Here is a 60948-nt window from a genome sequence, read left to right as displayed (position 1 = left end):
CGGGGTGAAGAACCTACGGAGATTACTCTTGGTGGTCTTGGAGGGAAGAGAACAATGCTGCGAAGACCGGCGGTTCTGCAAAATGGCCGCGCCTGCTACCGGTAGCAGCTCGCAAGATGGTCGTCGCCCCACAGCCAGCGCTGTGCCCCGCGCACACGCATTTGCAGAAAAGCAGCGAAATTGTTTAGACTGAGGAAAGGCTGTCCCGCAAGGCGCGAGGTTTATATTTTGCCCGCTAAAGACAGAGCCAAAGGGTAACCGCCCGCCCGCGCCCCTGAAGCTCGACTAGAAAATTGTGTTTGGGGAAGCGCTTCGTTCTGTCTTTCCGCGGCGGTGACTACATTTCCCAGCATGCGGCGCGACCGCACGAGGCACACGCTTGAGCACGTTTCTTGCTGGAAACTTCTAGGGAGGGGGCGTGTGCTTATTCGCAGGGCGTTGTGGGTAGAAGACGGCTACCGCTAGTCGTGCGCCATTTTCTAGTGCTCGAGAGGAACGGTGGCGGTTGTTGCTGCGGCTGCTGCGGTGGCAGGCGGGACCATCCCCCCTTCCCGGTAAGTACGGGCTCCCGGGCATTCCTTAAAAAAGAGATTTTGCTATATCAGACAAAATAAGGGTTCTGGGCCCGCCTTTTTGCCTCATAATTACGGTAAGGTCGCTTTTAAGCGCTTAGTGGGGCTTTTAGTCGTCTTCGTGGCCGCTGCCACCTGGTGCGGGAGCCGCCACGCAGCGGCTTGGGAAAGTCCGCCGTCCATTTTCTGCAGAGAAGAAGGTCCTGTCATTGGCCGAGTTCGGCTTAAAACCAATGCGTTGGCTCTGCCAGTTAAACGGGTGCCCCATGAAGCTCTGCTGGTTCTGCCCCTCAGCGTTCCTCTCGTTCCTTTTCGCCACGGCGATTGCGGTGCAATCCGCATATTTGCCATCACCGCCGCTGTTAGATTGCGGCAGGCGTGGCTGCCTTTTTTTCCTCCAGACGCCGCAGCAGAGAGCATCAGCCGCCATTAAATACTTGCTTGTCAATGCCAGTCGGCCAAGCTTCGAAGAGGCGGTGGCTGCTACCCTTTTTTTCCTTTTTCTCCAACCGCCGCTGAAGAGAATCTCTTGGTTTTCGTGTACTCTGCATAGCGTCAGCGTAGCTGTACTTTTGTTGCATCGTTGTCGTTTTTAATGCAGGTATAAATATTTTCATGCGGATGTGTTATATTTGTGTGTGTTTAATAAAATTTGCTGTACGTGTATTGTGTATATATTTAAATACTAATTATACATATATATTTTTTCTATTTATATATTTTTTCTATTTATGATTTTTTATAGCTGATGCATGGAGTGTTTTTGTAAAAGTGGTATTAAGGGTAAAGTACTCATTTCTCATTGCACTTGAATAGCTGAATATCTGTGAAGGTGCTTCTCGAAGCCAAGTTTTGTAGGAACCAAGGGATGTAGCTCTGAAATCGGATTTAAAATTAAAATATGGTGGATGTGTGTGTGTTTTTTTAACAGATTTACATCCTGGTGTGTTAGAAGCGTTTTAATCAAGAATCAAAAGCAGACCATGGGTTCTGACAAACGGTATGTAATATTGAAGTGTTGAGTTACATAATAGACGATTTGGATAAAGACCAGGAAATTCGTCATTAATCTTCCTCATTGAAGTATGCATTTTTTTTCTCTTTAATGAAAGAATGATTTTCTCTGGAGTCCTGTTCAAGTATTCTTTACTTTTTAGACCCAGTAAGGACTAGTCCTCACTGCTTTACCATAATGAATTAACCCTCTTAGGTTGAATGAAACTGCTTATTGTCTGCATGTCTCCTTTGTAGTCAGGGTGGGCAGAGCTAGAAGGAGCTGTTTTTCAGATTGGCCAGTTGGAAACATTGGGAGCCCTTGGTTCCAAAGGGTGTGGTGTGGATCTTATTTTCAAAACAGGGAATTTAGTAGCTAAAATTAATTAGAAGCAATAAGAAATGGAATACCCTATTTTGTGCCTTTTCATATTTTAATTTAATTGAATTTCACCAAATATGTGATTATTACATGATTAATTTTAAAAAATTAAATTTTGAGGTTTATTGAAATAGCTATTATTACATATTACTTACATGGGTAGTAAAAGTGAAAAATTTCCAAACTAAAAATGTTTTAAAATGCTGCATTTCTGAAGTCCAGCTCGCATGCTGTGAAGAAAGAACAGTACTTTTCTAGTTGGATAAATATTCCTGTATTGAGTTGGATGACATACGTGTGTGTGTGTGTGTGTGTGTGTGTGTGTGTGTGTGTGTGTGTGTGTGTGTGTGTGTGTGTGTGTGTGTGTGTGTGTGTGTGTGTGTCCCCTTTGTTAGGATTCTTTTCCATATACAGTAGGAATGGGCAAAGTACAGCCATGAGTTGTACATGGCACTGGTGGGCAGTGTACTTTCCTGCTAGACTAATCACTAATAATAACTTACAAAGCATTTTGACTGTTATGGATCCATTTTTAAGCAATGTATATCTGCATTCCAAATCACATGTGAAACAAATAAAAGAAGATACAATTGAGTGTTTGTTCATTTGTTAATAAAACAATTTATGTGTGTGTGTGTGTAATTTATTTCAATAAATATTTATTTTGTGTGTGTGTGTGTGTGTGTGTTAATGGAATAAATATGTCACACCACGTCTTTGAATTGAATGGAAGTGATAGGTTATTTTGCAACGTATACTTTGTTTCCATAAGCTCATATATGACAAAAAGGTGTCCAAGTCTATTATCACTAATAATTGAAAAGTAGACAAATAGCAATACCTTTTCTCTAGAATAATGCTATTGAAATTTTTGCAATAGTAAAAAAAAAATGTGTGAACCTTTTACATTTTTATACAATCTTAAATAATTTTGAATGAAATTCTATGAATATTTATTTGGATGCAAGTTCAGTTTTATTCTCTAGGTACTTCTTAAATACATTTTCCTCTTAGTTTTCACACCACTCTATGTAGTTTTTAGTGCAGTGCTGTAGATACTTGCTTGGATTCAAAACCTATTGTGTTCATTGAGAACCTGGTAAGTTTAGGATTATAGCCATTAAAATATAAATTCACTTTGGAATTACATCATGCGATTTATTGGTGTAAAACAAAACTGATTGTGTGTTCTTTCATAACATCATCAGTTATACTGAATAAAGTCACTGGTTAATTCTTTCAAATTATTTTGTCATTTATTTTGATTAAAAGTTTTGCTAATATTCCTTCCTAAAGAGAAAGTACAACATTTAAAATTGCTATGTATGTAAGTCTTGAGCTATAGGAGTGCTTTGTACTACTTACCAACAAAATATCACTTGTGGAAATGTCAGTGTCTTAATGTCAGTGTTCCAGATGGTGTGGACTAAGATTTATGGGAAAAAGAGCCCTGTGAAAAATGTGTTCCTCTACTCTAAAGTACAAATCGTGCCAGTTCTGCAGTTCTTGTGTCATCATATGGTTTAGGACAGCTTTTCACAATGCCTGTGAAACCTGCATATCATGTTGAGATGAATAAGTACAGAAGTTATCAAGCTGTTTGTTTTCCACACTTTGTGCAGTGTGAGCAGAACTGAACGGAGTGGAAGGTATGGGTCTATCATTGATAGAGATGATCGTGATGAGAGGGATTCCAGAAGTCGAAGACGGGATTCTGACTACAAAAGATCTAGTGAGGAGCGAAGAAATGACAGATATGATGACTATCGGGACTATGATAGTCGCGATTATGATGGCAGAGATTATGATGGCAGAGATTATGATAGTCCTGAGGTGAGCTTTAGAAAGCTTAGAATGTATATTATTTTTTAATTACTTTTATATCTTGCTTTTCCTCCAGTAAGTTGAAGGCAGCATGCATATTTTTTTACCTTCCCACTTCATCTCTGCAGAAGCCCTGTGACATAGAGCAGGCTGACACTACTGGCTCAAAGTTGCCCAGTGGCTGAGGGAGGAATTGGATACAGGTCTCCTGAGTCCTAGTTCATTACTTTTTAGTTTCTAAACCATATACTTTATATGAAATTTAAATGTTGGTTACTTAATCTCTGTTTTGCATTCATTTCTTGCCCGTAATACTTAGTGGTACAGTGGTGCCCCGCTTGATGATTATCTCGCTTCACGATGAGGTTTTTGCGATTGCAAAACGATGATTAAATGGGGAAAATCCTCTTTACGACGATCGGTTCCCTTCTTTGAGAACCAATTCTTCGCATTATGACGATCAATAACAGCTGATCGTCGGGTTTCAAAATAGCCGCCTGCTGTTTTCCGGACCTATTTCTGGAAGACAGCGACTGAAAATGGCTTCCCCTATGGAGGATCTTCGCTGGACGATTAGGTATTTCGCCCATTTGAATGCATTGAACCGGTTTCCAGTGCATTTCAGTGGGTTTTTTCTTTCGCTTGACGATATCGCTTAACAACGATTTTAACGGAATGGATTATCGTCGTCAAGCGGGACACCACTATATTTTTTAGGTGTATTTATCCTGTATAGGTTATATAGCAAAGATGCTTGTAGTGGACATATTCATTGGAATGGAGACTAATTTTTAAATCTCACCATGGTCAAAAAAGCAAAGATGTTCAGGGAATACTAATTAGTGAAATAAAGAAAATGTGCCAACTGAAAAATGATAAGGATTGTTTGAACGTGGATGGAATGATTGTCAGTGGTTCATCATTTCTCAGTGGGTAAAAAGTTAACTTGCTAAACTATGTATTCATTTGGCAGAGAGACCGTGAACGTGAGCGGCGTAATAGTGATAAATCAGAAGATGGGTATCATTCTGATGGAGATTATGGAGAACATGACTATAGAAATGACATTAATGATGAGAAGGAAAGCAAGACTATCATGTTGCGTGGGCTTCCTATTACTGTTACAGACTATGATGTAAGTAACATTGTATTCTTAGCTTGGAAATTGAGGTTTCATTAGAGCAAATTTAATTTATTTCCTTAATAAGCATTTATTGTTTCTTAAAATTCTTCATAGTGATTTTCTCAGGTAGTTGTTTATTGTTTTACTTAATGATTAGTCACTCTGGCATGGCTCCACAGTTCTGATCTCTGGAGGATTGCTGATTTCTCCCCCTTCCCCCATTTTTTCCTGGAGTTAGGAGCGAGAGAGTGTGTGTGTGTGTTTGGTAGGTTGGGTAGTGTTTTGTCTTCCATGCAAAATAATGTCCCCTCCCAGTACATAAAAATATTTTGAACTCTTGCAGTATACAGACTCTAAAATGATTAATTACCAAGACATTTTCATGTCTCTTTACTCCATTTGTGTTGGTGGATTTGTGTTTAGACTAGTCCCCTGGTGTATCTTGAACAATCAGAGAAAGGCATTTCTGTACTTGATAGGTTTACTATTTGGAATGTTCAACTCTGAGAAGAAGGTTCAATTAAATAATTAACACTTGGATTCTATGCTAAGTGTTTTTGCACTGTTTTGTATCAAAGGCTTAAAGCTTTTCTTGTTTCATATAGGAATAGTAGATGTAAAAACTGCCCAAGTTAATAGTTGGAAATCTAAGGTGAAATATTTATTTATACTAATTCAAAAACCCCCAATTGATTGTCTGAAATTTAAAATTTATGGTTCTCTATTCATCTGAAGGATTTCATGTTACCTGCAAATCTTGTATTTACAACCAGCTGTGAGAAAGCTTTCTGAGTACAGTGCAGAGTATGTTTTGAATTAGAATAAAATAATTGTATCAATTATTAATAAACTGTAATAGGAATCTGCATTCATTGTAATCAGTGGGACAATGTGTTTAGAGTTTGCGTTGCAAAATAATAAAAAACTTATGGAAATGAACTCTGCTGCCATTTGACCTGCCTGTCGTTTTTGAAGACTCACAATGTGCTTCTGTTTATGGGGATTTATTAAGGACCCTTATTAATTTTTAGCCATAAGATCGATATTTATACATTTTGAAAGTTTCCTTAATTTAGTTGTGTTGGTATACTAATGTAAACATCTTGTAGGCATTGAGCAATTTGTTGGGATTCTCTCTTCTCTAATTTGTTTTTGAATGCTGTACAGTAATCATATTTTGTTGAACTTGCATGCAGATTCGAGAAATCATTGAATCCTGCGAAGGCCCTCGGCCTGCAGATGTGAGACTGATGAAGAGAAAGACAGGTGAGGGGTTAAACAAATACTTTCTGGCAACATCTTCCTTTTCCCCAGGCCTAAAACATTTTCTGAAACGCCCCGTCACCTTCCAAATACAAAACATAATGAAAGATTTGCCATGGGTAAGGAATTTGGCCTTTTGAAAGGCTATAGATAGTGGAAGAAGCCTTCATTTTTATACATTTATACAGTATCGGTAAGTAACATCAACTGTAAATATGACTTTTAAATTTTAGTAGTCCATTGCATGGTTATCTTTAAACATGGTTCTCATTCAGGTGCAATGTAACCTGTTAAGGCAGCTTGGTTTCCTTGCCATGGCAAAATGAGAAGCAAATTCAGAGTTGACGTCGCATTTATAAAACTGCTTTGTCATGAAGTAATGAAGCAGTTGGAGAGAGATTCACCTGTTTTAAAGGAACTGACTAACACAAGTATCCCGTCTATATCTGAATGCTGTCTCTAGGTGTAAGCCGTGGTTTCGCCTTCGTGGAGTTTTATCACTTTCAAGATGCTACCAGCTGGATGGAAGCCAATCAGGTTGCTTCACTCACAAAGTCTAGATAATTCCTGAAAATGGAACAAGTCTGTACAGTTTTTAAAAAGGAATAAATTAAAAAAAAGTCAAAGGAGTGGTTTGTTCTAAAGCAGTGACTTCCTAAAGATTAAATGCTTTGTATATATTAAAATGTTTTAAATTGACTTAAAAATTTAAATTGATTTTGTTCAACCAAAACAATAGATTTTGCCAGGCCACCTTTTCAAAATAAAAGTTACTTCTGATGCCAATAACTTGGCACATAATCATTATTTCCAAAGTAGTTTTTTGAGTATTCTGTCAAAGCAAAATTTTCTTATTGAATTCATACTGGACATGTGCTTTATGCCAGACAGAACTGTAAATGTGCAGTCTATGAAATATAAAATTGCAGTTTGTAATGACATACATACCTTTTTAGTATATAGAAGAGAGGTCAAGCCCCGGCCCCAGACTGGGCCACAAAGATAGACCTTCCACAGCACCCCTTCGTGCATGCACCCGAGAGAGAGAGCGCTCCTTCGTGCATGTGCATGGGGTGTGTGCCCCGCCTTCCTCAGCCAGTCTGAAAAGGTTGAAGGACCACTGATTATAGAAGATAGAACTTATGAAAGGCAGCTGAAAAGTTGCACAGAATATGAATAATAAAAATGCTTAACTAGTTACTTTCAGCATATTTGCAGTGTATTGGTATGGTTCCGGTGTTTTATCAGTTTGAAGTAGGAAAACTGCTGTCTTTTTGAATTGTTGTAAAACAACAAACATGAAGCTGACGGCAATAGTAAAAATGCTAAGAGCAACAATACAACTATTTTTGCTTGAGAACAAAACCAAAAAAGTATTTTGTGCAGTATTTACCTGTTCCAAGTACTGAACACCAGAACATTATGTGTTTGGACTGTATCATGGTGAAATATCTGCCTCAACAATTAAACCTAAAAAAAATCTAATCCTTGCATGAATCAGCTTGATAATACTCAACATGCAGTGGTGATACATTGGTGCCTGAATTAGCTTTACTAGTAGGTTACAAAATCACAATTTTAATGTATACAAAGCTTACCTCAGTTTTCAAATTTCTGAATCAGTATCAGAGTCACTCTAAAATAACCACACATCCTCTAGTTTTAGGGAAAAAGTAGTTGAGCTTCCCTAGTCGGCCCCATTGCTGTTAACTGTCAGACAAACACGAAACATTGTAAATATACTGACATCTCGTTTGTGCGCCTATCCCAGTTTGTTCTGGGCCCTTCAACCTTCCCCTCATTTTCTACTGTAGCAATGAAAAATGAAATTCCCTTTGTACCTATAGGTCTATTTGTACCTATAATGCCTTTTGTATTAGAAACAGCTTTCCTTAAACAAGATACCTAAATTTAGGTTTGTCCAATGTTAGTTCAATCACGTTATTACACACTTCCTGGACATACTTAAAAGGTGCATCTCTCTAAACAAAGATCTGTAAAAGACTTTGAGAAGTTAAAAGGGGTATGAGACTCTGAATATATAGGTTTAATAAAGTTTTAAGTTAAGAAACTTGGCTTCTTTTTAAAATTTAAGCAGCTATTTTTTAAATGCAGGTTTTGAGGGGGCACTGGAAACAAAATGAACTGTCACCCTTTTGGCGAAACTTCAGTAGCAATCTATTTGTTGGGAGAAAGCTGTTTAAAGAACACAGCCTTCATGCAAGCTTTCATGTGAATTGAATAATTTAGTTTTAAAAGATAAACACACTGAACTTGCGTTCAGTTCATGATAATTCAGCCTCTGAGATTTGTAATGGCCCCCTTTGAGAGGAGTTACTGTACTTTCAAAGGGTACATCATGAAGAAAACAAGCAAAAGTGCTTTGAAGTTCTAAAACTAGGTTTTGGGGGAAAAGTGAAGCAGTCATTTAACTATATTTTAAAAAGCAGTGTGTTGCTATGCCATTAGGACTTGGTCTCCTTTGAGACACTTCGTTTCCATGACAGCGCTTAGTTTTGGCAGCCTCATCAACACTCCCTGATTCCTTTTACCTTTACTGCACATCCCATTTTCTTGCTGTCCATGTCCTCCTGCAGGATTGGATGGGCAGAATATAGGAGGCGGTGGTTGGTTCTCTGCATCCTCCCCATATGTTGTCCATTTAATTCATGAGCACTGAAACCTCCGAAGTGTGCTCTGCCATGGGAAATGGACATGTGTGCTGTGATACTGGAATAACTAAATCTGGTTTTTTTACAGAAGAAACTGGTGATTCAAGGGAAACAAATTGCAATGCACTACAGCAATCCCAGGCCTAAATTTGAAGACTGGCTTTGCAACAAGGTAAGATGTTTCTGCGAAGGGGTGTTTTTCCTAGTTGTTTGATCAGATCTGTCACTGTTAAACAAATGAGGGTAAATGAAAACAGAGATAACTACAGATGCGAATATGAGAATTTCCTGTCCATAAATAAGCATACACTTCATCAAGAAGTAATTTATTTGTCAGTAACACTGGAAATATCAGCATAAGTTAGTATTGTAATACTGCAGACAATTGGTTCATACAGAGATGTCCTGGTTTTGTAAAGCTGCAAAAATTTCAAGCTCTGTTTTAATAGGAGTGTAGTAATGGAGTTACTTTTCAATTTCTGTGGCACCATCTCAGTAATATGCTGGATTCCAGTCATGGTGTCAGGCAACTCTCCCCAAGTTAGTCTGTGGCTATTGTAGTACATCTTGAAAAGACATCAGTATTCATTATAAATGTAATAATGGTTCAGCATGTTTGATGAAAATTGGTGGGAATTTATTTTTAAATTCCCACGCTCTTGATCTTGACAGTATATAACAGTAGTTCATATAAAGTCACATCTAGGGATAATGTCCTTGTTTTCTGTAAGGCAACTATTAATGCGAGTAGTCTGCTTACACAAACAAGTCCATGTTTGAAAATAGGGTACTTAATACTTCTGACTGTTTCCATGGTAGCAACAAAATTACAAGAGTTTTTTCTACTTGCAGAAGTAGCTACCACAAGTTTCTATTTCAAGCTCAGTTTATACATGGATGGTGAATATTAACTGAGTGTTATAGCGGCACTTGGTCACAGTTTGATGGCACCTGTCAGTGCATACTTGTAGACAGACTCCTTTTGTGCCTGCTATAGTCAAAGTTACATGGATTGCAGCTCTTAATTCAGTTTCATGTTTGCCCTTCCTGTTTTTGGAAATGGTCTTTGATCGTTAAGTCTATTCCTCCTGAGTGAGCAGATTTGTCATGTTAATAGGGAAAATGTAAGAGTGATGAACTGGGGGAAGTTCAGAGATGTGAAACTCTGTAGACTGGAGTCCATAAAGCCTGGTTTCCCCCCTCAAGAGTTTCACAGAGTGAATCACAGACATGTTAACTCTTTCATATATGCACAGAACAGGATCTGATCTTTAAAGTGCTGAAAGCTTAGACCTCCTTGAAAGATTGCTATGATCACTAGTAAGTGTGCTCTCCTAAATATGATGATTTTAATAAATGAAGTGTTACGTGACAAAGCACATCCCTATCTTCAAGATTGTGCCAACTTACAAGTGATTTTTTTACGTACTAGTAAATGGACCATAGTACAGTGGTGCCTCGCACAACGGGCGCCTCGTAGAGCGATGAATTCACTCTACGAGGCCGTTTTTGCGATCGCAAATGCGATCGCAAAACGATGCCCGTATAGGCTGTGATTCACAGAGCGAAGGTCGGTAAGCTGCTCGCTTACCGACCTTCGCTTTGCAACCCGCTGATCAGCTGTCCGGCGGGTCCAAAATGGCCGCTGGAACAGCCGAAAGGGGCCGGGGCGCAGCGTTTTCGCGCCCTTGGTAAGCAAGGGGAGCGCGCGAAAACGCTGCGGAAGCCCCGAAATGGCTGCGCACAACCATTTCGGGGCTTCCGGCAGCGTTTTCGCGCGCTCCCCTTGCTTACCAAGGGCGCGAAAACGCTGCGCCCCGGCCCCTTTCGGCTGTTCCGGCGGCCATTTTGGACCCGCCGGACAGCTGATGGCAGCCATTTTGGTGCCCTCGTTGTGCGAGGGGAGGGCGCGAAAATAGCTGCCGGCCCCTGGGAAACATCGCACTACGGTGAGTATTCTATGGCATTGGAACGCATTAAACGCTGTTTAATGCGTTCCAATGCCTTTTGGTGTTCCGCAGTGCGATGTTTCCCACAGCGAAGGTTAATCCGGAACGGATTAACCTGGCTGTGCGTGGCACCACTGTAGATATGAATAATATCCGCATCGAATTTACTATCTGTATTACAACTTTTGTACTTTTAATGGTACAGGCATGTACTTGCTCAGGTGAATAATCTAAAACGTAATGGGTTTGTTTATTTGTTAGTGCTGCCTTTACAACTTCAGGAGGCGACTAAAATGCTTCCGTTGCGGAGCAGACAAATTTGGTAAGTTCTGCTAGAATAAGTTTCATTAAGCAGATACTTTCTTCTTTATAAAGCCCACATAATTCCCTTTATGGCATGGTAGAAGGCTCTTGATGTAATAACCACAGTTTATTTTCCTGGTTTTACAATGAAGATTCAGAGCAGGAGGTGCCACCTGGGGGACCAGAGGCTGTCCAATCTGTCGACTACTATTGTGATAGTAAGTAAACATCAGTTTTCAGTTACCTTCCCAAGATTTGATTGGCCAAGGTGATTATGCTCACATCCTGCTGAGCATTTTATTTGCCTGTATATTGCTCTTTTAAAATAGAACATAGATCAAACTCTGAAGCTTAGCAGTACACCAGAGGTATATGGACTTGTTCTAGCTAAGGTCACTGGACAGTCAGGCTTAATTTGCATAGTTATTGTAGACCATATTTTATTAGAAGGTAGGTTCTGAAACACTTTTTTTCCTATGAATTTTTTAGTCTACTTGTCTTCTACAGTTCCTGGAATTTAACATCCCTATTTTTTCCCTGTTTCTGTTCACACTTGGTGTTCCCTCTTCTTCCCATGAGTAGCAACATGAATATCTGTCCTGTTCTCATTGAATTTCTCAGTCTTCCACTGGCATTTATGCTGCATCTTAATTTTCTGTGGGGTCATACAACATGTTTTTCTCCTTATTCAGAAATTGATATGCATAGATTAAACTATGCATTTTTCTAAGGTACAAAAAATCTGTTCACTAAAGCATGTTTGTGTCCACTTTTTTGAATACATCGCATTTAGTCATGTACATTTTTCAGATACATGTCTTAAATTCTACTAGTTATTAAACTAATACAGTATAGATATTTCCAGTAAGTAAACAACAATTTTCAGTTACCTTCCCAGGATGTGATTGGCTAAGGTGAATATGCTCACATCCTGTTGGGCATTTTATTTGCCTGTATATTGCTCTTGGAAAATAGAACATAGATCAAACTCTGAAGCTTAGCAGTACACCAGAGGTATATGGACTTGTTCTAGCTAAGGTCACTGGACAATCAGGCTTAATTTGCATAGTTATTATAGACCATATTTTATTAGAAGGTAGATTCTGAAACACTTTTTTTCCTCTGAATTTTTTGAGAGATGCTTGATTTTATTGCAGGTTATAGGACATACAGATCATTCCGGTGTCACTTAAATATTGTAGTGTTCTAGGGAAAACTCTTGGTATGTGATTGGTTCAAGACATTTACAGTTAGCACACAAATAGGATACTTCTTAAAAGATCACATAACTGCAGCTTTTTCCTTCCTAGCTCTTATACTCAGAAACATAGCTCCTCATACAGTGGTGGAATCAATCATGACAGCTCTGTCACCATATGCTTCGCTGGCTGTAAATAACATCCGACTTATTAAAGATAAACAGACCCAGCAGAATAGAGGCTTTGCTTTTGTACAGTTGTCTTCAGCAATGGTAAGAACTTGTTTCATTTCATTTTAGTGTCAGGTTTAGTATGTATTATTTGGAGGAATAAAGGTTCTATTTTATAGAAGCATGCAACACCCTAATTATGGAAACTTCCCTTGATTTGGTAATATAATGTAATTAAACACCCTTGAGTTTTAAAATTATTTTTATTATTTTGCTGTAAGTTAACTACGTATGTATGTATGTATGTATGTATGTATGTATGCATGCATGCATGCATGTATGTATGTATGAAGTTGGCTGGATAGCTCAATGTTTTAGGTATCTGGTTGCAGAGCCAGAGGTTGGGAGTTTCCACACAGAGCCTCCTGGACGTAGAGGCAGTCTCTGTTACAGGCAACCTGCACAGTGTTCTCAGAGCGCCCCCAGAAGAAGGGAATGATAAATTACATCTATGTATTCTCTATGTAGAAAACCCTGAAAAGGGTGGCCATAAGTTGGAATCAGCTTGGAGTACACTGTTATTACTAAATTAACAGTGTATATATCTTAATAAAATACTGAACAGAGGATAGGGTGTTAATACTCATTTCAACATGTACTTGTTAAGTATAGTGAGAGACATTACTGAGTTTGGTTATCTTACCAGCTGGTTGTGATATCAAGCAAAATCTTACCTTGACTAAAAGTGTACACGCCACTTGCTGGTCTTTGCATCCGCTGTGTTTTTTCTTACTTTCTTAATTTCCGTGCCCGTATTCAATTATTGTCAGACAAGAGCTTGATATTTTCTGTTAGAACTCAGTGGATAAAAAGTTAACCCATTCAGTTAATTTTCTGCGTTCTAGGATGCTTCTCAGTTGTTGCAGATTTTGCAGAGTCTTCAGCCTCCTCTGAAAATAGATGGCAAAACAATTGGTGTGGATTTTGCAAAGAGTGCCAGAAAGTAAGACTGCTAATTTTCTTGTTAAAGATATGATTGACATCTTCTCTGAATGCCATAGTGTTCAAAATGTGTGTTATTGCTAGATCCACAATTGTAAGCCTTAAATATTAAGCCTTAGGAAAGGAATTACATTTTTTGTAGCTGTGAAAGTTACTGACCTGTAGAGGAGAGAAACCAATGTCAGATTTGCATTCTAACAAATCAGCCATCTTGGATCCTATTCTAAATACTTAGATTAGGCCTTATCAGCCTTTCAAGTGACCAGGGCCACCTCTGGGTAAAATTCAAATTTGTTCACTGTCATCCAGTCCCCATTACTGACTTCAAACACTGGTTTAGAACAAAATGGCATCATTGAAATAAAATAGAAGGGAAAGATAAAATTGGGTGTCAGCATGGATCATCCACGTCAAGCCAACAAAAGCTGTGTGTGGCACAACCGGGCTTGCCTCCAAGTTGAAATAGATCCAAATAATAGGCCTCATTCAGGAATTAGAGCTGAAGTGTGACCACACACTGAAAACAAAGTGCTGTTTACATACCGGCCATAGTATTTAAAGCACTCTCTGGGTAGTTCAGAATTTAATTACCATATTTTTCGCTCCATAAGATGCACCTCTCCATAAGAAGCACCAAATTTTTAGGAGAAGAAAACAGGAAAAAATAATCTGTTTTCTTCTCCTAAAAATTGGTGAGCCTTACGGAGAGGTCCATCATATGGAACACACCCTAGGACCCTTTGGAGGCTCACCTCCAAAGCTTCCCAAGCCTCAAAAGAATCCCAGAAGGTGGCGATTTCGCCCCCTCTGGCCCAGCGGGGGGGCAGGGTGAGCCTCCAAAGGGTCCTAGGGTGTGTTCCAGGACCCTTTAGAGACTCACCCTGCCCCCCCGGTGGTCAAGAGGGGGTGAAATCGCCAGCTTCTGGGAGTCTTCTGAAGCTTCCCAAGCCTCAAAGACTCCCAGAAGCTGGCGATTTCGCCCGTGCCGTGTGGGGGTGGGGGGAGCGTCACAAGGGTCCTGGAAGGCTCACTCAGACCCTTGTGACACTCCTCCCACCCCCCACGGGGCCAGCGGGGGCAAAAGCGCCAGCTTCTGGGAGTCTTCTGAAGCTTCCCAAGCCTCAAAAGACTCCCAGAAGCTGGCGATTTCGCCTGTGCTGGCCCTGTGCGGAGGTGGGGGGAGCATCGCAAGGGTCCTGGAAGGCTCACTCGGACCCTTGCGACGCTCCCCTCCATGGGGCCAGCGGGGGTGAAATTGCCTGGGAAGCTGGCGATTTCGCCCGCGCCGGCCCCGTGGGGGTTGGAGGGAGCGTCGCAAGGGTCCGAGGGAGCCTTCCAGGACCCTTGCGACGCTCCCCCCACCTGGAAGCTGGCGATTTTGCCCGCGCTAGCCCCTTGGGGGTTGGGGGGAGCGTCGCAAGGGTCCTGGAAGGCTCACCCTTGCGACACTCCCCCCCCCTGGGGCCAGCAGGGACGAAATCGCTGCCATCGCTCCTTAAGACGCACAGACTCCCCCACACACACATTTTGGGGGGAAATGTGCGTCTTATGGAGCAAAAAATACGGTATGCAGGCTACAGATTGCCCCGCAGTGATCTGGGTAATGGATTTACTGATAGAACGCTGAGCCAGCCTGTCAGGATTAAACTAAGGTTGTGAGCAGTCTTGACTGCAGTACTTGACTGAAGTTTAACTAGTGCACCATAAGGCTACTTAAGTACATACATTGTCTAAGGATTCAGTGCTGAAGACTGATCAGCAGTTGTTCAGTAATAGCTTGGGCCCTGGATATCTGAAGGACCGCCTCCTTCCATATGAGCCTACCGGCAGTTAAGATCTAGCCAGGGGGCCCTTTTGAAAGAGCCGTTCCTCAAGGAGGTAAGAGGGATGGCTTGTAGAGAAAAGGCCTTTTCGGCAGCTGCCCCCAGACTATGGCATACCTTCCTGACTGAAATTCATCTGGCACCGACGTTGATGACATTTCAGCGCCAGGTCAAAACCTTCCTGTTCCAGAAGTCTTTTAATTGAAATAACATCAACTGTGGGTCCTGATGGCAATTTAAATTGTATTTTAATATTATTTTTATCATTTTATTTTTTATTGAATTTTAATTGTTGTAAGCCGCCCAGAGACCTTTGGGTAGAGTGGGCGGCATATAAGTTAAATGAATAAATGAATGAATGAATGAATGTTGGATTCAGGGAAGCCTTCTTTAATAAATGTCTTACTGTTGCTACTTCTAGGTAGGTGAGAACCCTGTCCTGTTACATGGAGGCATTTGCTAATCTTCTCCACTGGGCCAGTTCTTTGTGGCTGCTCGTATGAGCCAGGAAGGGCAGGCTTCTGTCACATATATGATAGTTTTAATCTCCACTGGACAAGCAGAAGTTGGAAGTTCTATCCACAGAATATATGTTAATTGGACAGTTGAAGTTGGACCAGTAAATCAGACTGGTCTTGTTTGCAAATTCATATTAAAGTGTGTATTCATGCTTTAAAATTGTTTTGATAATCTTAATAGGTTATTTCTGAAATGTGCTTAATTGTTTGCAGGGATTTGCTGCTCCCAGATGGCAATCGTGTCAGTGCTTTCTCTGTTGCTAGTACCGCTATTGCTGCAGCCCAGTGGTCATCCACCCAGGTAGGAAATATGTTTCTGAAACTGACTGATAGTGAAAGACAGGGTCAGTAATGTTGCTATTAATAGCCATTTAAACATTCTTGCTGTATCTCATGTTTAACTATTATCTTTGCTTTATAGCCTCAGAGTGGAGAAGGTGGCACAGTTGACTTCAACTATCTCCAACTAGGGCAGGATGGTTATACCCAATACTCTCAGGTGGGTATGAATGGTGTTATAACCTGTGGATTGGACCCTGGACCAAGTGAAAGGAAGTTTTCTGTTCTCAACTATTTGTTCAGGAGAACTGAAAGGCTTTTCTGCACATTGTGTAATTAGGTGCAGGGAGGGGGTGCTCTGGGAGGAAGGAGTGAACAGCTGCCTAAGACGAGGTGAATTCCCACACCATCCCATAATGTTTTTTGGGGGGGAGCTTTGACACTTGAGTTGCTTTTCAAGGGGGGCAAAGTCAACCAAAGAGGTGGGGATATAGTATGCTTCATTATTGCATGTGTTGATGAGATGACTTTTTATGTGACTTTCCTAGATACTACAGAGTTATCTTTAAGGAAAACAGTACAGCAAAGTCAAATGACTTTTAAAAAATTGAAATGCATGTTACTAAAAAGCATAACACATGAACAGAGTAGAAAGCCAGCCTAGTAATGTCTTAAAAAGTCTAAAAACTAAATATAGAACAAATAGAGTAGCTAAAACTATCAAAATGAGTCAGGGATTTTTAGAACAAGAAAATAAGTTTTTGATCCAAATTTCAGGGAATGCAGAGACGTTTACAGAAAGAAAGCTGTATGTGCCTTTTTGTGCCCTCAGATGCCTACCTATGTGTTTACCTGTGCTCCCAAATACATTTCCGTGATGTTTTGAAAGTGGCTGTTAGAGAGAAGCTTTCTTTGTGATTGCCCTTGTGTTGTGAAATGCTCTCAAAGGGAAATTTACCTAGTAGGCCTGTAAAACGTAGTTCTTTTAGCACCACATAGTCTTTTCTAGGATGTGTTTAATTTCAGTTTTCACACCACTCATGGGTAAATTTGATTTCATTCTCTGTAGTGTTCACAGGATTATCAGCAGTTTTACCAGAACCAAGCAGGAGCATTGGACACAGATACAGCTACAGTAACAGGTAAGAGCTTACATACTCTGTTAGGGAGGTGCAGTTCTCCTTCTTCATCCATTGATCCTGTGGGTGATTAGTATAGAATAACATTTTCTGTGGCTAAAACTGTTACCTGGAAAACCTTCATCTAAGTCTGATGTAAAAAGCAAATGGATAAAAGTGCTAGAACTGTCTTGTGTGGATTTGATCAGGGTGTTTGTTGTCATATTTGGAGGCATTCTTCATGTGGAAGGGCTTAGCTGCACCTCATTACCACTTTTCACATTTAGAATAAATACAGTTACAATTTCTTCAGTGTGTTTAACACAAACTTACTTGTTGGCAGGTGCTCCAGTGACAACTGGTACTACAGCAGCTGTTGTTTCTCAGAGTCCTCAGTTATACAGTCAACAGAGCAATTCACCTGATTCTCCGGTAAATACAACACATTTTCTTTGCATAAGGAGATCAATTTAATGTAGAGTTGAGAGTATATTTTGTAAACAAGAAGATAAGCTTGAAAGCTCTTGTACAGTGAATTGCTTTTAAAAATTCCTCCCCTTTTATTATCTTCTTTCCCAGACACAGGCAGCACAACCAGGCACTAGCACACAAGTTACAGCAACTTCTCCAACTGGTGTAGTCCCTGGTGCCAAGTATGGTAAGTAAGCTTACTGGCTAAATAATGGATGCCCCATGATTTAGAAATAGACAACATTGTGGTTTAGAGAGGGAGTGTGTGAACTTCCATCTTCCATTTAATTTCTGCTGTATTGTATTGTTGATATGGGACCTGTGTTAGTTGTTGGGGATGTGTGCTTAAGAAAGTGGGGATGTGATGCTGGGAGGGATCTAGACAATAGATAAATGAAAGGGAATAAAGTAGAAGATGCCTATCACTGTGTAAGAATGTAATTTTAGGCAGTTTTAGGTATTCTGTTTTAGCCTTGTTTTGAAATACTGTATTTTTGCACCATAAGATGCACTTTTTTCCCCTCCAAAAGGGGGGTAGAAAGTCTGTGCGTTTTATGGTGCGAAGGTGACTTCGCCCCCACTGGCCCCGTGGGGGGGAGCGTCGCAAGGGTCCGAGGGAGCCTTCCAGGACCCTTCTGATGCTCCCCCCCCCACGGGGCCAGCGCAGGCGAAATCGCCAGCTTCCTGGTGGGGGGAACGTTGCAAGGGTCCTGGAAGCTCACTCAGACCCTTGCGACGCTCCTCCTACCGGCAAAATCGCCAGTTTCTGGGAGTGTTTTGAGGCTTCCCAAGCCTCAAAACACTCCCAGAAGCTGGCGATTCTAACCCCCCCCGGCCCCGTGGGGGGTGGGGGTAGCGTGGCAAGGGTCCGAGGGAGCCTCCCAGGACCCTTGCCAGGCTGCCCCCACCTCCCCACGGGGCCAGCCCTGGCGAAATCGCCAGGTTCTGGGAGTGTTTGGAGGCTTGGGGAGCCTCCAAACACTCCCAGAAGCTGGCGATTTTAACCCCCCCCGGCCCCGTGGGGGGTGGGGGTAGCGTGGCAAGGGTCCAAGGGAGCCTCCCAGGACCCTTGCCAGGCTGCCCCCACCCCACCCCCCCCACGGGGCCAGCGCAGGCGAAATCGCCAGCTCCCAGGACCTTTTGAGAGGCTGGAAAGCTTCTCAAAAGGTCCTGGAAGGTCGCTATTTCGCCCATGCTGGCCCCATGGGGGGGGGTTAGCGTGGCAAGGGTCTGGAAGGCCCCCTCAGACCCTTGCCACGCTACCCCCACGCCCCCACGGGTCCAGGGGGGGCAAAATCGCCACCTTCTGGGGCTCTTTTGAAGCTTCCCAAGCCTTAAAAGAGCCCAGAAGGTGGCGATTTTGCCCCCTCTGACCCTCGGGGGGGCAGGGTGAGTCTCTAAAGGGTCCTGGAACACACTCTAGGACCCTTTGGAGGCTCACCCGGCCCCCCCGCCAGGCTAGAGGGGGCGAAATTGCCACCTTCTGGGGCTCTTCTGAAGCTTTCCAAACCTCAAAAGAGCCCCACAAGGTGGTGATTTTGCCCCCTCTGGCCTTCAGGGGGTCTGGGTGAGCCTCCAAAGGGTCCTAGGTTGTGTTCCATAAGACAGACCTCTCCATAAGGCTCACCAATTTTTAGGAGAAGAAAACAGATTTTTTTTCCTGTTTTCTTCTCCTAAAAATTTGGTGCGTCTTATGGAGAGGTGCGTCTTATGGAGCGAAAAATACGGTACTTATTTTTTATCCTGTCTTTTTTAAAAAGAAGCCAAGGCAGCCTTGACAAGCCTTGATAAAATAATACAGTGGTGCCTCACAAGATGAATGCCTCGCCGGACAAAAAACCTGCAAGATGTTTTTTTGCGATCGTGTTAGTGACTCGCAAGATGGCTTCCATGGACGTGCTTCGCAAGATGAAAATGTCTCAAGACAGTGCTACTCACGGAACGAATTACTTTCGTCTTGCGACGCACCACTGTACTGCAATTCTGCTGCTTAGCCTGAACTAACTTGTAACTTCAGTTTGTTTGTCTCAAGTAGACACACTGTTTCCATTGCCATTCTTGTTTTGTGCACATGCTAGCTTGGTGTGTATGCAGAGATGCTTTGTTTACCAGGAAGGAATGGCTGAAAAGTTACAGTCTTTACTCTAGGTGATCCATATTGTTCAGGGAGGTTTGTCAACATCTATATGGGCTATAGTAGTACCTCAGTTTATAAACGCCTCAGTTAAAATAAATTTTTGATTTACAAATGGAAATCCATTGAAAATAATGCATCAGTTTACATTTTATTTGTTTTTTCGGTTTACAAAGAAAGTTTCCCCAGAATGCATTGTACCTGGAGGTTTATAGTGCCGCCCCCCGTTACTATGGCAATCCGTGTTCTGGTTTACACATTTTTCGTTTTATATAATGTCCCATAGAATGCATTAGTTTTGTAAACTGAGGTTCTACTGTGATTTGTTAATGCTAATCGGTGCTTTTTTAAGCAGTTTAGAAAAACCTTCCACTTTCAATTTCCAGCTGTTCCAGATACATCTACATATCAGTATGATGAATCATCTGGTTTCTACTATGATCCTGTAACAGGGCTGTATTACGATCCAAATTCTCAGGTACACAAAATTCATTTGCTTCTTCTTTGAGTCTCTTTCAGTAAACAGAACTTACTGTTCAATAGAGGATTAACTGGGAAAATCTAATTCATGGCATCCTGGATAGAACTCTTCCCAAGGCTTCGAGTGGCTACTAATAGAAGATAGTACTGAAGTAGAGGAAGCAGGCATTTGACTTGCTATCCTTTGCAGTAGTGGCTTGTACAGACACCCTTTGTTATTCCAAATTTCCATTTGGTTGTTTGGTTAGTAGATGCTTGCCATGTGACTAATAATCTGTGCTATAAAAAGTTGCATAGTGTTTTTGTGCATAATATATGATTATTATACATTTGTACAGATTATTGTAAAATAGTTGATCAATCATAATATTGTTCTTACCTTGAGAGTAGTAGATTTCTTTATGGGTGGGCTGTATGTGAAAGAGTAAAGAAGTCTTGCTTTTTCTTTCAGTACTACTATAATGCAATAACACAGCAATATCTTTACTGGGATGGTGAGAAAGAGACTTATATGCCAGCAGCAGAGGGCACAACATATCAGCAGTCTAATCCACCTCCCTCGAAAGAAGGGAAAGAAAAGAAAGAGAAGCCCAAGAGTAAAACTGCTCAACAGGTGATAATTAAAATAGATAAAGTCAAAGCTTGATGATTAAAGTAAGGGGAAATAGCAAGAGGCTTTTATGATGAGTGTGGCTGTGTGCTTACTATACCTACCTACCTATCTCTATAGATATCTGTACACACACACACACACACACACACACACGTACACACACACACACACACACACACACACAATACAGCCCTGAAATAGCCATACCCTGAAAAACACTAAGAACCTGTAAGTATCAGCTGACTTATACAAGTTTTTCTAGGCTGTAGCCCACTGAAGAATCATGGTGTTATAAGTGTATTAGTGCTTAAGATCCTTAATTTTGTTGCAACAGACTAATAATGACTATACTATTGGAAACTATTGTATGTAGCAAGGGTTTCCTCAGTAGAGGTGTTTTTGCACTGTTTGAGAATATTATTTGATTTAAGTCACATGACAATCTGGTGGGAGGGGTAAGAGTTGAGGGTAATCTAAATTAAGTGGTAATTTTCCAAACAGATTGCAAAAGACATGGAACGTTGGGCTAAGAGCCTGAACAAACAGAAGGAGAATTTCAAGAATAGCTTTCAGCCACTGAATGCAAGAGAAGAAGAAAGAAGAGAATCTGCTGCAGCAGATGCTGGTTTTGCTCTCTTTGAGAAAAAGGTAAAGAGCAGTTGGTTTGTTAGTATTTGGTATTTTTTTTTAAAAGAAGGTGGTTGTATATAGTCTCCAAGTACAGTACATTGGTTTACTCTCTCTTTTTCCAGGGCACATTGTCCGAGAGACAGCAGATAATGACAGAAGTGATAAAAAATGGTGAAGATGACAACCCACTGAAAGTAAGTTTACAGAAAGAAACTTATACTGTTGAGCTGTTCAAGGTTTTCAGCAATATGCTCAGTGAGGAATAAACATTAGCTAATCCTTGCTTTTGAATTGGGAGCCTTTTAAAAATTAGCCTAAATTAGTTATCTGCCAGCTTGTATTGTCATCTATAGTAGCAATCCTGTGTTGAACGAAACAAGGTCAGTAGTGGTAGTCTTGTTTTTTACAATTTACACTCCAGCAAGCTTTAGAGTGGTTTGGACCAACTACGAAGAAATATTTTTGGCCCTCTTTACTTTTACAAAAAGACTGAGCTATAGGAAGAAGCTTAGTGGATTTTTACTGAGATGCCAGTATGAACTCTTTTACTAAAATATATTGTAGAAGACATGTCATCTCTCAAAAGGAAACAGCCATATTTGGTGACTGAGTCGGTTCGGCTCATACATGGAACATTCTAGTGTAGTTGCAATCCTATCAGATATTCAGGATATGAAGTACAACCTGCAGGTTAGTTGGCTGTCCACTTTTCAAGCATAATTTTCAAGAATGATATGAGGGTTCCTAGATTGAGACTGAAGTATTTAGGATGCTTGCTCATGCCCATCATGGTCTTAATTCTCCATAGTCTGCTATTCCTTATTATTATTATAGGAAATGGCTGTTTGCTGCTGTCTCTATTTACTACTACTGTTTGCCTTTTTTTTCTAGCGTGGATTAGTGGCTGCTTACAGTGGGGACAGTGATAATGAGGAGGATTTCTTGGAAAGATTGGAGAATGAGGAAGAAAAATTAACAGACTGGAAAAAAATGGCCTGCTTGTTATGTAGAAGGCAGTTTCCAAACAAAGAAGCTCTGGTCAGGCACCAGCAACTCTCAGACCTGCATAAGGTAGCCACCTACCCTCTTTAAATTAATGAAACATGCGTGCAGAATTCAGTATTTGCCTCTAAAAAACTGAAGATTGACTTGCTCTTCCGGTTCTCAGGACAGAAGAACATAAAACATATGCCAGGAAGGCTTTAGAAAGTAAATGGAGAATCTCGCCACCTTTGTAAAATAAAATAAATAGCATGAGCCTCTGGGCTTTCAGTATGTCATGAGGGGGAATGTTGTTGTTGTTTTTTTTTTTTTTTAAATTGACTGGCAAGTATTTTTGCCTCTTTTAACCACATAAGACAATCACTGTTAAGTCCTGGTTTTATATTGTGGAACTTTTTTTCCTTATGAAGCAAAACATGGACATCTACAGGAGATCTAGACTGTCGGAACAAGAACTTGAAGCCTTGGAAATGCGTGAGAGAGAGGTTAGTAGCTTGAGAATGAAACAAGTAAAGAGAAGCACATTGAGTCACACCCCATGAGTGTTTGTTACAACACTTGTCTTTGATGTTTAAGTGTACCACTAGGTCCAGTGACTGCCTCAAGAAACTTGAGTTCTAGAATTACAGTCTGAAAGCCCTGAAAAAAGGAAAGCAACCAAAGTAAAAAAATCTGGATCTGGATCTTACAGCTTAGCAAACTTAAGTGTAAGACAAGTGATGATCAGTCAGCAGTCATAGCACCCTAAGCAAGATACTTTCCTAGGGAGAAAGAAGATGTATTTCTGCTTTTATCAGTGACAGGAGAATAAATATAGATGAATTATTGGTGTATCTATAATTTACAGATTATTAACTATGGTTTTGTACTGCCGTTAACACCAGAAAAACTTCACAGCAAATTTTAGTTCTGAAAATTAACATCCTAGTCCCACTAAATTGAGATATGTGTACTTCTTAAATTTAACTCTGTTTCCAGTTTTCTGGCTTTGTCAGAAGCCCTCTGTAGTTTGTTTCAAGTAACAGAATTTTCAAAAGTTAATAGACACTGATCTACTTTCAGATGAAATACAGAGACAGAGCAGCTGAAAGACGAGAGAAATATGGCATCCCAGAGCCTCCAGAACCAAAGCGGAAGAAAGTGTTTGATGCAGGCACAGTGTATGTATCTGAGCAGTCAGTTATTATTGCATCAGATATTCTTACTACCTTTGGGTTAATCATTTTGTTTTGTTTTTCTGTAGGAATTATGAGCAACCTACTAAAGATGGCATTGACCATAGCAATATTGGTAACAAAATGCTTCAGGCTATGGGATGGAGGGAAGGTTCAGGATTAGGAAGGAAATGTCAAGGCATCACAGCCCCCATTGAAGTAAGTGTTGGTGGATTGTATACAATGTGCTCCGTGTTCCAAGTATTTCATTTTTTTTCTTTTGTTTTAGCAACTGACAAAGGGAACCTGCAAATTTGTGGACATACATCTAACAGTTCAGTTTTACTCAAGGATGCTGGAGTTAGAATTTTATACTGAGTTTCTTTGTAACCTGTAAGAACTTACAAAATGGTTATCTGTAGACTCAGGGTTTGCAAACATCCAAATGTCTGTGGGCTTTAGGTCTCATCAGCCATAGCCTGCATTGTCACTGAGGACTGTCTAGTACTGTCTTATGTTCACATGTAATTTACTCATATCTTATATGGAATGCAGGTGTCTTCTGTGGGAGGGTATGCACTGTCACATGTACAGATTTATTACATGTGGTAATGTCATACTGGCTTTTTTCAAAATGTGTAAGCAAGTTCTCTTGAAGCCTGTCTTTTACTTCCCTAGGTTCTCTGAATTTTCTGAAGCATCTCAGTGGTTGTGTACTATACATTTTATATGACAACACACACTGCCAGTTATAAAATAAGGCACCTAGTAAAGAGTCTTAAGAGGAATGTTCTAGTATACTGGGGTTTTCCTTACAGAGATGAAACACAACTGTAATAGTAATGTTGGTGTTCCTGCCACAAAGCTAATAAAATATCTCTTTCCCTCTACAGGCTCAAGTGAGAATGAGGGGAGCAGGACTGGGAGCAAAGGGTAGTTCTTATGGTGTCTCCACAGCAGATTCATATAAAGATGCAGTACGAAAAGCTATGTTTGCTCGATTCACAGAAATGGAATAAGTTCATTCTGTCTTGGAAGTATAAAAGGCATGAAACATTCACCCTTCCCTTGACTGACTGTTAAAAACCATATGGCCTTGGAGAGACAGCAGTATTTAGTTATGGCTTGGGGTTAACCATGTCTATTCCAGGTGTAATGGTCCCATTAGTGGATCATAGAATGCAAAACACCACAGTTTCATGTTGGAAGACCCATAACTAAATTAAAAGGGGGTGCTTTATCTTTATTCATTTTTGTATATATTGTAAATTAATGTCTTGTGTTCATAGGTTTGTGTAGTTTAAAATCCACTCTTGTTCTGTGGAGCAGTTGAGAAAGTGTTATGATTTGACACTGCTGTATCTGCCTACTTTGTATTGTTTCTCATTTTTGGCAAACCTTTCCTGTACATTTTGTAAGATATGTATTTGTATAGATTTTTGAAAATTTTGATTCTAGATGCCAGCTCCGGCTTCTTTCAAAAAGAAATAAAGCCAAAACCAACTGTTGTTGCTCTCTCTTTTTGGGTGGAGATGTGATGTAGAATAAGTGATTGTCTTGAGAACCCAAATGATCACAGGTAGATATGATAGATTTTATGTGTACTTTTTTCTGGGTTGCTTTTTAAGGGTTGAGTGGCTGTATATTGTTTGTAACTGAAAACATATAACATGCCACACAATTCTGTAAGGCGAAGAATCCCTCTTTAGGAATTAAATAAGATTATATCTCATGCCAGTCAGTAATACACTATGCTGCGGTTTTAGCATTTTTTAAATACTGAGCAGGATCCCCCCTCCCTTCTATTCTGTCCATGCCCCTGCATTGTTTGTTGCATCTTAAAACTGTGCATAGCTTAATTGTTGCTTTATGCAGTCACATTTTTTTCTCTCATTGCCTGGATTGCTTCTATTACCCGTCTCTTCCCTATCATGTTTTTCCATGGTTCACAAACATGTTTTTTTTACCTACTTTATAAGCTGTGAAACCATATGACTTGAATACAGACCACATTTTTCGGAATGGTCAATTAAAAATTTAGTGGGGAAAGTAAAATCTACAGCTCTAAACGAACTACAGCCATACAGAGTTCAAACGTGTTTGGAAACAGAAGACATGGTTGGCTCCACTCCTTTACAACCAAGTCTCAGTCTGCAAGATTCTTCCTTACCCATTAACTTCCACACTTGAGCTGTCGGCATTTGTGATTGATTCCTCATTTTTGATTGATTGTCAGTGGGAGGAAAAGTACACTTCCTGTCAAAATACAGAGTGTCCTTGGCAACAGGCTGCTGAATGCTAAATAAAGTACACTTGAGTATCAAAGTGTTAAGGAACGTTTTTCCCCTCTTCCTCATTTAGAGTTTACCAACGGAGATTATAGTCTAAAGCAATCTGGCAGCTGTTTTGAGAAGAATGAGAGGTGGTCTCTTTTCTTGAGATACCTAGTATTTACTCTTAGTAGCAAAATTAAGGTGAGTGTGTAAATTTGTGGGCATGAAAAAGGTAGAGAAGGTTTTAATGATTGGCCCGCCCATTTCTATATAGCTGTGAGGATACTATTCTGTTGATGACCCTATGTACTAATCTCTTTTTTTGAGGGACCAGGATTTTCAGCAGTACTTTATAGTACTTTAGTGTTTCGACCAGGCATAGGCTTTTTGGAATTTGTGGACAGCAGCCCCCAGAAGTCTACATCAGTTTCCTCAGACACACTTTTGGAGGCTTTAATCAATAAATGAAAGTTCTGACAAGTTTTCAAGTTCTTAGCATAATGAATATAGACTGACACCATTTTTGTCTTGTGGAAAGAGCCTAATGGTCAGACTATGACATCCATAAACCCGTGCAATTCCCAAACCATTTCCCACCTTCCCTACAAGATGAAAATTCCTGCTTGAGGCTTGGATTCATTTGTTTAAGAACTTGGAAACACTTGTCAGGACATTCATTTCTTGATTTGAGCCCCCAGAAGTGTGGCTGGGGGAATTGCTGCAGACAACAGATTTCTGAAAATCCCTTGCCTGGTTTTTGAACGGAAGACCAAAAAAACACAAAAAGGTTCTTTTGCTTATGACTTATCTTGTTGATTCACAAAACAGGACAAAAGTTTCAGGAGGTGTTTTTCCTCTTCTTTCCCTTCATTTCATCTATTAAAAGTTTTCCACCAAAGTATTGTGAAGGCTGCTGTCAGACAGTCAAAATATCGGGTTGGGGGTCAGGAATTGTGAAACTTCTATTCACGATGAGTTCCTCCAGTCCCACCACACCCCTTGCTTGCTAGCTCTTTCTCTCTGGCATCACCTGGACACCTTGAACTAAGGGAGAGCAGCAGCAGCTGGAGAACATGTGCCATTGTCACAGCTGCTGCAGGAAGGATCTGACTCAGGAGAGATGGTGGCAGGACTAAAGAGCAAGAGAAAGTGCCACAAACATGGAGACCCAGGAGTGGTTCAGCAGCACTGTGAATAAAAAGTTCCTGGGTTTGTTTTTGGGTGGGTTTTTAGTTTTGTTTGTGGGGGATGCTTTTCTTTTTGACAGCTGGGTGCACACAACCCTTTTGATGGATCCATTACTGTATTAAGTTGGGGAAATTATGAGTAACCTGGTGGGAGGTCATGTTCTCAAAATCCTTCTCCAAAATGTAAGAAGGCCTATAGGCATGCTAGCTGGGTAATAGCTGTGTGGAGCTATGGCTGGTGACAGCCTATCAGTGGTGTCGAACTGTGGCCCTCCAGATGTTCTTGGCCTTCAACTCCCAGAAATCCTGGCCAGCAGAGGTGGTGGTGAAGGCTTCTGGGAGTTGAAGTCCAAGAACATCTGGAGGGCCACAGTTCGACACCACTGGATATACATCCCTTTCCCAAAAGGGATTCCCAAAACTTCTGGAAGGGCTCTCATGAGATGGACAGTAGGAGTCACTGAAAGACGTCCCTTCAATAACAAATATTTCCCCTCTTAGAGAATGTATATTCTCCTTTGTGGTTTCCATGGATTACACAGTTGGGACTTTGTGCCTGCACAGAATCTATTCCAGAACATTCCAAACTGAGCTGAATGTTGGCAATCTCCATTCTGAGACTTCATGACCTGAACGGTCAAAGGACAAAAAGTCTGCAAGATACACCACTAGTCTCCTGGCTCAATAAATTTTGGACAGGCAATGCTGCAGGAATAACAGACTACCTATCTTTCTAAGCTCATCTCTCACATTGACACAGAAAGTATCCATGGAGGGACCATAGGGATGCACATCTCTATAGACATATTCATTGTTGTTGTTTAGTCGTTTAGTTGTGTCCGACTCTTCATGACTCCATGGACCAGAGCACGCCAGGCCCTCCTGTCTTCCACTGCCTCATGGAGTTGGGTCAAATTTATCTTGGTCACTTCGATGACACTGTCCAACCATCTCATCCTCTGTCGTCCCCTTCTCCTGCCTTCACACTTTCCTAGCATCAGGGTCTTTTCCAGGGAGTCTTCTCATGAGATGGCCAAAGTATTGGAGCCTCAGCTTCAGGATCTGTCCTTCCAGTGAGCACTCAGGGTTGATTTCCTTTAGAATTGATAGGTTTGTTCTCCTTGCAGTCCAGAGGACTCTCAAGAGCCTCATAGGTCTGACTAAAACGGGAGAGGGGGGTCGGCTGGGGAAGCTAGTAGAAAATGTATTCTTTTACATTTTGACTGGTTACCAAAAACTGAGAACCAATGTAATGTAGTGAGCAAAGTGTTGGACCAGGATTTAGGAAACCTGGGTTCAGTTCTTTCAGACATGGAAACTCACAAGGGGATGGCAGTGGTAAATCAGTTGATTATCCTGTGCACCTCAAAAATCTTACTAGGGTTGTTATAGTTTGGAAACAACTGGAACACCAGTAACAGCTGGTGGGACAAGATGCCTTTGATGAAGACTATGCTTTGATTGGGTGTACCACAAAGCATTGTTTTAAGGCCTGGCTTTCTTTTCATTTGGTGCCACGAGTTGCCCTTTTCTCTTTCAGGGTAGACAAGGCTGTCATCCATTTACGTACGCTGGTGCAGCTGCCATTTCCCTCAGTGTGCCGCTGACGCGTCCATTTTAAATCCATCTAACAAGGACAAAGCAAGGCAGAAGCCAGTCTGGCCACAGTACTCTACAGTCCCCAGTAGATGGCAATGTATTTCCAAGAATGTTCCCTCACGGACTCTCCCCATCTGGAGGTTTGTTGCTAACCTGACTATTCCCTTGCTATGCAGGTAGCTTTAGGTCAATTCACACACAATTAGTAGGCCATTATCAAGAGATAATCTTGCTACCAGTCCCACATAACTGCATTCATAGGATTTAAGGAAACCTTAAGAAAAGCTATCAGTGATAGGAATTTCACATATTGCGCATTGCATGGCACTGATATTCTTCCAAAAATGAAATGTGACAATGGCAGCCCAGTGATTGTATAGATAGATGGTGGTGGTATTTTAACTATAATTTCAGCTCACCACAAAACTGTTTTTAGATCAAACAGTGTGTCATTATATTGTTGTTATGGGCCATCCAGTCTCCTCCAATTCATGGTGACCCTATGAATGAGTGAGCGCCAAAAGGTCCTGTTCTCCTCTGCCTGGCTCAGCTCTTGTAAACTCAAGCCTCTGACTTTCTTTAGGGAGTCAATCCATCTCATATTGAGTCTTCCTCTTTTCCTGCTGCCTTTCACTTTTCCCGGCATTATTGTCTTTCCCAGAGAATCTTGCCTTCTGTTCAGGCTTGATTTGCTCCAGGACTCACTTGTTCATCTTTCTGGCAGTGCAGAATATGCACAAAGCTCTCCTCCAGCACCACATTTCAAAAGAACCAATTTTCTCCCTGTTGGCTTTCTTTACTGTCCAGGTTTCACGCCCATGCATGGTGATCAGGAGTACAAGAGTTTGGAGGATCTTGGTCTTGGTCTCCAGTGATATAGCCTTACACTTGATTATCTTTTCTAATTCCTTTATTGCTGCCTTTATCTATACAATCACTGCTGTCTTTTGATTTCTCCAGTCTCCATTTGGATTGATGATTGAACCGAGGTACCTCTGACTATTTCAATTTCTTCCTTGTCAATGCTAAAGTTGTTTAGTTCTTCTGTAGTCATGATTTTTGTCTTCTTAATGTTGAACTCCAGTCCTACTTTGACACTTTCTTCTTTTTATTTTTCCTAAAGTCATCATATACTATTCATTATAATTATGCATCGGTATATTTCAGGACTGTGATATGACTAAAGTAAAAGCGTTTCCCTTTTGTCCGAAATTGAGTCAGCAAGTCATATACTTGACCAAGGGTTGTTGCTTAAATCTGAAGCACCCTACTTTAACAAATGAAGATGCCATAAAACCATTTTATTATTGTTTATAAAATATACAAAAGGAAAAAGAAGAGAGAACAAGAAACAAAATGGAGACTTTGAACCAGACTTTGTTCTGGCCTTGAAGACTCTGTCTTCAAGGCCAGAACATTAAGAGGGGAACTTTCAGAGGACACTTAAGGGCAGCTTGGGCCATCTGATTTCCTCTTGCTGCTATTCTTGCTTCATTACCAATTAGTGACTCTTGTCCCCTCGACCCATGGCTGAGACAAGAACTCTTGTTCCCCTTATTTCTGATTCCCCAAGGCCACAGGTACTTGGAGCTGAGCATTTCTGGCTGTGGAATTCTGGAAGACTTATTTCAAAGGTTTTTTCCCCTCAAACTGGGCTGCTACCATTCCCTTCCTCAGTGATGTGCTCAGCCTTAGGTGGTGGCTTACATGACTACTTATTCAATTTTAAACAGAGTGGGCAAGTTTCTCTGTTCTGCTGCTTGCTAAGTCAAATGACACAAATGCACACCCATGCTTAGACATGCCAAGCACTGGGAGGGCTCTCCTCTCCGGAGAGGATAGGAGGCGCTGGATCCCTAGCCTTTACGACAGCTCAGATATACAAAGAGTATTGAAAGAGGGCAAAGGCACTCTCTGGCAGGGAAGCAATGAACCCCAAATGCCTGTTGTGGAGAGAGAGAGAGAGAGAGAGAGAAAGAGAAAACACTACACAGTTTGAGCATGGCTCATTTTTGTTTAGATGAGCTTGACCAGCAAGGTCTTTTCCTCAACAGGCACAGGCTGGACAGCCTGGCAAACACAAAAAACAATTACGTTCAAGAGGAAGAGTCCAAGCACAGACTGTTCCTTAGAGCTATAAGATGTTCTTGCACTTGACCCTCTGGAGATGCAAAACCTGAGGGTTGGGGATGGGCAGAGACCAGCCAAGACAACAGATACCCAGACATGGAGCCAAATTGGGCAGGCTCATGGTGACCTTTAAGAGAAAATGAAACAAAAGCTCCTGGGAGGAAGCTTTCCATTTGTCTTTCTTTTTTTTTAAAGAGAGAGATATGTAGTGCATATGCACTTCCCTAATACACACTCTGTCCCCACCTTCTTTGGCCCCTCCGCAGAGTGCAGGAATTAGACAGTATAATGAAGTGGGACCTTTCACGATACTGGAAAATTAAAAGAGGGAGGCTGGCTTTGGTTCATTTCTAGTGATCACATATGCTGGAAACGGGTCAACACTAGAGCAATCCTACCCAACCAAAAAAGTAGAAGGCTGGACAAGGACTCAAAAAAAGGTACCAGTAGGAACACACTGGGGACAATTTGGTTCACTCCAGCGATTACATCCTGTGATCAATGTCAAAAGCAGCAAACTAACCCACTCTGCAGTGGGACCAAACAGTGGGCCAAATACCCATCTGATCACACCCTGAGTCTTTTGAACTGGAATGTTGCTTCTTTATACCAAGTCAGACGACCAGCTGATATAGTTTGGATTCTTCTTCATGGCCTCTGTGAATACACACTAATGGATTAAGTCTGCACTTGCGCAGAGGCCTCGGAACCTTCTAGAGCTTAAAGTAACCATTCTTCTTCGTGGCCTCTGTGAATACACACATATGGGTTTAGTCTGCGCCTGCGCTGACATTCTCAGAGCATTCCAGAGCTAAAAGTAACAATTTTATGGGATGATCCCCCATGAGGCACAAGCTCCTCCCACCCAAGATTCCCCTCAGTTCCTTTTTTCCACCGTGCTGTAAAGTTCTACAGAGTCATAGAGCTATTTCTACAGGGGTTTTCCCTTAGCTTATTGATCAATTCCCTCTAAATTGGATTCTTTCTTTTCTCAGTGATCTAATCTATGATCCCCCGTGAGTTGTTTTCTTTTTTGCTTGCCAGGTATTTGGCTTACCCCCCCTCCCACACACACACATTTTTTTCCTACGGACAATCTTCCATCACCATCATTGCTACTCAAACGCGATCCAAATACCTCCTTGATGACCAAGGTAGTCCTAGTTTGCCTGTCTCAGATCGATATAGACAGACACATGTCAGTTCCCTCTGGTTCCTCACCTCCTAACTTTGGAGGGAAGGATGGTCTACCATCCGGGTCTATCGTCCATGAACTTGGCAACCTGGGAAATACTCCCACTTTGGCATCAGTGCTCGATCGAGCTCGAAAACCATCAACTTGATGTCGATGTGTAAATAAATGAAATCTTTATTAAATATACTGAAACAAAGAATTATCTTACCAACTTTCTTTGAAACTGTTGCCTACTTGGCTTTCTGTTTATGCTTTAAAATGTTATACATCTGCTATTGTTGCCCATTAACCAGATTATTCTGGTATGTAGGACTTTTGTCTCACTCTAGGGTCAAACATCTTTTCACAGGACTCAGTACCACCCGTCCTCCATGTAAACGCATTGTTCCTCAATGGTCTATAGATCTTTCTAAATTCACTCATGTGCCCACCATTCGAGCCCATTTTCTCTTCAAATGTGAAATTACTGACTTTGAACAGCCTTCCTAGTGGCTGTCATATCTGCCAAGGGAACACGCGAAATAGCTGGATTGTGATTCGATCCACCTGTTATTCAATTTTCCTGATAAAGTGACTTCCTACTTTAATGTCTCATTCTGACGTATTCAACTAATTTTCATGTTTATCTATGCTTCATCTTATCATCATTCTTCAGATCACCATCATCTCCTTTAGAGCACACGCTCCACAATATTTATGTAAGACGCTCACCAGCATTTTCTCTGGACACTACCAGAGCTTCTGAACAGATGACAGGCTCTTTTGATGCTTTCATTCTTTTCATTTCGAAAGTCCAGTTTCTTCCTATCCATCTCTAGATCGATGGTCCAGACTGTATCTATGGCTTGCCAGCGGTCAGATGCGACACCATCTAATCAGCTTTAGGCTCATTCCACAGAGTGGTGTCTACCTCGGCTGCATCCAGAGTAGAATCGAGACTCTCAACATCTACCATGCACCAATATGATCCATGCCATCTACCTTTGCGGAGCACTACTGGCTACACGTAGGTACACGCAATAACACTGGATTTGGCAGAAATGTGTTGCCATCCTTCCTACCGTGACGTCCCACATGCCAATAAGTAATCTTGCCAGTCACCCATATGTGTGTATTCAGAGGCCACGAAGAAGAAAGAAAGGTTACTTACCTGTAACCATGGTTCTTCGAGTGGACCTCTATGAATTCACACTACTCGCACATCCTCCCCTCTGTCCGTCACGGGTATCTTATTGTTGTATAACTCTCATGCCCGGCGGACAAATTGCAGGAACTGAGGGGAATCTTGGGTGGAAGGAGCTTGTGCCTCATGGGGGATCATCCCATAAAATTGTTACTTTTAGCTGTGGAATGCTCCGAGAATGTCAGCGCAGGCGCAGACTAAACCCATATGTGTGAATTCACAGAGGTCCACTCGAAGAACCATGGTTACAGGTAAGTAACCTTTCTTTTTAGCCCCTCCCCCCAAGCCCTCATGGTCCGCCCACCCTAACAGCTACCTCAGTTCTCATTTTTTCGCTGCTGAAAGAGGTCTCGTTTCTTAGAACTCTTCTCATTCTGTAAATGCAAGTAGAACAATCGTTCGTTTACTTTCTCTTTTAGCACCTTTTATAAGAGTTTTTGTTTTTCCTTTTGTTAAAAAAAGTAAGAGAAGAAGAAGGACTTTCGTTTGTTTCCCCCCCTTCCCCCCGCCTTTTATGGCACCTACTGTCTTTCAAAGGTGTCCCTTTTGTTTAAGAAGATTCCTACCTCTGAGGGACACCATTTGTGCCTTTGTTTCCTGGGTGAAGCCCATCAGCCTACATCCTGCATTCTTTTTAAAAGTTACGAAGCAGGCCTTGAAATTGAGACAGCGCTTTCGTCTCTTTGGGGGAGAAGTCATTACAACCTCCAGTCATGGACCCTCCCTCCCTGACACAACCTTCTGCCATTTCCCCTGCTAATACTTTGTCTTCCTCTCCACAGCCTAAGCTAATCCCTCTCTTCAAACTGTTAACAGAAAGAAGCATCAGACTGCTAAGATTTAAATAGACAAAATCAGCTTCCTCACAACAGCATTGGATCACCTCATAGGCATTGGAAGCCCCATCCCCGCTGTTTGCGGGACCAACTGCTGCAGCTGAGATTTCTGCAGATATTTAAGCCACCCCCTCCTCAGTGCCTTCTAGCCCTGGCTCGCCTCCAGACAACGTGATCGCCGCTGGGCTCTGAGCCTCAAGGCTCCCCGGACATCAGCACCATCATGAGAAAGAAGGCTTAAAGGCACTATTGAGCTGCCTGATACTGAGGAGGGCGAGCCTCCGAGGCATTCGGGGCTCAAAGGCTTTGAAAGACCTAAAACTTGCAAGCATAGGTCTAAGAACTACAGAGAAAAATTTCGGTACCACAGACTCCACCATTTTGCTCATACCAGGAAATACAAGAAACGACGATACCATGGTGCCTCTGAATCCGACTACTCTCCATCTCCTGATACCAAAAGACACAAGAAGAGATGGTACCATGAAGCCTCCCTGGTACTGCCATCTCATAAGACTCAGGCACCTCTGGTACCAATGAAGACCAGGACAGAGGTCCCTTTGGTACTGATAGGGACTAACAAGAGGTATTCTGACCCCTCTGCTCATACCACCCCAAAGGTTCCTGAGCCACTCAGTGCAAAGGATGCTGGTACCGTGCATGGTACCAAGCGGAAGGCTAAAACATGCTGGTACCGTGCCACGGTACCAGGCGGAAGGCTAAAACATGCTGGTACCAGGAGGTTAAAACATGCTGGTACCATGCCATGGTACCAAGCAGAAGGTTAAAACAATATATGCCCATAAGAAACGACTGGTACTGAGGAAGTATTCTTAAGAAAGATGCTGAATACTGATGATAATGAGGAAGGATACTGAAAAAGAAGCCAAAAGTCCCTTTTCACTTCTGATGCTCCACTTTCTTCTACTTCCCATGACTCTGACTCTGCGTCTTCTGACTTCATGGCACCAGACCGCTCACTCCTAACCTGAATATGCCAGACTCTGATATTTGTGATGGCTTTCCTCCATCCTCACTTCCGAATTTCATTCATGTTCTGACATGATACAGAGGATCGATAAGGCTCTTGATTTAACAGTTCATCAACTTCAAACAGAGTCTGATAAGGTTTATGCAGATATTGATGTGGAATCAGCGCTTCCCTGTGCTTCTCTCTTATCCCATCTTTATTCCGCTTACTTCAACAGACCTGGGAAAAGCCCTTCTCTGTCCCTCAAATGTCCAGGCATGTAGAAAATCTGTACAAGACCTATGGTACCAATACAGATTTTTGACTAGGCATCCTCCTCCTTATGTGGTTGTGGACGCCACACAAGCCAGATCACGCTTGAGATCTACTACCACACCGAGCAGCGAGGAGGTTAGAAAGCTCGTCTACATGGCAGCTATGGGCGCCTACCATATCAACCTCTCTAACCGTGCACTACCCTCTCTTCAGGCAGCCCCAGCAGAACTTAAACTGAAAGGGCTTGCTCTCCATTAAGACGCCATGTCCCTCACTCGGCAAGAGAGTGTGAGAGCGTGTCACATTATCGAGGCCACCTCCAAACAACTCATGACTGGAGTAACCTTGCGAAGACACGATTGGCTTAGGTCAGCCAACAATTCTGATTATGTCAGATTTGGAATAGGGGACTTGCTCTTTGATGGTTCTAGGTTATTCGATCCCTAGATCGACAGCATCCTGGACAGCCTTCAAAGAATGAGGAAAACAGCTTGTTCAGCCTTATTATAGTTTTCAAAAATTCCCACTGATGCATCAGTACTCTTATAGTGTATACAGACCTTATACTTCTCAACAAAGATATCTCCCTCAACAGTTGGCTCAATACCACAATCCAGTCAACGTGACCATCCCCACCATTGCTATAGGAAGTCTGACAAAAAATCCAACAGACTCTGTGACTCCCTCCCACTTACCACCGCTCGATTCTGCGTCATATGTTCAGTATGCCTGCTCCCTTCTTTCTGCATGGACCCACATCACCTCGGATGCCTGGGCTCTTTCCATCGTCACCTATGGGTACACCAGAGAGTTTTGGGATACACCGCTTCAGCGGGTGATTTACACTCACTCTTCTACCACCTTATGAGATGAGGTAAAGATCCTTTTTCGAAAATCAGACATATCTCCCGCCACTCCAGGTGGGGGCAGATCACTACGCCCCATTTTAGACCTAAAGGACCTGATTTTTCTTCATCAACCACCGCCATTTTTGCATGGTGACCTTGGAACATATCCTTCCACTAATTCGACAAGGAGATTGGTTTACTTTGATAGACTTGAGTGACGCCTGCTTCCACATCTCCATCAGAAGCGATCATCGCGAATACCTCCGTTCTCTCTAGGAAGGCCCATTTTAGAGTTCAGCACCTTGCCATTCAGCTCTCGACGGCGCCTTGAGTATTCACATAGGGGCCATATTGGACTCTTGGCCGGCAAGAGCTTTTCCTTTCCCAGAATGGCATGGTCAAAATTTGTTCCCTGATATGTCGCTCCCATCCGTTGTCTTGGATCACAGCCCATTAGGCCCCAAATCTTTGGGGACTCATGATTTCCACCACGTTTGTCATAAAGCCCGCAAGGCTCAAGATGCAGTCCCTACAGGCCTGGCATCTGCCCTGTTTAACCCCATGACAGATACGCCCTACATATGCCTCCAGATTACTCATGAGTTTGCACACCAACCCCGCTGGTAATCAACCCAGAACACTTGTCCCTGGGACGACTGTTTGCTCCGCTCCCAACTACTTCGAGAATCACGACAGACTTCAGTCTGGCCGGATGGGGAGCCCACTGTACCAGTCTTCATATCTACGACACCTGGTCAGTGAAGTAAAACTTTCTCCTTTTTAACAATCTGGAATTGCTGGCCATCTTCAAAGCGTTTCGGGTGCTCCTACCTCTTAACCTAGGCATGGCTGTCCAAGTTACTACGGATAATGCGACAGCAATGTACTACGTCAACAAACAGGGAGGCACCCATTCTCTTCCTCTACTGTACCTGACTGTTCAGTTTTGGGAGTGGTGTCTAGAATTCCACATCTTTCTGTCTGCTGTGCACATCTCCACCCAGGACTACACATGGGCGGACCATCTGAGCAGGCAAACATACCAAATACACAAGTGATCTCTGGACCATTGCACATTCATCAGAATCTGCAAGAGATGTTTTTTTTTCCTGCCATAGATGCCCTTGCAACTGAGGTGAACAGCTAGTGTGCCATCTATCTTTCACGGCCTGGACTAGGGGTAAACTCTCTAGGAGACACCCTCATGGTGCCCTGGAAGGGCTGCTTCATGTACATGTTCCCTCCAATACCTCTCTTACTGCGCATAATAGTGAAGATATGACATGACAATGCCACCGTGATCCTCATAGCCCCATACTGACCCATACGGCTGTGGTTCACAACACTGCTGACAATGTCATCAGGCTCCCTGAAACCCCCGTCTATTCCTTATCTTCTGACCCAGAATCAAGGGAAAACATACTGTCCAGATCTACAAGCTCTTCACCTCATGGCGTGGAGAATTCCTCCTCAATAAACTCCATATTATCACACTCCAGGAAGCCCTCTACCAATCAACTCTATTTCTGCAATTGGCTGGCATTTACCAAAATTACTACTCGCTACCCTAAATGAAGAGGTTTTCCCGTGGTACGGCAAACCTTTACCCTCCACGTGGCCAGTCTATACCACAGTGGACTCTTCACACTGTCCTAAGTGCCTCTCACGTTCACCATTTGAGCCACTGACCACAACTGCTGGACATTTGTTGACTTTCAAGGTTATTTCTTAGTTGCAGTTACTTCCAGTAGCACTTCAGGTGGATCCTCCCTTCCTACTTTTTCACCTGGACTAAGTTATACTGTACCCAGATATCTCCTTCATATCCAAAGTTTCTACTGAGTTTCATGTTCGGCAGCCTATCAGTCTGCCCACTTTCTTTCCTAACTGTCTACACATGTAGAGAGGTCACTTCACCTGCTAGATGTTCACAGAGCGTTATCGTTCTATGTTTACAGGGCTGTTTTTTTTCACAAGTCTAATCACCTGCGCCCGGTGAACGCTCACTCTACCGGAACTTTAGCTACTTCTACAGCTTTTCCTCAAGGGTGTTGCGCTGTTAGATACCTGCACAGCTGCCATTTGGCCCACTCTGTCAGCCTTCATCTTTCACTATCGACTGAATCTGCGGGCCAAGGAGGATGTCATTTTTGGACACGCGGTCCTGTCTGCTGTTTTGCCGTGACGTCCTTCCTCCTATCAGAGGCAAGCTTGCTAATCACCCATTAGTGTGTATTCACAGAGGCCACAAAGAAGAAAGAAAGGTTACTTACCTGTAACTCTGGTTCTTCGAGTGGTCCTCTGTGAATTCACACGTCCCGCCCGTCCTCCCCTCTTTCCGTCACGGCTGTCTCACCTTAGAGCAGCAGCGGAATTTGGGGAACTGAGGTAACTGTTAGGGCGGGCGGACCATGAGGTCCTGGGGGGCGGAGCCAAAAGTGTTACTTTAAGCTCTAGAATATTCCGAGGCCTCTGCACAAGTGCAGATTTAACCCATTAGTGTGAATTCACAGAGGACCACTCGAAGAACCAGAGTTACAGGTAAGTAACCTTCCTTTTTGTACACTGACTGGGAATAAGGGTCCAGAATTTTGGAGAGGAATCTTGCACGACCTTGCTTGCAGGTGTCAGGAATTGAATCTGAGCCATTCCCAATGTAAATCATATGCTCTGCATCTTAGCTAACAGCAGCCCTCACATTTGCTGACTCAACAAAATGGCTGCATGAAACAGAAAGCAAGCCCTGCTGGGTGAGACTAAAAGTGTATGTGGTCTAGCACTCCGTTGACACACTGACCAACCAGATCCCTTTGTGAAACCCATGAGCAAGACGTGTGTGCACCCTCTCCCACTTATGCTTTCCAGCAACTGATCTACAGAGGCATGCCTGTATGTCTTCACAGTGCCATAGTATATTGCACTCTTTTCGTTTTTTCCCCCATCTTTTCCTCTTTAATTTTGCCAACATGCTGGGACAGACTGTGACAGAACTAGTGGATCCTCTGAGATCCTGCCACAGTTCCTCCATTAAGACCCCTTTGGCAGAAACTCAGCCACACACCTCCACTAATCCTGAGAGAGGAGCACTCAAGGCAAGCAGAGGTGGGGAGATGCTATAAGTCTAGGCTGAGAACATTTTATTCCCCGACATGCCTTTCAGTGTTTGAGACTGGGTGTGCTCTAGAGGATTTAATGCACAGCCACTAGCTCCCAAAAAATATTTTAAAATTCAATAGTTTGGATGGGGCTATGACTGATTTTAATGCCACACTTCCCTCTCATTCACCATCCAGACAATTGCTTGAGAGAATTTTTGTATATTTATGAAAATAATAAGTAAGGGGGGGGGAAGACAATTTAAAAGTATAAAAGTTTCACATGGTTTCAGCATTAGGTTAGGAACAAGTGTGATTACAGAATTACAGCATTCAAAACTAGAAACACACCAGAAAATAATAAATTCTAACTTTCCCTATCTTACTCATACCTAAGCAGAGAAATGGAGTAGGTCTGGGTTTTGCTCCGTGAAGCTAAACCTAGCACATCATCACAGGATCACAAGGTCCTCCGACGAGTTAGGTAGGATCCCTGAAAGCGGGTGAGAGAAGCCTTGCTTTCTTCATGGAATTGATCTCCCTTTTCCCTAAAAGACTGAGACTGAACACCGTATTCCTGAAGTCCCCTTTATGCACTTGAATGGGCCATTTGTGGTCTGCAATCACTTAATAACTCTTAATATCCTTTGATCAATCTACCAACAAAGGGCTGTGTCCTTCCCAGCTCTAAAACGTGCATACCCTTGGGAAAGGAAGCAGCTGATCAGATTCCCCTCTTGAGGCAGCTTTGATACACAAAAGGTAAGCTTACCGTTCTTTATTGGTGTTCTGTCTTTGCAGAGCATCTGCACATGTGGTGAGGTGTCTTTCCTTTGAACTAGCCCAATGATAAGAATACAGAAGCAGGAAGTAGGGAGAAGGTGCAAACAGGCTATTTCCAGCTGACCTTTTGGCTTGCAAGTTTACGTCTCCATGCACTTAACAGGCACATAGGGAAGTCGAGAAAACAAATTTCATTTTTCATGTTCCCTCAAGGTCTTGCTTTCTTCTCACAGGTTAACATGGAAAGTGGCACAGAGACATAGTGGTACTGGCTGAAGCATATATATTACAGATTATATATATGGAGGGATCTCACCATTCAACTTCAGTTGATGACCCTGGATCTACTATTATGAGACAGTGATTTTTAAAAAGCCATCTCCTTGTCCATTTTCTCCACATCATACTCAATGTTACACACTTTGATCATCATGTTTCCTATTACTCATCTGTTTTCTAAGTTAAACAGCCCCAAACTGCATCTTTTCCTCATAAAGACTTGGCCCATCCTCTTGATCCTTTCCCTCTCCTGTGCCTTCCAGTCCTGGGAAATTATCATCAAACATATTCTTAGGAAAGAGCCATATCCTCATCGCTTCAGTGAATACACAAGCTTAGAGAATGAATATTATATGGTGTCACACACTCTCAGTTCTACTGTATAGTATGGAATCAAGGCTCTTAACTTCTATAGTTGTTACAGGCTGTCAAGTCACTTCCAAACTATAGTTACCCTAATGGAGATGTCAAAATATGTGAGAGATTCAAGGATTGGTTTATTGTTGCCAATCCTCAGTTTTCTTGGCCAAACGATTATTTGAACCCAGGTCTCCTGAGTCTTAGTTTGACACTCTAACCCCTATAGCATATTGTCTCTCAGTGGACCTTAATACATGCCACATTAAAGAAAGAAAGAAAGAAAGAAAGAAAGAAAGAAAGAAAGAAAGAAAGAAAGAAAGAAAGAAAGAAAGAAAGAAAGAAAGAAAGAAAGAAAGAAAGAAAGAAAGAAAGAAAGAAAGAAATCTGAAATGTGGACTTCGCTGTGTGATGCTTAAAAATGGACTGTGAAGATGACCAAGAAACAAGCATTAAGGTAAATGAATAAAGACCAAGAAATGATAAAACACATAAAATGAAGAAAACTAGGGCACTTTGGTTACTTAATTAAACAACAAAAATACTTATAGACTATCAAGCTAGCCACTCAAGTGGGATGGTGGGGAGGGGCAGAGTTCAAGAAAGGCAAGGAAAACAACTTATTGTCAGAAAACCCTTGGAGACTGGTTGAGATACAACACGTCCTTGTTTAGATCAGAGAAGCCATGACAGTCCAACCTGAATAGAATGAAAAGAGGAAGTAGCAGGCAAGTAATAACTTTAAATCTTACTTATCACTGAGTCAATTCTTACTTCTATTTAGGCAAATTTCTAGGTGTTTGTAGCTGTTCTTAGAATGCTATACCCAATGTAGAAAGCTATACTCTAAAACTAGCAGGTCACTAAAAGAACCTTCCTTTTCCTGATTTTGTTGATAGCCAGAACACGCACCGTGACACATGGAATAATTTATACTAATTAAATGCCCTTGGAATACTCCATGATGATGTACACAGTTACTCAATCAAGACAAATTAGTTTCCTCCCTAGAAACAAAAACCACTGACCACACATTGATGCAATATAGACATCAATCAACAAACATGTACAACATGAAAGAAGGGGAAATATTTGTCATTGACTTCAAGAAGACGTTTGACTTCATCTGGCATCCAGGCTTGTCCCTTAAACTACTATAAAACAGGGTTATGAGGGAAACACATGAGCTCACTAAATCTGTGTACAGATCCATCACATGCAGGATATGAATTGGAAGCAAACAAATTAGGGACTTCAGACAAGCAAGGTGTAAACCAGAGAAGCCTTCTTAGCTCAAGCCTTTTAAACAACCATGTCCATGATTTTCCAGCCCTATCAAGCTGTTACTCAAGGTTGGGAATGTTTGTTTTGTATATAGAGGATGAGATGAGATGTATGGAAGAGAAATGGGCGAACAATTACCAGCTGTTGTTGGAAGGCTGTAGTCTCTGGGCACTACAAATAAACTTGATGAAAACTGCCCATTATTTCCCATCAAGAAGCCCCACATCCAAAGCTCAGCAAGACAAAGTTGCACAACAAAGAAATGGAGATTGAACATGTCTTAAATTATACATACCTGGCTCTCATAATTAATGCATCAGGGAGCGATCAGAGCCCTAGAGGAGAAAATGCAGTGGTGTGTTTTGTTCTGCATCTTTCTTTTTCGGGTTTCTTTGGTATTTACAGAACAGCAGGCAGAATCATCCCACCTATTGTCACCAATGGCTGTGAAAAGCAGGCAGCACTTTTATTGAGACACACTTTTGAGATAAATATCCCAACTCCTCTCAATGTCTTAAGATTTGCAGTGAATTAATCAGCTATGGACCTGCACCAGCACTAGCGGATGCAGATCAAAAGGTGGCTGCTTCCCTCTATTACCTCTCTTGTTGTCTGGATCATCTACCTTCGGGCATCCATCTCAATCAAAAAAGAACACCCTCTGTTAACAGCAAGCAGATACCCTACAGTCCGCTCCCGTGTTCTCAGAAGGGCCACATCCATAAAAAGTATGGAAAGATTACAATGGCTCTGTCCAGGGTTTAAAAACAAACATTTACTGGAGAAATATTGGGCAAAGCCCATCCAATTCTTCTTTTTGTATTGCTCTGTTCGCAGACTTGTGGCAAAGGTTCATAATTGTAATCCTAGTTTGTTGAAGGAACACTACATTCTTCTCCTCATTGATGAAGATGGCAAGGGATGTGCAGGGGCCCTTGTGACTGTTCCCACAGGGATGAGAGCAATGATTTGTACTGTACTATCAATGTATATTTCCATACACTTACACTGTTTGCTTAAATGAAACATGGTTGCAGCTTGCTTTCACATGCATTTATGAAATGGAATGTTTGGGCCTGTTGTCTATGCCTTAACCATCAGTCAGTCCTCTCTCTCTTTCTCTCTCTCCCCACACCACCCCCGGTGTGTGTGCTTTTCAAGGTGAAAAGACACTGGACTTGCACAAACATATTTTACATACAGTATATTACAACAGTCTTAATGGAGGGGAAGCTTCTTGTTTCAGTCTTGACTTGAGACACAGAATCTTGTGAGGTTTTCAGATTCCTCACAGAAGTGTCTCACCAACCAAAATCCTATTCTGAAGTTAGATCTGTAGAAGGCAAATGGCACAACTCACAATAGTTTCTCTCTTCTAATGAAGAAGTCCCTACTTAAATTTTCCCAGTGGGGACTGCAAGGGAGAAAACACTGCAAATTATGCAATAGGATTTTGGCCACTGAGTGAAGGTGGCTTAAATCAACAGGGAGATGGAATTTAGCAAAGTTTTTTTTTATTACTGACACTTAATGATTTGCTACTGTGTCCATATAATCATCTGATAAATTAGAGCCCATCACATGTATTGCATTGCTAGAGGGCAAGGAGAATTTAACAGAATTTCTGTGGAATCATCTCCTGCAGAGATGATTTTCTTTACCACTTTGCAGGACGATAGAGATAACCAGTTTATCAGGTAGCAAATATCTGGGATAGATTACCACTTGGAGATGTTCATAACAAAGGTTCTGCAAGCCACAAAGTGAAGACTGAAACTGGTGTTAAGGTTATTTGGTATTTTATACTGGGAGAGTAGGGGAGCCTAGTGTTTGAACTTGTGAATGGCGAGAAGGTGCAGGGACTGATAGTATGACAAAAAGGAAACATCCTCTTTGTCAGTTAGGAAATTAATTTCTGCATAACGCAAAATAAAAAGAAAAGGTTCCTAAACTTGGTTACAGAAGCCCTAGAATTCATTTCCATGTCTGAAGGTCTGCCTTTCCCTTCTTGCCTAAGGAAGTAGGAAATGACCTTGCAGAGAAGGAGAAAGAAAGCATACCAATCTACATATAGATCTAGAAAAGACAGATGGGAAAATCTCCTGGGATATAGATCTGTCTATTATCTCACTTCTCCACAAGTCCAGAACACTTTCTACAGTGTGACTGCTCTCCTTGATGGACTACTGCCCTAGGCTGAGGCAATCACTTCAGTTACACTTACCGCTAGTGGTATCGTAGGTGCCATTTCCTTGTGATAACAACCTATACTGCTCCTGCAAGTGTCAAAATGCTGCCTACCCATATGATTCCCTTCCCGTTCTATTATTAATTAGTCCAGAAAGAGGGTGATAATGGAGTGGGAAGCAGACCACAAAGAGCTCCCATTTTTCAGGTTCTTGCTAGTGCAGCTGGAAAAGTCACCATGGATGTGTTATTCCATTGTGCAAAGCCAGCTCCTGAGCCTCAACCCAGTCCCTCATCACTTTGGGAGTGGGGAAGTATTGCGCACAACTGTAAAATGAAACAAAGGCTAATTCTCTCACCCACCTCCCTAGTGTGTCAACGTTCTCAGATTCCCTCCTTTTAAATTACAGTGTACTTTAATTGCCCCGGGTGACTGTGCCAGCACTTGTCTACAGTCGGCACATACTGTTTAGAAAGATAAAGGGCTGTTATTTTCCCTAGAGATGCTGATTTTATATGTGTTAGGAAAAGGAAGATCCACCCTTATAGGTTTTTGGGCTCATGGAACCAGTTACGAAGACTTTGGGCCCTGGCCACTGGTTTCCAATTGAAGTATGATTGATTCTGAAGAGACTCCGGAACACTATCATTGGAATATTGTTTCAGAGGATAGTTTGTGCCTTTGTAGCAGTCCACAGTACTGCAACTTTTGGTGTCCGTTTCAACTGTATTCAATTACAAACTATTACAAACAAAAAATACACAAGGGCTAGAACTACACTTTTGAACCTTTTGAACATGACGTCTGCAAAGGTACACATTTTATACAGACATTTTCCAATTTACATGCGGTACTTTTGTGCCCAGTTTTTGAGCTTAGAATTGAAAGAATTTGGAGAAGACAGACTCTGAAAGATAACCGGACTCTAAACCACATGCCAATTGAGCAAGTTTGAGTTTGGCAGGTTCCTTTCAAAATGCGGCCCAAATGAATTTCCCCCTCATCTCTGAGGAGGAAGAGATGGAATAATGCTGTGAGTCAGTATGAAGAAGTTTCAATTGTTCAGCAAATGTTTCAGCTTAGTGCTAGGACTTGAGACTTTTGGCTGGAGTCATACTTGGAGTGTTTTCATTGAAATCAGTGAGATGCAAATGAGCTTTGATTACAAAAATTCACATCATTGGGTCTGTTCTAAGTATGAATAAGGCTGGGTCCAACTCTTGGTGCTTTATTGACCATCATGATGTAGAGACTCAAACTGAAGACGATCACAGCATCTGCTTTTGATTTAAGGAGCAGTGGAAGGAAATGTAATCTAGATTTTTTAAAATCTCATCTCCAGTCCTGAAAAGGTGGGTTATATGCCTTGAGGACAACTACATGGCTTTCTGATTCTGAATGGCTCTAGACTGGCAGCCATCTTCTTCCATCTTCTTCTTGAGCCTGCCAAGGGTTGGACAACATCAGTTGGAGGTGGCAGCTCTGAACGGTGATGGTTTGTTGAACCCATGCCAGTCTTCTTCAGCCACTAAGTTCTTTTTCTGGTCCTTATTTTCCCATTTATTTTACCTGGCATGATCAGCTGCCATAACTTGTATATTTTTTTGTTTGTCATTACATGATCAAAGTATTCTAGCTTTCTATATTTTATGTGTTTTATCCATTCTTGTTCTGTTCATTCACCATAGTACTTCTTTGTTGGTCACTCTCATAATACAGGATGATCTCGGCATCTTGTGATAAATTCATGTTGCTAATGCTTTCGTCTTTTTCATAGCATCCTGCTTAAAGTCCACAATTCCATGCCTTTGCTGTAGAACTGAGAATGTACAGCAGAACTCTAAGACACGGTGCGGTGCATCCACAGCAGATTGTGCTATCATGTAAGTACGCCTTAAAGGTGCTGCAGAACCTTTTGTGACTCCTCCCCACCCAACTCTGATCTACATGGAGAATGTGTTGTAATCCAAACATGAATCTTTCTTACTCTTGGAGGTGGCATCTCAAGCCTGTAAAAACCAGGAAGAGCAGGTAACTTCCACTCCTGGAAAGGTGTTGGTGTGTGTTTGTGTATGCCTGCATCCGCTGCCACTGGAAGATGCTGTACTGCTTTCTGTCTGGACAGCAGGGGCCACAGTGGCACCAGTGGCAGCCCTACTGGAAACCTCTGGGCACGCAAGCACCTTGGGTGCCATTGCTGGCACAGCATCATGTGCACAGTAAGTGCTTTGATTCTCTGGATGATTGTTTCGAACTGGAGGGAAACAATTTTCCGGTGAGAGTTTCCCAGCATGGAGATTTAAGCAGGTCGATAAAATGCATTTCCTCATCTCACTCTCTCCTTGGGCCTATTGATCTTGCTCAAAAATATCTTCCTCCTGGCAAGGAGAGATGATGAGTGAGACCTTGAACTTTCCTTCTTTAAGATTAAGAAAGAAGCAAAGGGAAATGAAGAGGGGAGACTAAAGCCGAGGAGTTCCCTCCATCAGGACACTCCAAACAAAGCACGATCCACTATGGATTTCTAATATTAGTGGGTGGATGAGAAGAGCTGAAATAAGGACCCCAGAAGCATCCTAGAACCTAGGCTATTTATGTGGCCCCTGCTCTGCTGCCCAGTGAGTGGCGTGCAAGGTCTGGGCAGTGCTTTGATCATTCATTCTGAACGCAAACTGACAGCTTTTTCTTGGCTGGATTTCTTACTGCTTATCATGTCTGGTGGAATGGGGACCATATTTGCATTTTCCACCATGCATTGTAGGCTACCTGGGTAGGGGTACATTTCTGCCATATTGACTCTGACCTCTGCACAGCATTAAACAGAATGGCATTTGGATGGGCACCAGTTCTAGGTTGAGAAATATGTGGGGTTTGTTAAGAACCTAACCGTTGTCATGCTTACCAATTGTTGTGGGTCAAACTACATGTGATACTAAATGAATTGTGTATATGTGTGTGTGTGCGTGTGCGCGCGTGCACGTGCCTGCGCCTGTATTATGGGGGAGGCCAATTTTCTTCAGGACCATGACATGCACATGAGAGGAGATTAATCTTTTTCTTTTCTATATTGGATCTCTTGGGAGTGATTCTCCCTCCCATAAGTGGCTCCCAGCCACAGAAAGGAAACGCCCATTGGAGCAAAAGAATCACCATTATATCTGCACCAAGGCAATAACCAAATTAGGCCTCCGTTTTCCTGCCCAACAGCAGAACAACAAAGAAAAGGAACCTGGTGTTAGGCTTTGACATGGGAAAGATAAACATGGGCCTGAGGTTTGAACTCACTCACCCAATCCAAGGTCGAAATTGGTATTCGGAGTCTCTGGGATATCACAGTTGACTATACATGATGATAATGATGATGGTGGTGGTGATGACGATGACACTGGGTTTTCTGTTTAGTTACATTTTCACTTGTAGCAGCTGGGGAACAGGGTGGGGTGGGGGAAGATCAGATGCAGAGAGCAGGATCTGTTCATGCAAGGCTCTCCAGAGCTCCAGTGAGGCCCAGACCTCTTCCCATTGTGAGCCCCCTTTGTTGTTTTGGAAGAGGGGTATACAATATTTTAATGAAAAGAATGGTATGTATATGGTATGACATTAACATTGTATTTAGCTTTAACTTTAGTTGAAGTGAGGCCTGGGCCAAATGACCCTGCTACCCCCACCTCAAAATAGTGAAACTGAGATTGTCCAACTTTGGGCACACCATGAGAAGGCAAGATTCTCTGGAAAAGACAATAATGCTGGGAAAGGTTGAAGGCAGTAGGAAAAGAGGAAGACCAAATATGAGTTTAATTGTCTCTGTAAGGAAGCCACATCCTTGAGTGTAGAAGAGCTGAGCAGGGCAGCAGAAGAGAGGACCTTTTGGAGATTGCTTATTCGTAAGTGTGGCGTCCACCCTCATGCCCCTTGCTTGACCTTCAAGCCTCAGAGCACACGAAAGCAAACACTCTCCTCTTTTCACTGCTGCCACCAGGCGATCTCTAAATCACCATTACTTCAGTAAGATTCAGGTCCACTCTTCTTTTAAATAAAACTTTGGTTTCTTGATTACAGAGATTGATTCATAAATATCTTCAGTAGCTAATCACACCTCAGAATTTCCCAAACTACACACTCTATTACTTTCTCTGACTTTTTCCTCTACTGCCTGACTTAATCTTAATTAATCTCTCCTTGATTCTCTGACTCCGCCTCTTATAGCATCTCTCTCGGCTCCGCCTCTCAGCAACATTAGTATGCATGAATCATTGCGTTACATAACAAACATGAACCATTACATAATATAACATGAACCATAGACCTAATAAATAGAGAACACGGACACTACAGTAAGGTTGTTGTATGTCAGAGGCGACTTGATTAGCATGTAACAACAACCCCCACCCCACCCACACAATAAGGCCTGGGTGGAAATAAAGGGAACTTTTCCTCTAAGGCCATGCACTACTTCAATTGAGGCATGGACAAAACCATACTGACAGGCTGATAGGCAAGTTAACAAGGACTGCACTTCAAACCTTGGCCACATCTAATTACTTTGCTGCAGAAAGGCAAGTATGTCACCAGTTCATAGCCTCCCCCTCTCCTTCCATTTCTGAGAAGTGCTTCCCCCTCTCGATAAGCACATTCATGTGCTAATTCCTGGGCAAGGGTATGACTTGAGACCTATAAGTCAGAGAGCAATACAGTTACGTTCATGAAATAACATGTGCATACACACGAGAGCATGAAATAAAACAATGTATTATATATATTTGGGGCTTTCTGGGAATTATAGTCCAAAGAGCAGCTTTTCAAGCTCTGGTACATAAAGACAAAGGGAGGGAGACAGAGACGAAGGAAGGGAAGAGAGGGTTTGAGGAAGAGAAAAGCTGCCAAATTAAAAGTATTACCTGTGGTTGAAGGGAGATGCTGTCCTCAGTTTGCAGTCTTGCTTGTATGATGTTAAGTGCCCAGGCCTGACTGTAAATACTGCCCTGGTGAGCTAATCAGGTTATCTTCCCTAGCTGGTAAACAAGGATGAGTGATACTTTTATTATACCACCAACATTTCACACTCAGAGGCTATATTTTGACTCTGCACAAGTCTTCATCAGGCCGAGGGTGGTGCAGAAAAAAACAAGTTACAAGATTCATGGGCCAATATACTCAGTCACACCTCTTTCAGAAATGAAACACACCAGAGCTAGCTAAAGATATTTTGCTACCTGAGAACTGATCAATGGATGCTTTCACTTACCCACATGAAAGTGCACAGACCCCAAAGCCAGTCAGATGATTCTGGCACAGGAGGCAGAGAGTCCTTCTCTATAGCACCAAATTAAAGGCTAACGATCTGCTGCCTTTTCATGGCCCTCCATGATTGAATGGTACGGCCAGCCCTGCAAATTACGTAGGTCCACTTGCAGAAAAGCAAAATTTGGGTTTTGCAGTTAAAGAACAAGAGGAAAAGGGAAAAAATAAAAGGTAGGAATGAAATTCTGGTTCGGGTTACATACAAACAAGGCGCCAGTGCAGTCGGTTGTTGGCATAAAGTGGTTTAATAAAGCAAAACTGCTTTCACATATATTGCTCTCTGTCTTCCCGAGTTGTGGCTACTCCTTCATGAATTATGTTGTCACTTCAAAGGGATTTCACAAGCAATAGACCAAAAGCTGTTGTTCTCAGAGGAGGGAGGAGTACCCTGGCACACCAAAAAGGACTTTGAGCAGTTAAAAACCTCACTATCCCTTTTGGATCCCTTTTGGTTCCCATCTCCTCTTCCCCCCCTCCCCCTCGCAGTACAGTTTCATTGTCTCTAATAGTTTGCAAATGATTGTTTCAGGAGTAAATCTCCCACCTTCTGGGGGGTCTCTGTATGTATGCTTTGTGCTGTCAAGTCGAAACTGAGGAAACTGACCTACAGTGACTCTAAGAGGGCTTTCAAGGTAAGTGAGATATTTAAGGAAAGGTTTTACCAGTTCCACTCCCCCAGTGAGTTCTAATGGCTAAGTGGAGATTCACAACCTTTTCTCCAGAGACCTAGTCCATCGCTCTACCCACTACACCACATTGGGAATCCCAGAGTTTGGGAGTCTACCAAAGAATTAATAACTGTCCATTAAATTCCTTGCTACCATTCCCCCACCCCCCCCAAGATCTTTCAGTACTGGTTAGAGATCACCTCTAATGCTTTACTTATCAACCACAATTTCTACTTGAATTTCTAGACACAGTCGAGAGGTCCACGCCTATGCAATTCAATTTTTCAGCATCTCTCTGTTGGTTCTTGTTGTTCTCATTGCTCTCTATGACATCATGCTCAGGTGTGACTGTGTATGGTGAAATATTGTGCACAGATCTGTGAGAAATGCACATGTGCTGCTTAACTGCCTGCACATTTATTTTGCTTGAGTGAATGTGCTATGATATGGCAGGGAGGGGGATAGATTATGTGTATGGGTGGATAGATGAAAGTCAAGGACAGAAGTTGGACTACAGATTCTAGAAACCGAATAAGTAACATTTCCAAGCTCTGATCAGAGCTCTGCCAACTTTGAGTGGCGTCTCTGACCTTCCCAGGAAATTTAGAAGTACAGTACTATAGTTTCTAGGCGTTGCGCTGGAACCACCAGAATCCATTAAGCCAGAAGAGCTGGCAACCAAGCACAGGCCTCCTTCCCCAAACCCAAGCCTCCAGCCTGCAGGCCCTCATCTCTACCACCTCCTCACCAGAGGATGAAAACAGACTCCCAGAGTTCTGAGCCTTCATTCTTCGGCTCACAGCAGCTTGGCTCCCATCCCTTCCTCTGCAACTCCCACTCTGCCTAGCTCTTACTTCTCTGCCTTTTAGAGTGGAAAAAGTCAAACAGAATTACAAAGCACTGGCACAGGCCTCCGTGCTCCCTCCGCCTGGATCAATAGCTTCTTTGAAGTTGCAATAACACACATCAACGTTTCTGCTCAGCGCAAGGTTGTGGCTTGAGCAGGAAAGTGCCCTGGGCCCAGTTTTTTCAAAGAGAATTGCAAAAGGCAGTACCTGCACTCGCTCAGAGCCCAGGAGAGCATCAGAGGCCTTGTGACTGACAGCAGAGAGCCTTGAAACGGGGAGATGGCAAACTTTTCCACCTCTAAACTTCATCTTCCATGTTTGTTGTGGTAGCCAATCTGAAGGGCTGGTTTCTTAGCCTCTGTCCACAACCGCAAAGGGCTTTCAGCATCTGTTTTTAATGAAAGCAAGAGGTGGTTGCAAATCATATGACTTTTATTTTCTGGCTGCTGCTGCTTGAATGCAGGCACACATCCATTTCCCCAGGATTACAAGCAGAGATTGTGCTGAAGTGGACTTGCTCCTCCAGCTCTTCCTCAAAATTCTCCTCTGTACTTTGATCTCGGGATTGTATTTTTAATCCTGTGTTCAGTTATTGGCTGAATATATATATACTGGATGTCAGACCAACATATATATGTGTATACGTATGTGTATGTGTATGTGTGCATATGTGCACACACACACACACACAAACACACACACCAGACATGATCCTTGGTCTGACATCCAATACCCTTTGATTTCAGCATATGAGATTTATTTCTTGGTATCTAACATTCTTGAACAGAGCATAGGGTGCAGCAGAGTTTAGCGGCGGCTTTGGTGACCTGAGAAAGACTGAGATAATTTTGTATGGGAACCAGAACATCTGGTGGCATCACCTTTTGTCTACTCAGGTCAAAAGGCAAAGTGCTCAAACGTGGAGCAAGTTATTCCGGTACATCTCTCTCTTGCCCTGGCAACACTAACATTAGCGGTAACGATGATGATGATGTAGATCAGCGGTCTCCAACCTTTTTCGGTCTTTGGACCGGCTGGGGAAGGTGGAGCACCCCTGTGCTCATGTGCATGTGCAAACAAGCACACACTGTCTCTCACATGAGCATGCGCACACCTGTGCGATTGCTGTGCTGCTGTTTGTGCATGCGTACAAGGGCTTGCATGCACTTTTGCACATGTGCAAACGGTGGTGCAGCACTCACACAGTGGTGTGCTCGTGCGCATGCACAAACGGCGGTGCGGCACTTGTCTGGATATGCATGCACACAAACAAACTGGGGCACAGTGCTCACATGGCATGCTGGAACACATGTGCAGTTGCAAACGGGCTGTGGAGGGGTGAGCGCGTGCGAGGGTGGGCCAGGAGGTCTGTCTCGGCGGCCCAGTCCAGCTCAGGCCACAGACTGGCACATGGCCACAGAACGGCGGTTGGGGACCTCTGATGTAGATGAAGCAATAACTTAAATGGGTGCCCGTTTGTGCTACCCCAAATTTACCCTCTGAGGCAGTGACCCTGTTGTAGGCAGTGGTAAAACTGGCCTGCTGGTGACCTTGACTTTTTCAACACAGAAGTTGATGGGCATTTGGCACCGCAGTAAAATATGACTGTAGCCCTCCTGTCTTCCACTGCCTCCTGGAGTTGGGTGAAATTCATGTTGGTAGCTTCAATGACATTGACCAGCCATCTCATCCTCAGTCGTCCCCTTCTCCTCTTGCCTTCACACTTTCCCAACATCAGGGTCTTTTTCAGAGAGTCTTCTCTTCTCATGGCCAAAGTATTGGAACCTCAGCTTCAGGATCTGTCCTTCCAGTGAGCACTCAGGCTTGATCTCCTTCAGAATGGATAAATTTGTTTTCTTTGCAGTCGTGGAGACTCTCAAGAGTCTCCTCCAGCACGAAAATTCAAAAGCATCAGCCTTCTTTATGGTCCAGCTCTCACTTCCATACATCCCTACTGGAAAAACCTTTGCTTTTGACTATATGGACCTTTGTCAGCAAGTTGATGTCTCTGCTTTTTAAGATGCTGTCTAGGTTTTGTCATTGCTTCCCTCCCAAGAAGCAGGTGTCTTTTAATTTTGTGGCTGCTGTCACCATCTGCAGTGATCATGGAGCCCAAGAAAGTAAAATCTGTCACTGCCTCCATATTTTCCCCTTCTACGTATTTGCTAGGAGGTGATGGGATTAGTGGCCATGATCTTAGTTTTTTTATGTTGAACTTCAGACCGTTTTTTGCACTCTCCTCTTTCACCCTCATTACGAGGTTCTTTAATTCCTCCTCACTTTCTGCCATCAGAGTGGTATCATCTGCATATCGGAGGTTGTTGATATTTCTTCCGGCAATTTTAATTCTGGCTTAGGATTCCTCCAGTCCAGCCTTCCGCATGATGTATTCTGCATATAAATTAAATAAGCAGGGGGACAATATACAGCCTTGTTGTACTCCTTTCCCAATTTTGAACCAATCAGTTGTTCCATATCCAGTTCTAATTGTTGCTTCCTATCCCACGTATAGGTTTCTCAGGAGATAGATAAGGTGGCCCATTTCTTTAAGGACTTGCCATAGTTTGCTGTGGTCTACACAGTCAAAGACTTTTACGTAGTCAAGGAAGCAGAAGTAGATGTTTTTCTGGAACTCTCTGGCTTTCTCCATAGTCCAGCGCATGTTAGCAATTTGGTTTCTAGTCCCTCTGCCCCTTTGAAATCCAGCTTGTACTTCTGGCAGTTCTCAGTCCACATACTGCTGAAGCCTGCCTTGTAGGATTTTGAGCATAACCTTGCTAGCATGTGAATTGAGTGCAATTGTACAGTAGTTGGAGCATTCTTTGGCACTTCCCTTCTTTGGGATTGGGATGTAGACTGATCTTTTCCAATCCTCTAGCCACTGTTGAGTTTTCCAAACTTGCTGGCATATTGAGTGTAGCACTTTAACAGTGTCATCTTTTAAGATTTTAAATAGTTCCACTGGAATGCCATCACCTCCACTTGTTGTTAGCCAGGCTTTCTAAGGCCCACTTGACTTCACTCTCCAGGATGTCTGGCTCAAGGTCAGCAACCGCACTATCCGGGTTGTCCGGGACTTCCAGATCTTTCTGGTATAATTCCTCTGTGTATTCTTGCCACCTCTTCTTGATGTCTTCTGCTTCTGTTAGGTGCCTACCATTTTTGTCCTTTATCATGTCCATCTTCGCAGAAAAGGTTCCTTTAATATCTCCAATTTTCCTGAACAGATCTCTGGTTTTTCCTTTTCTATTATTTTCCTCTCTTTCTTTGTGCTGTTGATTTAAGAAGGCCCTCTTGTCTCTCCTTGCTATTCTTTGGAAGTCTGCATTCCATTTTCTGTAACTTTCCCCATCTCCCTTGCATTTTGCTTCCCTTCTCTTCTCTGCTATTTGTAAGGCCTTGTATGGACAGCCACTTTGCTTTCTTGCATTTCCTTTTCTTTGGGATAGTTTTTGTTGCTGCTTCCTGTACCATTTTACGAGCCTCTATCCAAAGTTCTTCAGGCACTATGTCCACCAAATCTAGTTCCTTAAATCTGTTCTTTACTTCCACTGTGTATTCATAAGGGATTTGGTTTAGATTATACCTTAGCCCAGTGGTTTTTCCTACTCTCTTCAGTTTAAGCTTGAATTTTGCTATGAAAAGCTGATGATCAGAGCCACAATCAGCTCCAGGTCTTATTTTTGCTGACTGTATAGAGCTTCTCCATCTTTGTTCCTTTTATCTCTTGATTCCCTTCTATAGCATTCCAATCCCCTATAATGACAAGATCGTTCTTTGGTGTCAGTTCTAGAAGGTGTTGTAAGTCTTCATAGAATTGGTCAATTTCAGCCTTTCAGCATCGGTGGTTGGTGCATAAAATTGGATTACTGTGATGTTGAAAGGTCTGCCTTGTATTTGTGTTGAAATCATTCTATCATTTTTGAGATTGTATCCCCATACAGCTTTTCCCACTCTTTTGTTGACTATGAGGGCTACTCCATTTCCTCTACAGGATTCTTGTCCACAATAGTAGATATAGTAATTGTCTGAATTGAATTCACCCATTCCCATCCATTTTAGTTCACTGACGCCCAGGATGTCAATGTTTGACCACATCCAGCTTACCAAGGTTCATAGATATTACATTCCATATTCCTATGCAGTATTTTTCTTTGCAGCATTGGACTTTCCTTTCACTTCCAAGCACGTCCACAGCTAAGCGTCCTTTCGGCTTTGGCCCAACCACTTCATTAGCTCTGGAGCTACTTGTCCTTGTCTTCCGCTCTTCCTCAGTAGCATGTTGGACACCTTCTAACCTGAGGGGCTCATCTTCCAGCGTCATATCTTTTAGACTTTTGTTTCTGTTCATGGGGTTTTATTGGCAAAGATACTGGAGTGGCTTGCCAGTTCCTGCTCCAGGTGGATCGCATTTAGTCTGAACTCTCCACTGTGACCTGTCCATCTTGGGTATCCCTGCATGGCATAGCCCATAGCTTCTCTGAATTACTCAAGCCCCTTCATCATGACAAGGCAGCAATCTGTGAAGGGGAAAATACAATACAAGTATACAAACCCCATTGTTAGTAAGCAGGCACCCCTACAGAATACAGAATGAAAAGCCACTCTGCAGAACGATCAAAAATCCCTCTAGCATCTAAGACTATTACTCACATTTATGAATTAAGTGAAAATGTGAAAATGGCTACCGTGACGTGGGGCTTATCCACACAAAGGCAACATTTCAGCTCTGTTCCTTTGTATTCTTCCTCCCAAACAGAGGATGCAAATCTGCATTGGCTGAGATGTGTCTCTTCCCCCACCCCCCACCCCCACTCCCAGCCCACTTCCTTCAGTACTTTCTAAAACCTCCCTGGTAGGATTGCATTATTTGGGACCAGGCTTTGCTGCAGAGAGTGGACTTCAAGCACTTGTGTGCAGAATTCATTTTCAGGTGGAGACCTTTAACCAGCCCTTCAGTTGGCTTTAAAAATAGGCTTGGGGAACCTCTACAGGCAAAGCTGCAGCAAGGAAAGAATTTAGTGGGTTTATTTTTACCTTTCCCTTGGAGGAAAGAGCGAAGCTACTTCTCCTAAATAAGTGGTTTTCATGGACCTGCCTTTGCAGTGCATTGGAGATCCTCTTATCAGTTTGCCCTGGTTGTTTCGAGGTGGCCGTACCCCTGCTTATCCTCCTGGGATACTTTCCTCCATCAGCACTGGCCCCCAACAGCAAAAAAGTTGTTGGAAGTCCTTTGCCTGAAAGTCTTCCTTCCTTCAGAGCTGGCACTCAGCCTGTTCCATTTTCTGAATAAACTTTACAATGACTGGGCTTGTTTGACTTTTGGTGGGGGAAGGTGTGTGCCTGTGTGGCAAGTAGGAATAAGAGGAGGGAGGGGACTCTGTGGGCTTGTACTAGGCATGAGTTCAAATTAGATCTCAGTCTTCCCTTGAAGCCTTAACCTTTACCACTTTTTGAACCGGGCAGGAGGCAGATCTTTGATCCAAAGCTGCAGGGAGGAAGAGTCTGTTATTGTTCCAGAGACTTCTGTGTCTGTGATGTTGAAGGTTAAAAAGCGGGTGGGAGGATGACACCAGTGAACCAGGGTTTCCTCTAAGGTTCACGTTTTTTGTTTTTGTTTTTAGCAGGCTGTTCGTGGCATGCTGAACTCCCAACAGGAGAGGCCATTCCTTCCCTTTCCCTCTCTGGCCCCTACTACCTACTGACACACAGTTATTGGCAATAATACCGTGAAAGACCTACAGCGACATTTTCATTAACATTAATCATTATCATCACTCTACAGAATTGGAGCAGACATCTCTCATACTTAAAAAGGGGGCAAGGCTGTTAACATCTCTGGGTACTGGTGGAAGTCCTGGGGAATTGCTTCTCTATTTCTCCAGAGAAACCACATTGTGAACAATGTTGCAGGAGGGATGGAGCTTAGTGTTTGTGTGTGACATGGTATTAAAGCCTTTCCCCCATTCCTGGCTGGCATAAGGACACACTGGCTCAGCTTGAACTGTTTGTGTTGCCCCAAATGATATGATGGCCTCAGAGGCATGCATCTGGTGGCCCTTTCCCCAGTCCTTTCCCCCCTTCTTCTAGCTCTTTGGTTCAATGACATTGGGTCCATTTTGCCATTTGGCAAGAACAGAGAGGGACACACACATCATTAATCAGGAGACTTCATGTTGCATATGTCTTGATAGCACCACCAGTAAAACACATTTTTTTTTTTAATTATCTCATGCCAGCTACGAGTGTAGATGCTGAAGGACAGGAAGACTACCGCTCCCATAAAACTAAAACATTGCAGCACATTCCTCCTAGGAAACATTGCAGCAGGAATGTGGCAGGAATTACAGGAATGAGGCCTCAAGGCCATCCAGCCCCCAAGGGTTAGACCTTGATCCAGGAGAGCAAAATATAGGTGTCTATAGGTATGGTTCCTTGGGTTAGAACATCTAAAATTCTGCCCAGGAGACTTCTAGGAGTTGCAATTTTAAAAAGGCACTTTGTTTTTTTTTTGCATCCTTAAATGCCATTTGTACTATAACTGGCGACAATCATTTTAATTCCTCCCAATGCTCCTGGATCCCTCATGCATCATTATTCTACAGCAGTGGTTCCCAGCCTTGGGTAACCCAGGTGTTCTTGGACTGCAGAAGCCTTTACCCCTAATTAGAGATGATATATATATATATATATATATATAAAAAACGAGGGTTATTTCCACCTGTGGAGCCATGGGGCCGGACTGTCCACTCATGATTTCGCCGCTGCCACCGGCTCCACAGAGACTTCCTATCGCACCGTTGACACTTTCCTTGAGCTGTCCATCAGCACACTAAGGTATCTTTCCTGATCCGTCACGGACAGCTCAGAACCCATTAGCTGATAGTTTTGATTTTTTTTTTTTGCCCCAATGTGCATTACTTTACATTTTCTTATATTGAAATGCATTTGCCATTTTGCTGCCCATTCTCCCAGTTTGGAAAGATCCTTCTGGAGCTCTTCACAATAGCTTCTGGTCTTCACCACCCAGAAAAGTTTTGTATCATCTGCAGACTTGGCCACCTCACTGTTTATCTCTGTCTCCAGATCATTTATGAACAGGCTGAAAAGCACCGGTCCCAGGACAGATCCCTGAGGCAGACTGCTCTTCACCTCTCTCCATTGTGAAAATTGCCCATTGACACCTACTCTCTGTTTCCTGGTTCGCAACCAATTCTTAGTCCATAAGTAGACCTGCCCTCTTATCCCCTGACTGTGGAGTTTTCTCAGCAGCCTTTGGTGAGGGACCGTGTCAAACTCCTTCTGAAAATCCAGATAGACAATATCCACTGGTTCGCCTGCATCCACATGCCTGTTGATCTTTTCAAAGAATTCTAAAAGGTTCGTGAGGCAAGACTTACCCTTACAGAAGCCATGCTGATTTTCCCTCAGCAAGGCTTGTTCTTGAAGAAGAGTCATGTGGGGGAGAATCAGAGATCAGCTACAATTGCCCAGTGCCCTCCTTAAAGGGCACACTCAATTCAGCTTTGTTTTCTACTGGGTGTTTCATACACCATATCTTAGACCATTGGTGGGAACTGTAGTCCTATACATTGATGGGGTTGGTCAGCCTATTCAAGGCTGCCTTCAACAACTATGCCTCCGGGGTGCTGTTAATATTAAAGTTGGACACAAACTACAAGTTTGGCAGTTCATCCCAGTGGCTAGCATTCACTCAGAAGCAGCAGCCTGGCTTCCTTGCCCTGCCTCCTCTGGGTGCTGCTTCTGAGTGGGTGCCCACTGGAGGGGCAGTACACCGAACCAGTGAACACCTGTTGCAGAGGTAAACGAACTGGGGCGAACAGTTGAACCAGTAGTGTGTTCCCATCTCCAGTTAATATTAATATTTTATTTTTAATTTTCTCACTCTTGCTTTTCTTTTTTGTCTGATTTTTTAAAAATCACCATGTCCTTTTTGTATGCATTGTTATATGGGGTCTGTGGGATTTTTAAGTTTGAACTTGCAAACAACTCAGAGTAATGCTTTTACTAATGGGGTGTTATATACATCAAACTAACTAACTAACTAACTGACTGACTGACTGACTGACTGACTAACATCTTTGTCTGTCTGTCTGTCTGTCTCTTTGTTTGAACAGGGGTTGTGGCTTCTGTTTAGAAAATGATGGAAATGAACAGCCCTAACATGCTACCAACATGAATTTGACCCAACTCTGGGAGGCAGTGGAAGGCAGGAGGGCCTGGTGTGTTCTGGTCCATGGGGTTACAAAGAGCTGGACATGACTGAATGACTAAACAAAAACAACAACAACATGCCCCTTATCTGAAAGTCACTCAAACTTACAGAAACCGAATATGCTCTGCCAGGCTGCATGTGCTTACAGAGCCCATGTGATCAAGCATCTTGTTCACAGGAGCTTTCTTAGATCTTTCAGGACAGCGCACATAGAGTCTCCTTTTCAGACTTTGTGCTCAGTATACAGTACCTTCTTTTCCCTTCTCTGGGCATTTCAAAGCATCCCAACATCCCCACAATGTCTTACGAATTTACTCATTCAGGCAAATGTGTGAATATGCCAACTGTTGGTGTGAGTAGTTGGTACATGAGTTCAGAAAGTGAAAGCTTAGGAAAGCACATTTTATATGGCTCTAAAGGGCAACACAAATGCAAGCAAAGTCAACCCTTTTATATAGAAGAAAACTTATGTGGGGAAACATGTGTTTTTTTTACCTTCACAAGTTTGCCAATTACTATTCCTCACTGTTGTGAATCCTGTTTTGTACCCAAACTTGGAACATTTGCTTCTTTTGGACTAAATCTCCAAAATCGCTTATCCGACATAGCCAGCGCCCATGGTAGCTGCACAATTCTGAGAGTAACTTTCCCAAGGCCTGGTTTGCACCCAGCTTTACAGACCCTAGTGAGAACCTCTCACCTTACCTCCTCAGGGCTATTGGCCCAAACCCTCGGAACTGCACTGAACATCCCTCCCCTGAAAGCAAGGTCTTGGTCCCTCTATCCAGGCCGCCTGACAACAGCAGAATCCAAAGAAGCGGAAGGACTTTTCTAGACCGTCTTGCTCAACCCACAGGGTGGCACTGGAACCATAAGTCTTGTCTCTACAACCATCTAGTGCTCCTGCCCTGGTCATGACCACATCCTTCTCTAATGGAAAAGCCATGATTTGTAAGTACATTTCTCAGGTCTTTCTTCTGCTCGGGAAAGTGAAGGAATCAAGCTCCGTCTTCTGCTGTGGTTTAGGAAGAAAGAAACGAAAGGCAGAAAGAAGCAGCCTTTGCATGTAAACTTTCCATTCTCAAAATGTGTGCCCCAGAGAAGTGAAAGTATGCCTGGAGTCTAACAAGCTGATTAATTCTGATTTCTGAGACAAGAGGGAGGGGGATTAGGGCCTGCTTGGATTCTTGACAGGCACAAGCGTGGAATGCTGCAGACACCCTGTGGGGAGAATAACTCACACGTGCTTCTCAGAAAACGCTCTTTGTTTCCCTGCTCCCAGCGTCCTAACTTGATGTCTTTGACAGACAGGACATGCCTGCTTTTGTGGGAGAGAGCCGGGGTGTGCGGGCTGCTGTGCTGCTTAGTCGTTTAGAGGGAAAACAATGAGGGGGGGGTTTGCAAAGAAAACTCAGGAAACACAACACATGGACATGGCAGAGGCGAGCTGGGCTCCCTTTTATCCTCTCCCCCACCGCCACGAAGCCCCAGCCAAGGCCTTATGTAATTGGGCAAAGCGGCACAGGGTAACCATGGCCACAGAAACGGGTCCAAAATATTACTCTTTAAACAGTCTATTTTTGCAAATGATCTCATGGCATTTTTTCTTCTGGCAAAAATGACGGGGCTATAACTGCACGTGACAGGTGAAGCTGGCCAGATGAAATTCCCCTTTCCAGAGCTCCTTGCAATATACATTGAAACCGCTGCAAATTATTAATTGTTGTTACAGCTTTAA

At 42.6% G+C, this 60948-nt stretch overlaps 1 protein-coding gene across 2 annotated transcripts; it reads left to right on the top strand.

The window, feature by feature from the left end:
- Positions 1 to 414: 414 nt before the first annotated feature.
- On the top strand, positions 415 to 25182 carry RBM5 (RNA binding motif protein 5). 2 transcript variants are annotated; one of them, XM_020789310.3, is made up of 25 exons: positions 415 to 554; positions 1504 to 1572; positions 3570 to 3780; positions 4745 to 4906; positions 6091 to 6160; positions 6621 to 6694; positions 8918 to 9001; positions 11040 to 11100; positions 11234 to 11299; positions 12392 to 12552; positions 13356 to 13453; positions 16007 to 16094; positions 16215 to 16292; positions 17142 to 17214; positions 17534 to 17622; positions 17770 to 17848; positions 20182 to 20273; positions 20727 to 20888; positions 21390 to 21536; positions 21641 to 21712; positions 22410 to 22589; positions 22931 to 23005; positions 23583 to 23680; positions 23764 to 23893; positions 24568 to 25182. In XM_020789310.3, the coding sequence occupies exons 2-25, from the start codon at positions 1556 to 1558 to the stop codon at positions 24691 to 24693; spliced, it is 2493 nt and encodes an 830-aa protein (XP_020644969.1). In that variant the 5' UTR covers positions 415 to 554; positions 1504 to 1555; the 3' UTR covers positions 24694 to 25182. The 2 variants fall into 2 exon arrangements, with proteins under 2 accessions (XP_020644969.1, XP_078241642.1); XM_078385516.1 differs by lacking the exon at positions 1504 to 1572 and having other exon boundaries at positions 469 to 554.
- Positions 25183 to 60948: the final 35766 nt, after the last annotated feature.

This window comes from Pogona vitticeps, chromosome 2, assembly GCF_051106095.1.
Source record: "Pogona vitticeps strain Pit_001003342236 chromosome 2, PviZW2.1, whole genome shotgun sequence".
In the NCBI taxonomy this organism is placed as follows: Eukaryota; Metazoa; Chordata; class Lepidosauria; order Squamata; family Agamidae; genus Pogona; species Pogona vitticeps.
This window is presented reverse-complemented; position numbering and strand designations above follow the sequence as displayed.

Coding starts and splice junctions, on each gene's coding strand:
- RBM5 (XM_020789310.3), top strand. Junction 6,695..8,917: donor GCTGGATGGAAGCCAATCAG/GTTGCTTCACTC, acceptor GTTTTTTTACAG/AAGAAACTGGTGATTCAAGG. Junction 11,300..12,391: donor TGTCGACTACTATTGTGATA/GTAAGTAAACAT, acceptor TTTCCTTCCTAG/CTCTTATACTCAGAAACATA.